Source organism: Adiantum capillus-veneris, chromosome 7 (assembly GCF_014529385.1).
Source record: "Adiantum capillus-veneris isolate H3 chromosome 7, ASM1452938v2, whole genome shotgun sequence".
Taxonomy (NCBI): domain Eukaryota; kingdom Viridiplantae; phylum Streptophyta; class Polypodiopsida; order Polypodiales; family Pteridaceae; genus Adiantum; species Adiantum capillus-veneris.
In genome coordinates this window covers 102,610,315-102,682,403 of record NC_140937.1, presented here as the reverse complement: position 1 = coordinate 102,682,403, position 72,089 = coordinate 102,610,315, and the positions used below count along the sequence as shown (strand labels likewise).

Genomic DNA, 72,089 nt, shown 5'->3' with positions numbered 1-72,089 from the left:
CCAAAGTGGAAAAAAAAATATGTTTCAGGTATCCAAAGTGACTTACAGGGTTGTGATGTGCTTGAATCAGATGATGTGATTTCAGGAATCTTTGAAGAGGTATCTTATGTAGATACTATGTTAGAGCTTGAGGAGATCATGCAAAATAGGTTACAAAGCGGAATTGAAGTGGTTAAGGTCCATTCAATGGACATGTATGATGAGTTAAGTATATATGAAGCACTTATGCATATTGAAGATGATTCAGGTGAAACTGTTGAAGCACAGGCAAAGACAAAATACAAGACTGTTGCAGAGAAAGTGAGGCGACTGGCTACACCGCTGCGAGAAGGAAGTGATGGGATGATCAAGGAGGCTTCTCGATAGCCTATACTCAGGGATCCAAAGAACATAGGGCATAAGTTTACTAAGGAGACATTGCAGCAGCTGAAGGTTGGATAAGACGGTTTCCTCAATGAAGAGGAGATCAAATGTTTTCAAGGTATGCTCAAAAAACATGGTAAAGCTTTTGATTTTGAGCCAAGTGAGATTGGGTGTGTGGATCCAAGTGTTGTTTCACGAATGGTTATTTTCATTGTTCCACACATGCCATGGAGCTTGCGTCCTATTCCAGTTCCTAAAGTTCACTTGCCAAATCTTATCAATTTGCTTAATGAAAAGATCCAAATGGGAATTTTGGAGCCGTCATGTGCTCCGTATTTTAATCGATGGTTTACTGTTCCCAAGAAAAATGGTACATCAAGGTTCATTTAGGATATGCAACCAGTTAACAAGGTAACAATCCGCAATGTGGGCACTGATCCAATTGTGGATGAATTTGCTGAGGCCTTTGCAAGTAGATCTACCAATTAAGGGCTATGAAGAAGGCTCAAAAGATGAAACAAAAGAACAGAGCGTGTGTCAACAGTTTGTTGCTCAACATATTGCTGACTGTGATGATATATTATCGAGGCTTGAAGAAGTTAATTTAACACTTTCAGGTCAAAAATCGACTTTTGGTGCTAAGGAGGTCGTAATTGTGGTACATCTGTGCAGCTCTGAAGGAAGAAGACCAAGTCCATCAAAAGTCGAAGCTATCCAAAAGATGAAGGAAACCTGTTCTTCGGTTACTGAGGTTCGTTGATTCTTGGGTGCGTGTGTGTTCTAACATATTTGGCTACCACACTTTGCTCATGTTGCAGAGGTGTTGTATGAATTGCTACAAAAACGTAAAAGGTTTGTTTGGTAAGAAGTTCACACACAAGCTATCAAGAAATTAAAGAAGATGCTTCTTGAGACTCCGACCTTGACGAAAGTTAATTATAAATGCAACAGGCCAGTTATTTTAACGGTTGACGCTAGCCCGACAAGTATTGAATGGGCTATAGGACATAGGTATGCAGTAAGAGTTGGAGCCAAGATACTCAATACTCGTCAAGGAGGATATCCACAGGTTAAAAGGGACCTTTGGGGCGTTGCAACTGCTCTAAGGACCAATAAATAATAATTTATTGGAACTTCTATTGTGGTAGATACCCCGATTATCAAAGTATAAGCTTTATTAGCCATTCAAATCGAACCAAGCCTAAGGCGGATCACAATAAGCTTCTTTTTTGAAGCCTAATCTCTTAATCTCTAAGCCTAATAGCCAGGCATCAATCTTGATCTCATCTAATCTTAATCTGGGAACCCAAAGCCTAACCCTTAATCTCCTTAAGCCAAACCCAAAGCTCCCTAATCTCTCAGGAGCTAAGCCATGTTTGTCCATTCTCACTCTCATTAGCCATATTCTTAAGCTCTAAGCCTAACCTCGTCCTCAATAGTCAAGCTTAATCAATCATTAACTGGAATTCTCTTAAGCTCTCAGCCTAATATTAAACCATTAGCCGAGCCTAAACCCATTCAAATCTCGGATTTAAGCCATAAATCTTAAGCCAAATCAGACGGCCATTGGAAGACGAAGTTCTTATGCCATAACGGGAAGAAGCAGAAGGCAGTACAAATCAGGTCATTATTAATTTTCTTGATTAGCACCTGGGGTAAGCTAGGTTCCACCTTGTAAGGAGCATAAAGCCTCCATTAGTGATTGTTAATTGGATACTATTGATTAACTAGTATTAAGCAAACTGTTTGTTTTGAGCTCTGTTTCGGCTAATTGTGTATGCTGCACCTCTTTTGATACCTGCCCAGCTCACCTTTCGCACACTTATCCCCCGATACCATCAGAGTCTTTCATGTGGGTGCATGCCACTGGCGCCGCCTTTCGCCGGCCGCTGTCGCCAAAACCGCCAAATTTATCCCCTTGGGCCACTACGAAGAGCCACACCGAGCGCTATAGCGAAGCATGCAAGGAGCTTGATCTCCATTCTGATACACCACCTCATGCCCACACTTTGGATTATATACAATGGCCCCTCCTTCTCAATCCGGGCATGTGGGACTGCTTTGTGCCACGTGGTAGTCACTGACCCATCAAGCCTCTAAAGGCCCTGGAAATTTTCAAAATGACCCTCATACATTGCCTTTTTTGGGGGCTCCTTCCCCATGCTCCCATGTACTTCTCCCAGGTCCAATATCCAAGCTGCAAGGCCCGATCGCAATTTCATTGTGCCGACTTGAAAGCGCCCAGCCGTTGCCGCATTTTGGGATTTCCAAGCCCGCCATATGGGGCCGCAAAAAAGGGTAAAAATCATCTCATGCTTCCCCCCCACCAACTGCACCCAACTTTCAAACTAGCACATCTTGCCACTTGGAAAATTGATTGATGCAAAATCACTTGCTATTAGCTCCACATGGTATGAACTACCTTTCCAATCTATATCGAAGCCCAAAAGATGATGCTAGATGGCACGATTCCCCATGTGGTCGACTTGGCCCATAACTGACCCCGAGGAAAACTTCAGCTGGCCATAACTTGCTATCCACAACCCCGATTAGCAATCCAAGAAGATAGACATGCTCCATAATTTTAGTACTACACATGTATTTGCTGATATCCACTCGGGCCATCTATCCCTAGCTTCCCTATCTGTCGAGGATCTGCTAAACCTTCTAACTTTGAGATGCAATATCTTGCCCATTGGGGCTCCGTTTGACGAGCCATTTGGACCGGTTTCTAGAGCACACCGAACACTACGTTTGAGATCATTGACTTGGCACTTTAGGCACCTTCACCTGTTATCCCATTTGGACCCTTCTTGAAGACTTTTTGGCCTAAAAGGCCACATTAAGAATACATTTTGTTCGCCCTTTGGCTGCCCAGGACCTTGGTACCTGCTCTAGCCTCCGACACTGCACCTGCCTGCAAGCTTTTCTTGGCGTATACCAGTTCCTTGCACATACCAACTTTGGTTGCACCATCGGGCTTGTTTCCCTTTCCCTCCTTCCATCTTCTGGTGCCCCTACTCAGGAGCATGCTCATTGCTCCTATTTGAGGTCGGAGTTGTGGTTTGAAGCAAATGAAGTGAAAATTTTGAAGAGTAGGTGCTATGAAAGATGGTTTGGACAGGTTTTCCAATTTTCAATGGAAGGAAAGATGCGAAAACATGGCTGCAAGATTATGGTCTGTTTGTGTTGGAGAACACATTGTCAAGGGAAGAAGGCACGATTGAAGGTTCATGGCAAAGCGAAAATATGATACGATGGGTTACGAGATGAAGAAACAGCTGGTTGGATGACTTTGAAAGCGGCTTTTTGACGCAAATATGCAACTGCATGAAGTAAAGCGTAAGGTGGATGGTCTAAAGCAAAGCCTGGAAGGAGATTTTCAAGAATTTGTGTGGGAATTCAAAGCCCTTTGGAGACAACTGATGGAGGTAACTGCTGCACAAAGTGTTGGCTATTTAAAATTGAGCAGATTCATGGATTACTTGTGTGAGGAGGTTAGAGATAAATTTGAAGGGGATAGGCCTGTGACATATGTGAAAGTGGTAAGTTTGGCAAGGGTCCAAACCAAGAAGATTTTGAAGAAGCATCAAGTGAGGAAAAGTTTGTCAAATGATGTGGTGCCTAGTCTAGTTGAAATGGTGGAAGTGAAGCCAACGTTGATGTGCTGTTGTTGAGAGGAACCAAGGTAAGGTCGAAAAATCAACCTTGGTGGCCTCTACACTAGGATGATGCCTAGAGACCTAATTAGCGGGGGGAGATAGAAACTTGGGGGCACCACCTAGCAAATGTGCAGCTAGGACGCAATGCAGGGACTCCAAGAGTCATGCACACACACATATACAAGATCTAGGATGCTCGTGCTCATCCAACAAATCCAATCAAATAGTACACACTGTCCATATAAGAACAACAATAAAGAGCACGTGCGTAGGGAAAATGTGAAAGAAGGAGGAAGAGAGAAAGAAAGAGATCTTCGAATGTTACACCAAATATCTCACTAAAACTCATGAGTCACAAGCATCAAATGCGTGTGTATATTTTACAAATATAGTGATTGTATTTTAGAAAAAAGAGAGCTCTTGTCATTGCCATCCATTCAGGCTAGCATGCCCACAAGGATGCTTTATTGTCGGAGGATTTGGATTACTTGGCCACATTGTGCATGACGACGCCATCTGAACCCAGGAGCTGGAATATTCCACACTGCTTTGCCAATGGTGCTAGCAAAGTGCATGGCATATCATGAGGATAAGACTACTGATATGGTTCATGAGATGTCATAATGGGAAGTGCAGTGGTGTGTGTTAACTATGGTTTGTACTAATGCCGTAATGCTTGGACACACACACACACACATACACACACACAAATCTATTCTCAATTGTGCATAGTGGATGCCTAATGATCATCGGCATGGTGATAGCTATATATCATACCCTCCTTCTCTAACATCTGCTAACTTGTGATCGTGATCCCCTAAGAGTGACCTCTTTTCCCTTTATATAGTAGAAGAGAGGAGATTTGGAGGAAATATTTTAGTGCCGATTTTATCGTAGACCCATGGGACCAAGCACATGGCTATGGCGCCCACTGTCTTGGCTTATTTGGAAAGGAGGTTTGGCTAGATGGTCCCCCTAGTGTGTGGGTGTCCACCTAAGCTAGAGAGAGGGAGAGAATATACAGTATTTATATTTGAATTGCAACAGAGTAGGTACAAATAGGTGACTGCTAATTTACTCGTAATTTGATTGACTGCTAGGAAAAAAATTCATGTTGCTAGCTTGGATATGCCCTCAGCCTAGTTGTGGCACTTAGGATGCTACCAGTGTTGCTTTTTGGCATCCCCGCTGATTTCCAGCCTCTACAAATTGATATCGGATTGAATGTGGCCGGCTCTAGCGTTTTCCATCGAGACGCCCTTTTTTATGATCCCAATATTTCCTTTTTCATTTGTGTTGATTGTCGTCTAGGCCACCACCATTTTGTGCATTCAGTGCATATGTGCATGTGAAAAGTGAGTGCGTAGTGTGCATCGTGTGTACACGTAAGTGATATGAGAGGTGAGAAAGTGATATGAGAGTGTGAATGTGTGTGTGGTTGTATACTAGCATGTGTCCGTGTGTGTGTGTGTGTATGTATGTATGGAGAGAGAGAGAGAGAGAGAGAGAGAGAGAGAGAGAGAGAGAGAGAGAGAGAGAGAGAGAGAGAGAGAGAGAGAGAGAGAGAGAGAGAGAGAGAGAGAGAGAGAGCTGAACGAGAGAGTATGGGGTGAGTGTGTGTGTGTGTAATGCGAGCCTAGCTCATGCCGTCAAGGAAAGAGAGGAAGATAGGCTATCCTTTTACTGGACTATCGACAAAGAGAGAGTGTGTGAGGGAATGAAGGAGAGAGACTGAGGGGCACTGAGTGGGAAATGATGGGGGGTGTGTGTGTGCATGCAGTTGAACTCATCCAAGGGAGGGAGGGAGAGATGCTCACCTTGCTGGCTGATGACGAACGAGAGAGAGAGAGAGAGAGAGAGAGAGAGAGAGAGAGAGAGAGAGAGAGAGAGAGAGAGAGAGAGAGAGAGAGAGAGAGAGAGAGAGAGAGAGAGAGAGAGAGAGAGAGAGGGTGGTAGCGCCAAGCGTGACGGAGAGAGGGAGTGTAAGGCCTAGGGTGGCGCCAAGTGTGACGGAGAGAGGGAGTGTAAGGCCTAGGGTGGCGGTGTCGTGCAGCTCTGCTCCCATGCAAAGAAAGATTCCAGAAAAATGCACATCAAGTTTGTTTGAAGCTTATATGTTTAATGAACAATGATTAAGGGCTGGTTGCAGGCCAAGCTCAATGTTGAATGTATGTCAAACACGGCTGAAAGGGCCAAAACATGCCTTAATGATGCTAAAAAGTGTTGTTATTGAATCGAACACAGATGGGGTATTGTGCCCTAGAACTGCAGTGCTCAATGTGCTCTCCCGGCCTGTCTTTACGGCTCGTCGATTGGAGTTACGGTCAAGCAGTTATGGTAGTTTAAAGTTCAAATCGATTGCAGATCCGTGCCGGATTGGGCAACAGCAGCTAAGGGGATAAAAATGAAATGAATGTGTCGGGCTGAAGCGCTCACTTTGTGGAGCGCGTCGGTCTTTTCAGATCGGTGATTGGATTTACGGTTGCCAAGCTATTGACCATTTAATATTTATCGAGGGCCGAGTCCGCACTAGTCTTGTCTACTCAGTTGGAGTGCCATGTGGAATTTTTTGTCTTTTTCAGGGTTTTGAAATGCAATTATTGTGGGGAAAGGCCAACATTGCTACGGCTTGCTAGAGAAAATTGAGTTGTTTGGCAGAACCTTGGCCGATATGTATGCAAATTGTGGTGCTGTTCCGAAGGCACAAAAATTTCTTGTTGAGTTCTCTATCAAAAATGTTGTCTTTTGGAATGCAGTGAGTATGGGGGATGCCTTGGACGGCATGTATACCAAAGGTGGTGCCCTTATAGATACCGACCGCCCAAGCCATGCCACTAAGCTAAAGGCCGGCCGCCCAACTTAACCAAAGGACTATGGCCGCCCAAGGGCAACCAAATGAAATGTCCGCCCACTTCATTAAGTGAGGGTTTTTTTCCCTTGGTGTATATGCAACTAAAAAAAAAGGAGGCATGGCAAATAGTGAGCGCAGCGACAGTGCAACAGGAGAAAGAGGATGTGCTGGGCGCTAGGATGCTCGGACGAGGCCCTCTGCAGAAGCGAAAGAATCTCAAAAGGCGCTCGCAAACATTTTTGGAGCCACTCCCACCGCAAACGGCGCTGGTCAAGTTTGAACCTTGCCACATCATCAAGGGGAAGGACCCATTAGTGAAGTCGCTAATGGGTCCTAGCTATTTTGAGCAATAGAGCCATGCATCCTATATGAGGAGGGAAGCGTGTGTTTATTGGGGGTCTCATCTCCTCATATCATTGAGCTCTCTCTATCCGGGAGAAGGAGAAAAAGCTAAGGCTTTTGTTAAAGGCTGTAAACCATCCGAAACTTCTCTAATCTCCCAGGCCTAATCAACTTCACCCATAAGCCATCCTTAACCTCTAATTCCATAACCTTAACCTCATAAGCCATCATAAACCTCTCTAACTCCATATTCTTAACCTGTTAAGCCAAGGTGCTTAGCTTAATTGCACCCTTAATCAAGCTAATCCTAAACCCCATAAGCCAAACCTCTCTAAGCTCTCTGAGCCGATTCCCTAAACCCAACTAAAGCTTCAAAGCCATCATTAGCCTTTCGAATCCTCAACCTTAAAACCCATAATCCATTCTAATCTTATTCTAAACTTGATTAGCCAATAAAATCCTCCAACTTAACTTCCATTAGCCATCCTAAACCTGCTGGAATCCCATTAACGATTTGAAAGCAGAAGGCAGAGTAAGCAGAACATCTTGACTTTCTTGTTTAGCACCTGGAGAAAGCTAGGTTTCTTCTTGTAAGGGGCATTTAACCCTCCATTAGTGTTTGATTCAACACGGATTCTGTCTATTAGCTAGAAATTAGACGGACTGCTTGTTTTAAACTCTATTGTTGTTAATTGCGTCTGCTGCACCTTTTTTCCCCAAACCTCTCGCAGCCAGGGGCCTCGTGCCTTCCCTGCTCACCTTTCGCACAATTATCTCCCGACATTTTTGGTGAACCCGACGTGAAACGAGCCGGGGTGAGCAGTGTGGTGAAGAAGGATGTCGACACTGCAAGAGGCTGCCATGCAGCAAATGATGCAGCAGTTTGCTGCTTACATGGAGCAACAACAGGCTGCCCAACAACAATACAATCTGTAGGAGAGGATCCGTAACGCTCGGCACACGGTTATCGAGAAATTGCATCGATTTGAAGGCCGGGATATTAACAAATTTTGCAATATCTATGAACAAGAAATGGAAGAGAATGGAATTGATGATCAGAATGCAGTGGAAGGGTTCCATTTGATTGTGGAGCCGAAACTTAGGAGTCGAATTAAAGAGATTCAGGTGCTTCAAGGCCCGAATTGGAAGCATTTTAAGAAGGCGCTTCAGGAGGAATACTTCTTGGAGGATTCACAAAGAGTAACCAGGAAAAGTTTTATGAAGTGGGTGCAGAAGAAGAACAAAAATTTGTCTGCGCGAGAGTTATTGCAGGAATTTGAGAAGAAATTTGAGCAACTTTCCTCGACATAGCAACATTCAATGAGGGATCAGAAGGTTGAGCTGTTCATTCAGGCTGCTGATCCTAGACTTCAGAAGAGTTTAGTGCAGTTTACTGGAGGATCCAGCTGGAGAATTCGGCTTAACATCCGACTGGAAGGTAGTCACTAAAGTAGTCAACATGATCGTGAAATGACAGATGAGTCGATAAGTTGATCGTGGTGGCTGACATCATGGATGTTTCGGAGGAGGCACCTAAAGAGAAAACAACCTTGGCAATACCTAGAATTGAGGAGCCACTTCTTGACGAATTGGTAAAAGGTAATCAAGAATTGAATTTGAATTTTAAAGCTGTTAAATTTGATGGAATAGCTACAAAGGGGCCTACATCTGAGCCTAGATAGCAGCCACCATGCAAAGGCTAGGACGGATGCATGTGGTGTGAGAGTGAAGACCACAAGTACGTTAAAGAATGTGATGATTTTGACAAAGCATATAAAAGGAACGTGGTGTTCTAGAAGGACAAGAAGATTCACCTTAGGGCAACAGGTGAGATGCTCCGCCTAAACTTTGGTAGAGGTGGCATGAAGAAGATAGTTGAAGAGATTTAGCATAATGTTGCTCTTGTGGAGGCAGCTACATATGGGCTGCAAGTCTGCGGGAAGGGTGATGAAGATGGTGCAGGTACCAAGGGTCAATTATGGCCTTATGCTTTGAAGACAACAGAAACTCGATAGGTAACTTATGGGAAGCTACGGTAAGTAGGGAATTCAAATTGAATAACCACAGGGTGGACTGATCCAGTGGATTCCCTCTCAGTGTATGCATTCATTGCGAAATCTCAAGCTAATGAGGCTATGGTGGAGGAAAAACGAAAAAGAGATGAAGAAGCTCCTGGGACATCGAAAAGGACAACGAGGTTCAACAACAAGAAAGAAGAAAGTCCTGTGCCTAAGCCCGCTCATGAAGCGGTGATGGCGGATGCACCTAAGGAAAAAAACCAAGGTAAACCCAGGGGACCCTCTTATAAGCTCAAGACTGACATTGAATTAGCTACAGATTTAAAGAAAGTTTTTGAAGAGCAAATTCTGAATAGCAAGGTGGAGCTCACATTGGGTGATATATTGGGCATTGCCAAACGTGAGTTTCACGAGGAGATAATAGATATCGGAAAAAGGAAGTGGCAGATACCAAGTGAATAGGAGCCGGAGTTGGTGAAGAGCCAGGCGGTACACCACATTGAAGCAATTCTAGACGACTATGAAGAGTATTTGGAAAATCTTGAAGAAGAAGAAGAAGAGTCAAAATCTGTGGTGGTGTCAAATCCAACCGTACTTGAGGTAAGGCATGTTCATTTCAATGAAGATGAATATAGTGAAAGCATACCAAGGAGTCACTTTTTAAGAACTCATTGGGCAAGAGCAACAATCGAAACTATTGTAAATCTTGGCGACATGGAAGAACCGGTCTTAGCACTCATAGATCATGGATCGGAGATCAATTTGATGGCTAAAAGCTTGCACAAAAAGGGGAAATGGCCTATTGATGTGGACCATGGTTGGCGGATTTGAGTTGCCAATATGCTTCCAGGCGACCTCTATGGTGCTTGTGTCAATGTTAAGGTAACTGTAGGGGATGTCAGTGATGAGCAAACCTTCTTTATACAGGAGCATTCCTCTTATCCTTTAATTCTAGGGCAACCATACATTACGGCTGTGCAAATGGAAACCAAAGTGTTGGATGATGGCTCGGCCTATGCCAGGGTTCGAAGCCGAGATGGTAAGAAAGCAATGCAGTTCTTCATTGTATGTGTTGACTATGCGAGGAATAAGGACAGTCTACATGATCATCCAATGCCGAAGATATGCAAGGAATTTAGAGAACACAGGTTTGCACAGGATTTTCTCGGAGTGCCATTATAAAGCGGGACTATGGTGGTACAAGTGAGGAGAAGTTCTCACAAAGAGAAGCTTTCTCTTCGGGGTTTTTAGGGTTAACATCTGAAGGTTCAATCTCTTTTAGAAAATTTAATGATTTGCCAAAGTGGGAAAAACAGTATGTTTAAGGTATCCAAAGCCTGGGGAGGTCACCTAATAAAAATGTAACCTATCACGTGAGTTCAACAGAAGGGTATTTAAAGTTCTTGAAACTTACAGAAATATATGTACAAAAGGGCATTATCTTTTCAAATTTGAAAAAAATTTACAGATTTTAAAAGAAAAGGGTACTTCATATTCTTAACAAAATTCACAGATAAGGGGTTTTACAAACATGTCTTGAACGCACGTGATATGGTAGTTTTACACATAGTGAACCCCCCGGGATCCAAAGTGAATTGCAGGGTTGTGATGTGCTTGAATCCAATGATGTGATTTCATGAGTCTTTGAAGAGGTATCTTATGTAGATACTATGTCAGAGCTTGGAGAGATCAATGGACACGTATGATGAGTTAAGTATATATGAAGCCCTTATGCATATTGAAAATGATTAAGGTGAAACTGTTGAAGCGCAGGTAGAGACAAAATACAAGACTGTTGCAAAGAAAGTGAGGCCAGTGGCTACACCGCTGCTAGAAGGAAGTGATGGGATGATCAGGGAGGCTTCTCGAGACAGCCTATACTCAGAGATCCAAAGAACATAGGGCATAAGTTTACTAAGGAGACACTGCAGCTGAAGGTTGGAGAAGACACATACACCCAAAAATCTTCTAACTTCACTTATAGTTATACATGTTTCTTTCATGTTCTTCACTTTGGTAGACATAGTCTTAACCTACCATACGGACCACACATATGGTCTTCTAACATACGGACCACACATATGCCCCACAATAAGCCCTTCTTTGGCTCCAAATATAGACTTTTTCCCTGACATGGTAAGATCAACTTCTTCCAATCTAGATAGGATCTTCTCACAATCTGCTATATGGTCTGCAAAAAACTTATGACACCCCCTCAAATCCATAGATACATATTTATCTTCACATCCTTTGATAGGTACATCACAAGAAATGGCATTGTGATTTGCAGTATGAAGTCATGTAGAACCTTGTTCATTCCATTGATCATGTGTGCTACTGATTTGGTCTCTCCTTGAGGCAAGGTACACATTATTACCAATCCCAATTTTTCCTTCAAGGTTGTCAAATATCTAATTTCAAGAGATAGCTAAAATTGGTCATAGCCTTTGTCATGATCTCTCCCATTGAGTAGATTTCCTTTCGTACAAATGCATCTATAAACTCATCTACAATTGGTCTTGTACCCACATTCTTGATGGTAACATTATTTACGAGCTACATATCTTGAATCATTAGGCAAAATTTGGACTCACAAAGGGGCCCTTTAACACTAGGTTGGTAACCTAACAGGACATAAAAGTGTCCTTTCAGGGTTTTGAAAAAAACCTCCAGAACCATAGTAGATCCACTCATTTTGTAAAATCCTTTCATGAGGTTATAGTTCAAGGCCTACTACACATGGAAAAAATAAGAAACTTGTAAAATTTCTCATCTTTTGGTCACACCAAGCCTCCAAAGTTGATGGACCAGTGCATTTTCATCAAAACAGTCATTTCTTACGTTTTGTTGCATAAAATTAAGATTAGGGATTTTTGTAGGACTTGAGATAAATTCCCTAGTTAACTTCAATGGGTTGGTGATCAGAACATATGATTGTTTCTCACTCACTATTTTTTGTTTTGCCAAAATAAATAGGTACAAAAAAGTTGACTTTTTACCATTCTGCAAACCTATCATCAAAGTTTCTATAGCCACGCTCAATACAAATAATATATGCATGTTTTCTTAGTTCCCTATTGTCCTTTATGTTCATAAGTAGCCATGGAGCATGCCAAAAGAATAATACATCTCTTACCAAGGGGAATCTTGGGGACAAAGATGAAGTGTTAAATACAACAAACATGAAAAAACTGGGTTCAACATTATGAGTTGTAGAATCCCATAGAAACTATTCAAATCTAGCCAAATTTGATCCTTATGACTAGATATGGTTACTACCTACAAAATGCATTTATTGGCACAAGAAACTAACAATATTGAAAAAGCTATACTTGATATACTAGAATATTTTGTTTTCTTCTATAATTAAAAAAATCAACCATCGTTGTGTACTATGAAAAATAGGGTATTAGGTGCCCCAAAACTCAAGGAATGTTAGATTTATGTTACAGTATGCGACATAGAAAATAAAAAATGCATTTGGATATCATGAAATCCACCAAAAAAATCATAGAAGAGCTAAAATTGGCTAAAAAACAGGATTTGATAATTTTTGTAATTTGGTCATAACTTACAACTTTAATATTTATTTCTCCCTAGAAGCATCAGGACATGTTGAGGACTACTAAAGATAGTTCACTAGCATTATATACCTCACAAACATGAATTCTAGAGTGGCATAGTTGCAAAAAGTTGAAAAAAGCCAAAAATAGGACCCGTTTTTTCACACAGTTTAGGTTGTGAAATGTTGTTCAAGGACAATGTTAAAGATGGAATTGATATTCCAAAAAAATGTCGAGTTTTTTTCAGCTCATGAGACAACTTTCTAGATAGATAGCACCTCAAAATCCAATTTGAAAGTCTTTACATAATTCAAGGAAAATGGTCACTTAACAGGACATAAAAGTGTCCCATTACCAACCTAGTGTTAAGGAGTTTGACTTCACCTCTCTCTACCAAAATGGGCGCATGGATAAATTTTTGCAAACAAACTCCAAAATTGGTGGAAGTTTGACAGTTAGAATGTCCTCTTCAAGATCTTTCTATTGATATATAGCACGCCATGAGATTCCTCATATTTAAGAAGATTCTTTTTTTGATTCACCTATGATGTGACAACTCTATCGGAATCTAAGTGAATCAAAAAAAGAATATTCTAAAATATGAGGAATCTCATGGCGTGCTATATATCAGTAGATAGAGCTTGAAGAGGACATTCTAACTGTCAAACCTCCGCCAACTTTGGAGTTTGTTTGCAGAAATTTATCCATGCACCCATTTTGGTAGAGAGAGGTAAAGTCAAACTCCTTAAAGGGCCCCTTTGTGAGTCCAAATTTTTCCTAATGTAAAATGCAAGTCTCAATTCTTATTGGACACTATGAACCACCTGTCTGAATATGGTGCAAATGAAGGCTCCAATATGCCCATGCTAATGTTTTCATTCCATAGCTCTATGAGCTTTGACAAATGAGCTTTTTGAACTCGTATTGGTTATAGATTCCAAGGTACATGAGGATTAGTAAAAATCACCATAGTAGTGACAAAATTAGGATTGACACAACCTATTTCATGTGGCTAAAAAGAAAATTTAAAGCATTACCATGCCTTGGAAGCACTTCATTTCTTCTTTGGTCAAAAAATTCTCATAGCCAAACTTCATTTCTTTTAAAGATTCCTTTGTAAACTTGTTCCTTGGATCCTTGAGATGTGGCTGCAAAGAAGCTTGTTCCATATACTCTCTACAATCTAGTGGTAGAGGTAAGGCCATTGGTTTTACCTTTTTTGCCACTAACTTGTACTTCGTATCAACCTGCACTTTTGGCCTTTGATTGCTATAGAGCCCTTTTTCTTCTTCAAAAGATTATGTTAGGAAATAAGACGTAGCTAAATAGATAATTGAGTAGATTACTTAATGGAGAGAGACAAATTTATATACACGAGATTATAGTGTAGAGAGAGAGAGAGAGAGTACACACGATATACGTGGTTCACCCAATGTGGGCTACGTCCACGGGAAAGCAGCCACTCAATGGCTTTGGTACTTCAAAACAAGAAGTAGTTTACAAAGGGATTATACCCTTAATGGAGCTCCCGCCTTGCTTCACTCTCACCACCTCACACTCACCTTGTTGCATCAACTTCACACTATGAAATGTGTGTAGAAATGGCCTCCTTTTATAGGCCAAAAGGGCTGCCCTCTCTTATGAGAGACAGCCATGTGTAGCAGCCCGTGTGCGAATAAGTCCAAATCGGAACCTCCAATCCGCCCATGTGTGGCCGCCCTTGAGAAGACAAGTCCGCTTTTGAATTCGGCCACCGGCCATTGAATTCGGCCACCGGCCACCGGCCATTGACTTCCGACCACCGGCCACCGGCCATTGACTTCCGACCACCGGCCATTGGCCATTGACTACCGGCCACCGGCCAACCGACCGGTTGTTTTCCGACCACTTTCCGACCGTCGTCCGGCCATAATATTCCGGCGAAAAGGAATATTCCGACGGAAAAAAAAGTTGCCCCTGATTCTTGTCCGTGAAAATTTTGGTTTCCGGTGAGTGATTTTCCTTCACGCACGATGGCTTCTCCTCATAATGGGGGCCTTACAAATGTGCGCTTTTACCACAGAAAATTACAAAGGGTAAATCAGGCTCCATAGTTAACAATCTCCCACTTGGAGACTGATCTCCAAACCAAACCTGTGACTGCATCCATTCTGGCTTTTTATCCTTGAATGCCGATTGAAGATGAGCAAAAGCTCAACTTCTCCTTGTTGACCACCTTTGTAAACATGTCTGCAGGATTTTCACTTGTATGCACCTTTCCTAGCTTTAGTTGTCCCTCTTCCAAAAGAGTGCGTATGAAGTGATATCTCACCTCAATGTGCTTTGTCCTTGAATGAAAGGCTGAGTTCTTCGCAAGATGGATAGCGCTTTGGCTATCACTGTATAAGACACAATTGTCTTGTTTGAATCCAAGCTCTTCTAAGAATCTGTGAAGCCACAGAATTTCTTTGCTTGCCTCCGTCATTGCTACATACTCTGCTTCCGTGGTAGAAAGTGAAACCACTTTCTGCAGCTTTGAAGCCCAGCTTACTGCTGTGCCTCCAACCGTGAACACATAGCCAGTAGTGCTCCTTCGAGTATCTTTGTCACCTGCCATATCTGCATCAGCATACCCTTCTAGAAAAATATCAGTTCCTCCAAAATACAAAGCATTTGTTGTTGTCCCTTTTAGATACCTAAGTATCCACTTCACAGCTTGCCAATGCTCTTTACCTGGGTTGTCCATGAACCTACTCACAACTCCCACTGCATGTGCAATGTCTGGCCTTGTCCAGACCATAGCATACATTAGAGAACCTACCGCTGCAGCATATGGAACCTTAGACATATAGGCTATCTCCTCTTGTGTCTTTGGACACATATCCTTCGTTAGTTTAAAATGACCAGCCAAAGGTGTAGAAACTGGTTTTGCATTTTGCATTGCAAACCTTTCTAGTACCTTCTTGATGTAATCTTCTTGAGATAGCTTTATTGTCTTCTTCGTCCTGTCCCTTGATATTTTCATACCAAGTATTCTCTTTGCAGCACCTAAATCTTTCATTGAAAAAGATTTGGACAGCTCCTCTTTTAGGTCTTTGATGTCCTGCATGTTAGCACTTGCAATCAACATGTCATCAACATACAACATTAGGATGATGAATTTCCCATCTCCCAAATTCTTCGTGTAGACGCAGTGATCCGAGTTGCATCTTGTGAATTCATGATCCAACATCCATCGATCAAACTTCAAGTACCATTGTCTTGATGCTTGCTTTAAACCATACAAGCTCTTCTTTAATCTGCAAACCATTTTCTCCTTACCTTTTACTTCATACCCCTTTGGTTGAAGCATGTAGATTTCCTCCTCTAAGTCACCATGAGGGAATGCCGTATTTACATCCATTTGCTCGAGATTTAGATCATGAGCAGCCACAAGGCTTAAGACAAGCCTAATTGAGTTCATTTTTACAACAGGAGAAAATATTTCATTGAAGTCAATACCTTTCTTTTGAGAAAAACCTTTTACCACAAGCCTAGATTTGTACCTTTTCTTCCCACCTTCTTCTTCCTTTATCTTGTACACCCATTTGTTTTGAAGTGCCCGCTTACCTTTAGGCAACTCAACCAACTCCCATGTTTGGTTCTGATGTAGTGAGTCCATCTCCACTTGCATGCTCTTCGTCCATTCTTCTTTGGATTCATGTTGCATAGCTTCTTCATATGATTCCGGCTCTCCAGAATCTGAGATCAAGAGATGGTTGAAGGAAGGAACAAACCTTTCTGGAGGTCTACTTGCTCTTGTAGATCTTCGGGGAATAGGTTGAGGCTCCTCATTTGGTTGATGTTGTTGCACATTGTCACCGTTTGCAGTCCTTGAGTCTTCACCGTCCTCAAGCTCCATGTACTCATCACCTGTTTCTTTTGTTTGTTTTCTTTCCAAGTAATCTTTGTACATATTTTGTTCATTGAACATTACATCCCTGCTCCTTAAGATTTTACCATCTTCAGGATTCCATAGGCGATACCCAAAGTCTCCTTCTCCATAGCCAATGAAGAAACACTTTTTGGACTTTGCATCTAACTTTGATCTTAGGCTTCTATCTATGTGCATGAAAGCCTCACACCCAAACACTTTGAGAAATGCATAATTCACCGGTTTACCTGTCCATGCCTCTTCTGGAACTCCCCCATCCAATGCCGTTGAGGGTGACCGATTGATTAAGTACACAGACGTACTTACAGCTTCCGCCCAAAGTTCAAGCGGTAGGCCTGCATGTAGCCGCATGCTTCGTGCTCGTTCCATAATTGTCCTGTTCATCCTTTCCGAAATCCCATTTTGTTGAGGTGTCCTTGGGGTTGTCCTTTGCCTCCGAATTCCATTGCTAGCACAAAAGCTTTCAAAAGCTTGGCTGCAATATTCACCTCCATTGTCGGATCTGAGGCATTTAACCTTGGTACCTGTTTCATTCTCCACAAAGGCTTTCCACCTTTGAAATATGGAAAATACATCGGATTTATTCTTCATGACATAAACCCATGTTTTTCTAGTCGCATCGTCTATGAATGTTACATAGTACAATGAGCCACCAAGTGATGGTGTACTTGCAGGACTCCAAACATCAGAATGAACCAACTCAAGTTTTTTATTTTTTCTTTCATTTCCTGATTTTTGAAATTTTACCCTCTTTTGTTTACCATAAACACAATCTTCACAGAACTCTAAGTCCACTTCTTTCAAACCTGGTAGAAGCTTCTTTGTTTGAAGGATTTGCATTCCTTTGGCACTCATATGCCCAAGTCGGTAGTGCCACACCGCACTGTCAACTTCTGTAGTTGCTACACAAGCTGAAGGTTGCGTGCTAACAGCACACAAGTAAAGTGTACTGACTTTTTCACCCTTGGCAACCACCAAAGATCCCTTTGAGATCTTCCACCGTTTGTTTCCGAATGCAATGTTGTGACCTTCATCGTCCAATTGTCCTGTAGAGATCAAATTTTTGCAAAGAGAAGGAACATGCCTAACATCTTTAAGCTTCCATTCATTTCCGTTAGCAGTTTTGATAGAAACTGTACCTTTGCCGACAATCTCACAAGCTTCATCATCTCCCAAGTATACATACCCAAAATTACCTTTGGTGTAGTCTTGGAAATGTTGCTTGTGTGGTGTCGCATGGAATGAAGCCCCGGAATCTACTATCCAGGAATTAGACACATTGTCTAATGAGAGAATTAGAGCATCTTGCTCTACTTTACCTGCCACATTGGCCTCCGATGTTGTCTTGTTGTCTTGAGACTCTGTCTCCTTCTTCTTCTTGGACCAGCAATCCTTCTTGACGTGGCCCTTCTTGCCGCAGTTCCAACATTCAAGAACTGACTTTGTTCGTGATTTGCTCCGTCTTGAGCGATCACGACCCTTTTGGTTTTTGAACCTCTCCTTAGGCCTTCCTCTTGTTTCCACTGATAGTGTAGCACTTGATGATTCTCCTGTGCTTCTCCTTCGCATTTCCTCGCTTAGAAGAACACCCACAACATCATCAAACTTAAGAGTATTTGTGCCAGAGATAGAATTACTTACAGCCATCACAAGGCTGTCCCAACTATCCGGTAGAGATGATAGTATAAGGAGAGCTCGCACTTCGTCATCGAAATTGATTTTCACTGATCGAAGTTGACTTATGTTTGTGTTAAAGTCATTTAGGTGTTCTGCAACTGAACCATTCTCTGCCATCTTTAGATTGAACAAGCGCGTCATAAGAAATACCTTATTGGATGCCGATGGTTTCTCGTAGAAGTCGTCAAGTGACTTCATCAAGTCCTCCGTGGTCTTCATCTCCGAAACATTGAAGGCCACCGTTGACGCCAAGCTTAACCAGATTGTTCCCAGTGCCTTTCGATCAAGGACAATCCATGCTTCATCTGCCATTGTTGCGGGCTTCTTCGCAAGACCGCCTAGTGGCAAATAGAGGTCCTTCTGGTAGAGATAGTCTTCAATCTGCATCTTCCAATGTTGGTAGTTTTTGCCGTTGAACTTCTCAATTTTGAGCTTCCCCTCCTCCGCCATAACTCCCACTCAATTCAAGGAATCCTTTCCTTGAGATAATTTAGCTACGAGCAAACCTTGCTCTGATACCAGTTGTTAGGAAATAAGACGTAGCTAAATAGATAATTGAGTAGATTACTTAATGGAGAGAGACAAATTTATATACACGAGATTATAGTGTAGAGAGAGAGAGAGAGAGTACACACGATATACGTGGTTCACCCAATGTGGGCTACGTCCACGGGAAAGCAGCCACTCAATGGCTTTGGTACTTCAAAACAAGAAGTAGTTTACAAAGGGATTATACCCTTAATGGAGCTCCCGCCTTGCTTCACTCTCACCACCTCACACTCACCTTGTTGCATCAACTTCACACTATGAAATGTGTGTAGAAATGGCCTCCTTTTATAGGCCAAAAGGGCTGCCCTCTCTTATGAGAGACAGCCATGTGTAGCCGCCCTTGTGCGAATAAGTCCAAATCGGACCCTCCAATCCGCCCATGTGTGGCCGCCCTTGAGAAGACAAGTCCGCTTTTGAATTCGGCCACCGGCCATTGACTTCCGACCACCGGCCACCGGCCATTGACTTCCGACCACCGGCCATTGGCCATTGACTACCGGCCACCGGCCAACCGACCGGTTGTTTTCCGACCACTTTGCGACCGCCGTCCGGCCATAATATTCCGGCGAAAAGGAATATTCCGACGGAAAAAAAAGTTGCCCCTGATTCTTGTCCGTGAAAATTTTGGTTTCCGGTGAGTGATTTTCCTTCACGCACGATGGCTTCTCCTCATAATGGGGGCCTTACAAATGTGCGCTTTTACCACAGAAAATTACAAGGGTAAATCAGGCTCCATACTTAACATCTCTCTCTCTCTCTCTCTCTCTCTCTCTCTCTCTCTCTCTGTGTGGCTTATGGCCTTCCTTTGACATTGTCTCTCATAATGTTGGAACTATAGTTTCAATGCCTATGTGTAAGTTAGAGTGTAGCTTCTATGCGTACATTGACTATATATAGCTAATTTTTGGAATCCTATGTTCAAGGTGGAGAATGAAATTGCAAAAAAATTCTACAAGAGTATTAGATAAGGGAGATAAGAAAAGGTTTTCTTTTTTGTTATTTGAGAACACAAGCATGGGGAAGAATTTTTCCATTCTTATAGAACTATTTCAAAGTGTATTGTAGAGGTAAATTAAAAAGAATTGTATTAGAAATTCTTATCGATAGAATAGACCTGCATGTATGACGTCAACAAATTGACAAAGTCATAAAACTTAATTTACCTCAAATTGAGTCGACTTAAGAAATAGAGCAGCTTGTCAAGTCGCCTAAGCAGTTCTGAAGTTTGTAAAGATATATGTGGAAGACCTTTGAATGGCTCTTCAGGGACAATGGTACTTCATGAGTTTGATGAAGACTTTTTGAAGGAAGGGAAGAGCACCATGAGAACAAAATCACTTGAAAGTACATAAAGCTAAAATGCCATTATTTAAGAAATAGCAAAAACTTGGATGCTTGCTTTTGTATCTAGAACGTCTACATAGCATGCCTGAGCATTATCAGAGTGGGATGCTACTTTATGCTTATTGCTTCTGGAAAAAAAAAAGGAGTGTGTGTTGCTTGTTTCTTGATAAGGGCATTTTGTGTTTAGCTAAAGAATTGCAATTTTAGTTATCTAATAACAAAGTGGGTATGCCGGAGACCCAATACTATTGCTCTTCAAGCCCTATAATAGTATAGCAAGGGTTTTACAAATTTCTTTAGGCTTTTGAATGGTCGTCTTAGTTCTTGAGCAGTCGTGTTACTTAAGCACATGAGCATTACTGATTTTTTTTTTTTTTGCTTTGAAAGTAGGAGATTTGGCCAAGTAAGGAATTATTAGGATTTATGGGTTTCTTTATAAGTTATATTTTTGTCTTTTCTATATGAGTGTCATTTTTTTATAGAAAGTAGCATAGCATCGTGATATGACCAATAGATTGGAATATTGTGCACAACAATATTGACCAAGGGTTCATTGGTCCAAACGTGATCAAGTAAAGTTTTATTTGTTGTTGTGAAAAGTGTGTTTGCAATGTGAAGCCTATGTTTTTTCATCATTCGTTGCAAGTGCAGCTGTGGTCGAGATTGTGTGAGCTTGTCGATGTTGAAGTCACCAATAATAACAAGCATGTTTTCATTGTTTTGTATCTCTATAACTTTTTCTAGGTCATCTAAGAATGGTTGAATATTGTCAGTTGTTGGAAACCGATATAATGCAATTAAATGTAGAGGCCTGGAGTTGTTGATGTACCATATAAATTTAATTATGTCATAGTATATTGATGTGTGAGTTTTTGATGACGTAACATTAAACAAAGAGTCGTATAAAATGGTTGTGTTATGTTTGCTTTGTGTTGAGATTGCTTTAAAAAAAATTTCAAAGCCTATTGATGGTGTGGAATATGTGTTTACTTCTAGAAGGCAAGCGACATCAGTCATATCAATAAGTGGATGAGACTTTAAGTCCTCAATATGTTTTGGTAGTGATCTGAGATTCAATGTGAAGATGTTGATGGTGTTTGTATCTCTACAGTTGAAATATGGGACTGAAAATTTCCACTAGGATATTGAAATAAATCTAGCATGCTCCTCTCTTACAAAGTCGTCAACTGTAAAGTTTGACTGTTCTAAAGGATCTAGTAAAAATAAGTTTTCTTTCGTTCGAACTCGAGAAAGCGCAGTATATGTTAAACCGTGTTAAGTACACTTAGCAAGCAAGAATGCCATCGAATGGAATGAAAGTCCTTGAGAACGGTGTATGGTTCGTGCAGAAGCTTGTTGAATTGGGAATTGAGTTCTGTATGTTTTTTTACTTGCATTTTTAGTTACCTGGAATTATTTTGTTATTGGGAATATGCATGTCCATGTGGGTTTTATGTCTGATCCATATAATACTTTGTGTTTTAGGCGTGTTTCTTGTCCTGTTCTTTTATTGGAAAATTCAATCCACATTATTTTCTTGTTATTGCAAGTAGTTATGGTTTGAAAGTAGCCATCTACTCCATTGACAAGCCCATCGTTTATGTCGTAGTTTCCTGCACATAGCTCAACCAGCATGAGAGGTTTGATCTTTAGGACTGTTTGCAAACCAGCTGTTTTGTTCATGTCATTCAAAATTAAGTCTGATGTAATTAGGGGATTGTCATTTGCTTTCAATATGTATGTTGGCCCTATCATAGCTTCAAAAACATTAATGTTGTGTCTAGCTGTGCTTTTTTGGGTGTAGAATAGGTGAGGTGTGTATGTGTCGAAGAAATTTTGCTTCAAGCAGCTACTGTTTACAGCTTGAATATCAATGTCTGTTTGTTCATTTTTTCGAATTCGGTTTAGCATGTCAATGAAACTAGTATCGTTCTGGCGCACTACTTGCGTTAATTCATATTGCTTGAAGTATGTTTGCCAAATGTTTTTATCAAGAGAATCGATATTTGCAAAAATCCACTTGTCTCTTACTGGAGGTAGTTGGTAAAGGTCTCCAAAGCATAGTATATGTAAACCTCCAAATGGTAGATGATGTATATGCTTAATGGCTTCCAACCATTTGTCAATGTATGAAAACATGCGTGCTCCTACCAATGATATCTTATCCACAATGACCACTTTTAGCTCATTGTACGTTTTTGATAGGATGTCTAGTTGTGAATCCGGAACCTGCAATAATGTTTTTTGGTTTATTGGTATATGTAGAGCTGAATGTATTGTTGTTCCATCGACATTGTATGCTGCTTTTCCAGTATAAGCCAACTTTAAGATCTTTGGTTTTAGTGGGTCACATAGTTTATCAGAGTTATAGTATCTAGCAAGTTGTTCTGCAATAGCTTTTAAGAGAACTGTTTTACCGGTGCCAGCTCCTCCAGTTATGAAAGCGAAGAGCTGTATCTACGGGTCATGTTGTATTTTGTGCAGGACGTCATCAAAAAAAGCTCGTTGCTGTATATTTAGGTTCCTTATTTGTTCGTAGTGCTTGTTTGTTTCTAACATTATATTGGATTTTGAAATGTATTGGAATTTTTGGGCGTTGTTTGATCTTTCATGTACAAAATCAAAATTCATGTTGTACGGCTCAATGTCTGTTGCATCTGTGACACTGATGTAGTTCCTGTTAATTTCGTCATTGTCGTCTGAGTTGTCTTCAATTATGTCAGAAGCTAGGTAATCAATGTTGTACCATTGTTCGTCAATTGTGTCATTTTTTTGGTAGTTATACTTTTCGTAGTTATCTTTGACCTAGTCTCTTTCTAGTTCAAATGCGTCTCTCCAGTTTGAGCATTTTTGCAGAAGGTCTTCTTCGCTTCCTCGGAAAGGTACATGTAAGAGAAGCATTTCTCTGTAGAAGTTCTCGGGGTCGCGTTTTCTGTTATATTTAATTGATCTAATGACCTTTGGTGTTTTTCGCTTCGCGAAGTTCTTGACGTAATTATATTCAGCAGTAATGTCAGCCAGCGTACAATTTTCTAAACGTGGAGGCTTTTGAATTCGGCCACCGGCCATTGAATTCGGCCACCGGCCACCGGACATTGACTTCCGACCACCGGCCACCGGCCATTGACTTCCGACCACCGGCCATTGGCCATTGACTACCGGCCACCGGCCAACCGACCAGTTGTTTTCCGACCACTTTCCGACCGCCATCCGGCCATAATATTTCGGCGAAAAGGAATATTCCGGCGGAGGCCTTTAAAGTTGCCCCTGATTCTTGTCCGTGAAAATTTTGGTTTCCGGTGAGTGATTTTCCTTCACGCACGATGGCTTCTCCTCATAATGGGGGCCTTACAAATGTGCGCTTTTACCACAGAAAATTACAAGGGTAAATCAGGCTCCATACTTAACAGATTAGTCTCCTTGAAAATCTCTAAAGAACGTGTTTCAATAGTCTAGTTTTGATATGACTCATTAGAATCCATTATACTTCTAGGCTCATCCATAATATCTATAAAGGAAACTTGTTCAAAGATACCTAAAATACACTCATTATCTTTTAGAAAACCATTCTCTTGTAATCCTTGAATTATTTGCTTGCCTTTGGTAGTGGTTGGTCCCAAAGACTGTCAAACTTTCTCTCATGATCCACATAGAAACTGAAAAATTGGACATCCCACTTTCCATCTCTACTCGTTATCCTTGCATAATCCAAGCCATCATCCATGATCTATGTCTCCATTTGAGTAGCCATGATATCTGCTTGCCAAGGATAAGAGGATAAGCTGAGATCTCCTACACAAATAAGTTTTACTCATCCTAAATGTTCCCTTTGTCGCCTTGACATTTGGATAAGCTCCATAGATAGATCCCAAAGCATGATCGATCAATGAAACATATGGATCCTCAAGGTTACCCACCTTCACCAAGGTTTCCATTGTAGCTCTTTCCCAATGGATTTTGAAGTAGTGGCTTCATCTTCATCATCATCCACAAGTTCAACATGGTTTTCTTTTCTAGAGGGCTGAAACCACTCAACCACACTATTATCTTGACATTTGTTTGCTTGAACATGTATAATCCCTTGTGTGTTTAATGTCTCTTTTTAACCTTGTAATTGTGAAGAACTCAATTTTGTGAGAGTTTGCCCTTTTGTCTTTATGACATCATTGATCTTCTCTTGGAGCTCATGCTTAGCTATGCCAAGGACTCCAACCAATGTAAACTCCACCTTACTAATCAAGATCCTTTTTTCCAATACCTTCTTCAAGTTTGTAGCAGCTTCTACGCCGGTTTGTAATTTGTAAGTAGGGCCCTTTGCTTTACATTTTGCTTGCTCCTTCTTCTTCTTTCTTTTGATGCCCCCTCCGTAGACACTTCATACAGAGGAGGCACTTGTGATGGTGAAGCCTCTTAAGAAGGTATCAAATCTTTTCTTCCTCCACTCCTTGTATTCCACTTTAAAGGCCCTTCATCCCCAACATCATGCCTACACTTTTCTTCTACAATTGCTTCGTTATTTTGACTTTTGGCAATATAAGCATGCATTGATAATGTCTCCACTATATCATCCCATCTTGGTGTATACTATTGCTTATTTGATGAAGCACTTCTTTAGTCACTTTCTCTTTATTAGCCAATGACTGCATATGGACAAAGACCATCATACTCTTCACAAACATCTTTAACATGCTTCAACCCTTTCTCTCTGATATACTCAATCTTTGCTCCATAGGTATCGGCCTGTACTACGTACATGGCATGATTGGTTTCTGTAAGGTCTCTGACCCGATCACAAGAGCACCCTTGTACCACGAATTGAATACAATGGAATAAGTTACTATTTTTAGCAGTTTTCCAGATTATGTCGGTGCCATGATGTTTAGAATGTTATAAAGCTTCAAAATGTGAATTAAAATAATTTTTGTGAAAAATTTCCAAAAATAGTAAGTTTTTGGTCACCCGACCCGTCCAGTCTCGACCGTCTCGAAAATCTGCACCCGTACCCCGAATTTGAAAAAAAATGCATTTTTGGACCCCGGGAGTTGCTAAATATGGCCGGTACTCGGGCCAGTACGCCTCACTTAGAGCTTCGTATGGCAATTTACGGCATCAAAATCCGATTCGTATGACCCGTTTTAGCCTAGAACCAAATTTCCTAAAAATTGTCCGGGTACCAGGGGCCTGGGACTGTGTGGGAACAGGTCCCAGGCCACTCCAGATCATCTTTAGCAGCTAGGGGGCGCCCTCTTGCTTTGTGGGAGTCTTGGGAAAGCTGTCAAGCCTGCAACTCAGTCTCAGAACCAGTTAACCAAGCCAACCTGACACTTGGTGGGCAGAGAACTGGACTTGCCATGCTTAACTGGAGAAGCTCCCAAATGCATTTAGCAACCCAGATCGATTTTCAGCCTGTAGGGGCCTACTTAAAGACCTGCATACACACACACACACACACACACACACACACACACACTTATGATCACACACACACACAGTGCATACACACACACCCACATACATTAGGGAGGTGCTGCCGAATCACACACCTATTGAAGAAGAAGCTAGGAGGGAGGTGCTGCCAAATTTTCATCTCAAGAGGCTCGATTAGTTCAGAAAATCGAGAAGATTACCAGCTCTTAATCACGGTAATGACAGTTTAATTAATGCCTTCTGAAAATGTCTTTCTCTACCATCAAAATTTCTCGTACATTATGCCTATTCCTAGCCGAAAATTTCTATGACTACTCTCTAAATTCTCCTTATTCGTACTCTATTATGTAATCATCATTCCATAGCTGAATTATCAGCCATTCTTCACTCTCAATTAATGATTAGAGCATAATTATCAGAATCTTCTCTCTCAAGATAGTATAGTAATTAATCGGTAAGCTAGTATTTGTGCAGATTGAAGAGAATCACTATTGTAATCACTCATTAACATTGCAACTTAATTGAATTCATTTTTTTTTCTTGTGCATTAAGACGTAATTAAGGAGAATTTAATCCGTCATTAAGTCTCTAAGAATTGGTTTTTCCTCACACATATGCATAGGGTAAATCTGCATCATCTAATTGCTAGGAAATAGTTTAATCATACTTAATCCAATCCTCTGGTAATCCTAATAGTGAAATCTTAACTATTCTTGATCATGCAAGCCGAATAATTATCTTAGAGCCGGTTCCCATAGGATTATGTGCCATCCTCAATGATTGCTTATGAAAGAAATCTAGACTCTCATATAGGAGGGATTAATTGATGTCACTAATCTACCCATTGGACTGTTATGATGCTTGTGAATCTTAGCTCTTTCTCCAAGCTAATCATTTAAAGTAGTGAGAAATGGCCCCGGTTAAGAGGACGCGCTTCGGTGGTGCCCATGATCGCGAAGCAGGAACGAGCAATGTCAATGGAAAGGGGAAGGCTCCCATGGACGAGCAAATACCGGCCATCTCACGGGCCATCGATGAAGAAGTGGAAGAGGTAGATCATATTTTTATTCAAGTTGTTTAAATTAACATTGCATACGCTAGTTAGGAATGCTCATATCCCCAAACATGTTGGAGAAATCCGACGGAAACCTCGGCATTGAAATCATTGTACATTAAGTTCTAAAGTAGGAAGGTAATGTCTGATGGGTATGCTGTTTGCAAGAGGAAAGAATGTTTGCTAGGGAAAATTTAGCTCGACATGTTCATTTTATTTCCAATGTTGAATCAGTCCTGACCCCCCTACTGATCACAGGGGGCAGAGTTCCTCGTTAGGACTCTTGAATCCACGACATGCTTTCTATGCGGTGGATACCCACGACTTGCTTTCTATGCGGTGGGAACCCACGTCTTGCTTTCTATGCGGTGGGAGTGTCCATGACGTGCTTTCTATGCGGTGGACATACCTAGTTGTATGGGCAGCTAGGCGACAACGGGAGGAGTGAACTCTCGCTGGAGGGGGGATGTTGTACCTCCAGAACATTGGAATTTTTATGAATAAGTTTGAGTAGAATTTTTACTAGAATTCTGTCTTGGTGTTGTTTGCAATACTGGTTGAAGGGATGTTTTAACGAACCATGTGATTCGGAATTAAACAAGGAATATTCATGTTGAACAACATTTGTGGTAGTAATTAGGTCACATGAGGAAGTGTGAGTGTGGGGGTGGAAAGTGGGGGCTTGGCTCAGGTTGCCAATGCCTACGAGATGGGTGGTCTCGATTGGTCGGGAACTCTCTGTCCCCATAGTGCTTACTCGATATTAGTAACGCTCATTGCCCCTAGAGTGGGGAATTCTCGAGAGTACGTGCCTCTGAAACACGGGGAAAAAGGCACTCGAGGCTTCTCTCCTCTTGGAAGGTGGGTCATAGGATCGCTAGATAATTTAAGTACGCTTCCCCTGCGAGGTGGAGCTAGATCTCCTTGCTAGTAGGCTCGAACTTGACTCACTTTGTGATGAGAGATCGTCCGCTAGTCGAACCCTGAACCATTTTGTTTGCTTCCGCTATAGATCTAGTGGCCACCAGGTTTACCATCAGATCCGTTGTTTGATACGACGGGGTGGGGACCTCACACCTGGTATCAGAGCTAGCCTAGGTTAGGCTGGGAAAATAAATTCGTATTGTTTGAACATTTAAAAGGAACTGAAAGTATATAGGTAGTTGATCCGAATTCCTTGCATTGGTGTTGCAGGAAGACCCCGTGCTCGAATATCGGAAGTTCCAAGTGTTTGAGCTTATTTATGAGCAAGCTCGAAGATCCCCTGTTTACCAGTTCAGGCGAGATGTCATGGAGATACTGTTGAAGGCTTATACGCCACACTCCACTCGCATTGACAAAGGATGGGAACTTGATTGGACATTTCCAGGAGGGGTTTACTACATCAATGCTCGGAAGCTAGGGTGCCTGGCTACCGACTTGAAGAAGATACGTTGGGGAGAAGAGTTGAGAGTGATAGAGATATTCTACTTGGTGCCCACACGATTGGACCAGACTGTTTCGGGCAACTCCAACCAAACAATTAACGACTGGCTCTTGGAGAAGGTCACCAATGTGATTCCAGCAAACCGAGTCAAAACCTTTGGATTACTGAAAGCGGAACTCCGGCGCGATATCTTAGTTTATTATCCCCTCAAGAATGTGTATAAGAACTATTACACGAATGAAGTAGTGCATCATGTCAATACCATTTCCTAGGCGTATGTTATACGCAATCCATAAAGCCATGTAATAAGTTGATCATCAGTTATCCAGAAATCCTTGAGGAGTTTCGATGGTAATAAACTTTCATCAATAAAGTGCTTTTTGTCTCTGAATCTCTGTCTCTTGATAAAGTAGAATCTTGAATTTTATTTAAAGTCTCGTGTCTATTTTGAAATTCAAGTAATGGTATCAAGAATTTCGTATAACCCATGTAGGTACCGCCTGTTGCTCTGTACTCGGCAGCGCAAGAGAAGAAGCTCCTCCTTAAGCAAGCCCAACCTCCGATCTTTAAGGACGAGGGGACAAATGTGGAGAGAGATGCGGAAGTATGGATGGAAGCCATGGACGATTACTTTGAAGCTACGGGAACCCAACCCGTAAATCAAACCATGCTTGCGATGTTCCGCCTGACTGGCGATGCCAAGATATGGTGGAAGCAACATTGCAGGGACATGGATATTAAGGGATCTTCCCAGTCCTGGGAAGACATCAAAGCTGCGATAATGGGACGTTATTTACCACCTACCTATAGGACCTTGAGAATGAATGAATTCTTTTCACTTCGGCAGCTGAATTCAACGGTCGAAGAATACTATGCAAAGTTTGTCACTCTTCGGAGATATGCTCCTAAGATGACCTTGGAACAACAGGTGGCAAGGTTCTGTCAAGGACTAATCGATCCCTTGAACACTCGGCTGGAGGCTCTCAGACCGTCAACTCTTTAGGATGCCTTGTTGAGGGCTAAACCTCTAGCTCTCGAAGTACAAAAGGCCAATCAGAATAGGAGGAATCATTGGGCAAAGAGGGCAAGGAACACTGCTTGGGACAACAGACCAGCCAACCAAACCTATAACCAGCGCCCTATTGTGGCTACCACTACAACCATGGAGTTCCCTGATGTTCGATGCTATGGTTGCGGCGAGCATGGACACTACAGATCCAATTGCCCCAGGAACATTCATGCAACCAATGCCAATGCCATACCCTTGAATACCCGTGGGCGTGGCCAAGCTAATGGAAGAGGAGGACGCGGAAGAATGAACAGAGGGCGAGGGCGTGGAGCTACCGCCAGAGTGAATGCCGCAGTATTTCAACCAACTATGGGTGACGAAGCAGTGGAGAGAGAAACCCTGCATGCTGCAATTGACAATCCCAATGGTTGCGAGCAATACGCAGTCATTCATATGCCAGGATCTCTCAGAGGTGAACAAGTTAACTTCCTTATAGATTGTGGCAGTACTCTTTCATTTCTTTCACCCAGATGCATGAGAAAGGTTAAGCTAGATAAGTATCCGTCAAGAAAGCTTGTTGTCGAGTTAGCAAACGGCAAGGAGGTAGTATCTCAACACTCTGCAGGCAAAATTGACTTTGATTTAGGGGGACACCCAACTTCTGCCCAATTTCGAACCTTACCCTTAGGATTCTTTGATGGGATACTAGGGATGGACTGGCTAAAGCAAAATAGGGCCCACATACATTGTGCACAAGGGAATTTTACCTTTACAGATAACTTGGGTAATGAAGCCTTAATCCAAGGGGAAAACGGGAGACCTAAGGCTACTCTAGTTAAGGCCAGCAGACTTTTGAAGGGACTAAGGAAGGGTCAGAAAATTTATGCAGTTAAACTCAACAAGGTGGACCAATCAGATACCTCACTTCGACCAAACTGGTTGAGGGAGTATGATGATGTATTCCCTGAAGACCTTACGAATCTTCCACCACACAGAGAGGTAGATCATGAGATCGAGACTATCCCTGGGTGTGAACCTATCTCAAAAAGACCTTATAAAATGCCACTTCCGGAGGCCATCGAACTCAAAGAACAACTTAGGCAACTCATTGAGCAAGGATTCATTCGACCCAGTACTTCTCCTTGGGGTGCTCCAGTTCTTTTCCAAAAGAAGAAGGATGGGACCTTAAGGCTATCCATAGACTATCGTGGACTGAACCAGGTAACTGTCAAGAACAAGTATCCAATTCCAAGGATTGACGAACTTTTGGACAGACTCCACGGAGCCAAAATATTTACAAAGATAGATCTAAGGTCAGGATATTACCAAATCAGGATCAAGGAATTAGATATCCCGAACACAGCTTTCAATACTAGGTATGGGCACTACGAATTCACAGTAATGTCTTTTGGTCTAACAAATGCTCCTGAAAGCTTCAATCGACTTATGCAGGATATTTTTAGACCTTTCCTGGATGATTTTGTCTTGTTTTTCTTTGATGACATTCTAGTCTATTCTAAGAATGAAGCAGATCACAAGGAACATGTTGGCAAAGTACTTGATCTCCTTCGAGAACACCAGCTTTACGCTAAGGAGAGCAAGTGCACTTTTTGCTCACCAAAGGTCAACTATCTTGGATTTGTCATTTCGGCTGAAGGGATTTCAGTAGACCAAGACAAAGTCAAGGACATTGTTGACTGGCCTCAACCATCCACTGTCAGCGAAGTAAGGGGATTTCTTGGAATAACGGGATGGTACAGGATTTTTGTCAAGGATTATGCACGTATTGCTGCACCTTTGACGAAACTCCTGAAGAAAGGAATGAGGATCGATTGGAAGACCGAGCACGAGTCTAGATTTGCTAAGCTAAAAGAATTCTTGGTCTCAGCTCCTATTTTAAAGCTTCCAGACTTCAGTAAAGAATTTGAAGTAGCGACAGACGCTAGCAAATTCGCTCTAGGTGGAGTTCTTACTCAAGAAGGAAGACCGGTGGCATATACTTCGATTAAGCTGAGAGATCATGAGAAGAACTATCCTACTCATGACTTGGAGCTTTTAGCAGTTATACATGCACTGAAGTTATGGAGACATTATCTTCTTGGACGCAAGTTTCAGTTGGTTACAGACCACAAGAGTTTAAAGTGGATTTTTACTCAACCTATCCTCAATATGAGACAACGGCGATGGATAGAACTATTACAGGAATATGATCTTGACATAAAGTATAGACAAGGGAAGGAAAACCCAGTTGCAGATGGTCTTAGCCGAAAATCGTTTCTCGGAGCTATCTCTATTCCAAATAACCCTATCTGGGATAGAATCAAAGAAGCATCCCTCGAAGATCCAGAGTACCAACGTATGTCTTCATTAGTCCAGCAGAATAAGATGCCTGAAGCAAAAGATTACTCTCTTATGGGAGAATGTGTTTACTACAGACATAGACTCTGTGTACCCAGAGACCCAGCTTTAAAGAAGGCCATTCTATATGAAGCACACGATAGCCCTACATCCGAACACCCAGGCTATGCTAAAACTCTTCACGCCGTCAAAAGGAGTTATTTCTGGTCTGGAATGAAAGGAGACATACTTTGATATGTGAGGCAATGTCCTTCTTGTCAACGGATAAAGGCCGAAAGGATCAAACTACCAGGGCAACTTCAACCTCTTGACATACCCCAGATGAAGTGGGAATGCATCAGTATGGATTTTGTTACAGGGTTACCTTCTACAGGAGGTTATGATTCTGTTTTCATGGTTGTTGACATGCTCACAAAAGTGGCTCATCTAATACCCGTAAAGACGACCTTTACTGCTTCAGATGTTAGTCGGGTATTCATCAAGGAGATTTTCAGGCTACATGGTCTACCCAAGCGTATTGTCAGTGATAGAGATGCCAAGTTTACATCAAAATTTTGGACCTCTCTTTTCCAATCTATTGGGTCACAATTAGCCTTCAGCACAGCATATCATCCGCAGACTGACGAGAAAACCGAAAGAGTTAATCAAGTCATTGAGGACATTCTCAGAGCCTATTGTTCGCAAGAACCAAAGAAGTGGTTACAATATCTACCTTTGGTAGAATATGCTTATAACTCTTCCGAACACAGAAGCATTGGAATGTCACCTTTCAAAGCTCTTTATGGACAGGACTGCTTAGCACCACTGAACTTTTCAGATCCAACCATCAGAGTAGAAGCCTCTAGAAAGATGCTAGAAGATATGGAAGCACAGACTAGAGCTATTCGCCAGGACATTCAGGCAGCTCAGGATAGGCAGAAGCACTATGCAGATAAGGATCGTTCGGAAAGGACTTTCAAAGAAGGGGATAAAGTTTTTCTGCGAGTCCGACCTAAGAAAAGCAACTTATCGCTAGGCAGATATAAGAAGCTTAGCCCAAGGTACTGTGGACCATTCGAGATCATTAAGGTTGTAAGTGACCAGGCCTACAAGCTAAAGTTACCTGCAAACTTGAAGGTTCATGATGTATTCCATGTCAGCTTACTCAAACCCTATATTCCCAATCCCGATCAATTCTTGGACTCAGATTAGATAGTCATGCCAGCACAAGGAATTCTCGAGCTCCAGCCTGACTATGTACTTGAAACAAGGAAAAGAAAATTACGCAACAGAACTATCATGGAGCATCTGGTAAAGTGGAAGGATTACCCTGAAGAAGATGCAACTTGGGAGGACGAATCGACGCTCTTAAAAGATTACCCAAACTCATTCTTGAGATGAGGACATCTCAAAATTTTCACGTTGGGGAGGTTGTAAGGTCTCTGACCCGATCACAAGAGCACCCTTGTACCACGAATTGAATACAATGGAATAAGTTACTATTTTTAGCAGTTTTCCAGATTCTGTCGGTGACACGATGTTTAGAATGTTATAAAGCTTCAAAATGATAATTAAAATAATTTTTGTGAAAAATTTCCAAAAATAGTAAGTTTTTGGTCACCCGACCCGTCCAGTCTCGACCGTCTCGAAAATCTGCACCCGTACCCCGAATTTGAAAAAAATGCATTTTTGGACCCCGGGGGTTGCTAAATATGGCAGGTACTCGGGCCAGTACGCCTTAGTTAGAGCTTCGTATGGCAATTTACGGCATCAAAATCCGATTCGTATGACCCGTTTTAGCCTAGAACCAAATTTCCTAAAAATTGTCCGGGGAGGCACCGGGGGCCCGGGACTGTGTGGGAACAGGTCCCATGCTAGTCCAGATCATCTTTAGCAGCTAGGGGGCGCCCTCTTGCTTTGTGGGAGTCTTGGGAAAGCTGCCAAGCCTGCAACTCAGTCTCAGAACCAGTTAACCAAGCCAACCTGACACTTGGTGGGCAGAGAACTGGACTTGCCATGCTTAACTGGAGAAGCTCCCAAATGCATTTAGCAACCCAGATCGATTTTCAGCCTGTAGGGGCCTACTTAAAGACCTGCACACACACACACACACACACACACACACACACACACACACACACACACACACACTTATGATCACACACACACACAGTGCATACACACACACCCACATACATTGGGGAGGTGCTGCCGAATCACACACCTATTGAAGAAGAAGCTAGGAGGGAGGTGTTGCCGAATTTTCATCTCAAGAGGCTCGATTAGTTCAGAAAATCGAGAAGATTACCAGCTCTTAATCACGGTAATGACAGTTTAATTAATGCCATCTGAAATCTCTTTCTCTACCATCAAAATTTCTCGTACATTATGCCTATTCCTAGCCGAAAATTTCTATGACTACTCTCTAAATTCTCCTTATTCGTACTCTATTATGTAATCATCATTCCATAGCTGAATTATCAGCCATTCTTCACTCTCGATTAATGATTAGAGCATAATTATCAGAATCTTCTCTCTCAAGATAGTATAGTAATTAATCGGTAAGCTAGTATTTGTGCAGATTGAAGAGAATCACTATTGTAATCACTCATTAACATTGCAGCTTAATTGAATTCATTTTTTTTCTTGTGCATTAAGACGTAATTAAGGAGAATTTAATCCGTCATTAAGTCTCTAAGAATTGGTTTTTCCTCACACATATGCATAGGGTAAATCTGCATCATCTAATTGCTAGGAAATAGTTTAATCATACTTAATCCAATCCTCTGGTAATCCTAATAGTGAAATCTTAACTATTCTTGATCATGCAAGCCGAATAATTATCTTAGAGCCGGTTCCCATAGGATTATGTGCCATCCTCAATGATTGCTTATGAAAGAAATCTAGACTCTCATATAGGAGGGATTAATTGATGTCACTAATCTACCCATTGGACTGTTATGATGCTTGTGAATCTTAGCTCTTTCTCCAAGCTAATCATTTAAAGTAGTGAGAAATGGCCCCGATTAAGAGGACGCGCTTCGGTGGTGCCCATGATCTCGAAGCAGGAACGAGCAATGTCAACGGAAAGGGGAAGGCTCCCATGGACGAGCAAATACCGGCCATCTCACGGGCCATCGATGAAGAAGTGGAAGAGGTAGATCATATTTTTATTCAAGTTGTTTAAATTAACATTGCATACGCTAGTTAGGAATGCTCATATCCCCAAACATGTTGGAGAAATCCGACGGAAACCTCGGCATTGAAATCATTGTACATTAAGTTCTAAAGTAGGAAGGTAATGTCTGATGGGTATGTTGTTTGCAAGAGGAAAGAATGTTTGCTATGGAAAATTTAGCTCGACATGTTCATTTTATTTCCAATGTTGAATCAGTCCTGACCCCCCTACTGATCACAGGGGGCAGAGTTCCTCGTTAGGACTCTTGAATCCACGACATGCTTTCTATGCGGTGGATACCCACGACTTGCTTTCTATGCGGTGGGAACCCACGTCTTGCTTTCTATGCGGTGGGAGTGTCCATGACGTGCTTTCTATGCGGTGGACATACCTAGTTGTATGGGCAGCTAGGCGACAACGGGAGGAGTGAACTCTCGCTGGAGGGGGGATGTTGTACCTCCAGAACATTGGAATTTTTATGAATAAGTTTGAGTAGAATTTTTACTAGAATTCTGTCTTGGTGTTGTTTGCAATACTGGTTGAAGGGCTGTTTTAACGAACCATGTGATTCGGAATTAAACAAGGAATATTCATGTTGAACAACCTTTGTGGTAGTAATTAGGTCACACGAGGAAGTGTGAGTGTGGGGGTGGAAAGTGGGGCCTGGCTCAGGTTGCCAATGCCTACGAGATGGGTGGTCCCGATTGGTCGGGAACTCTCTATCCCCATAGTGCTTACTCGATATTAGTAACGCTCATTGCCCCTAGAGTGGGGAATTCTCGAGAGTACGTGCCTCTGAAACACGGGGAAAAAGGCACTCAAGGCTTCTCTCCTCTTGGAAGGTGGGTCATAGGATCGCTAGATAATTTAAGTACGCTTCCCCTGCGAGGTGGAGCTAGATCTCCTTGCTAGTAGGCTCGAACTCGACTCACTTTGTGATGAGAGATCGTCCGCTAGTCGAACCCTGAACCATTTTGTTTGCTTCCGCTATAGATCTAGTGGCCACCAGGTTTACCATCAGATCCGTTGTTTGATACGACGGGGTGGGGACCTCACAATTTCCATATCCCCTATTAGCTTGCATGTACCTCCTTTTCCAAGATTTATTCCCAACAAGAAACCTCTTTCCTTCAAATGAATTTTACCATGTTAAAAAAATACAAGGTCCTTTTTCAAAGAATCAATAAATCTATCACAATACCTTCTACCATGATCAATGCTATCACACCATATAAACCTATGCACAAAACCTTTTGTCTTGATGCTTGTCCTTTATCTTCAAATCTTGGAAGTTTGAGTTTCTTCTTGCGCATACCTTTGACAAGCTTATCTACCATGAAAGCCTCATCATTCTTTTGATACACAATAGACGACTTGTCTATATTCTCTAGACTAATAGAGGTAGGAGTGAAGGGTATGCTGGTAAGGGAAGCTATGCAGTGGGCTATCTACCATTTGCAAGAGTTCGTGGAGGAGATCTCCACTCTATATGGTTGGGAGGGTGTTCGGATATGTTCAGTATAAGGGATGGTATGTCTAATGAGAGTGCTGATGCACTCCATGGTGTTTTTTTGAAGGTGGGCAATGCCTTTGGGTGCTTGGAGCGATGGAAATATGCTACGGGTAGGCTATGTGGATAGTTGGCTACATGCTGGGATGCAGCACTATGGGAGGATACTGTAGGTGAATGGAGGTGACGAATGCCAAGTGTTCAATCCAGGTGGAAGCCATGTTGTAAAGCAGGGGGTGGGCCAACCTGCTTGAGCAAATGATGTGGGTAGAAGGTGTCAGCTTTTTTACATATGGCTGGGGTTGTGTGAGTGCTTTTGGCTATCAATTTTGTATGGAAGCTTTTAAGTTCAGTACATATGTGTGTGGTTGAACATAAATGTTCAACAAGGGGGTGGGAAATGATGGTGCAACCAAAGTTGGTCCAAGATCGAAAGTGTGTTGTGCAGTGATATGCATGCCAATAGGTGCTAGCTAAAGTGATAAAGCAAGTGTGAGAGACCTAGGCAGGATAGTGATAGCAGAGATGTATGCTTAAAGCAATTTTCAGGCCAAGAAAGCCTCCAAAGTGGGCTAATCAGGATGGTAGTTCAAGGTTTCCAAAATAGAGAAAATGTGCCTTGGACCGTCAGGTAGTGACAGTTAGGTAGAATCAGCATCCAATAAAGTTTTCTTTTTCATAGGGTTTGTTCCAACCTCTCCTTATTTCCAAGATCCAAAATTTTCAAAACCATAGCTATGTACAAAATAAATACATAGATTTTTTTTGGGGATCTTCATGCATCAGGCCCCGGCCTCCTCCTCCACAAAGCCTTGAAGCCTTTCCATTAGTATATACCAAGAGAGAGGTGGACCAAAACTTGAAAAACTGCCCTCACCACTATGAAATCGGGACCTACCAGGATCATATTGGTAGCTAGTAGTTGCTAGATTATCCATTCACTAAACTAGTAGCCACGAGCATAGGACTGGTAGCTATTGGCCTCATAGTGGTAGATGCAATGCTATTATTGGTCAAGGTAGCTAGTAGCTACCAGTCTCATAGTGGTAGTTGTCATGCTATTACTGGTAAAGATAGCTACTAGTATGGTAGTGGTAGCTACCAGCCTGAAACTGGTAAATGCCATGCTACATGGATAAGATAGCTACCAATTTAGCGGTGGTAGCTACTAGTATGGTAGTGGTAACTACCATTATCCCATGGAAATCATGCTAGTAGCAAGGTAGTTAACGTAGCTACCAGTGTTATAGTGGTAGTTGCCCATATGGTACTGGTAGGCACCCTTATGGTATGGGTAGCCACTATTAAAATGGTAGCTACCAAGCTGATAGTGGTAGCTACTAGTCTCATAGTAGTAGATATCGCACTTTTGTCTTGATCAAGGTAGCTACCAAGCTAATAGGGGTAGCAACTAGTCTGCCACGGTTTTCATGGTAGAGTAATATCAACCACTACTAGCTTGGTGGCTGCCTTTACACAATCAGTTGGCATGATACTCCTTGGAAAGGTTGCTGCTAGGCTCTCATTATGTCAACTATCACTATTATCCTACAAGCAACAAAACTAGCTAGCTCAGTCAACCAGCTACCAGGATATGACTTGTAGCTTCCAAGATAGCATTGGTAGATATTTGCATAGTACTGGTAGCTCTCAGTGCTATCTTGGTAGCTAATATTGTCATGTTATAGCAATATGTAACTTGAGGCAGTGTCCTTATTTCTTTAATACTTGGCCCACGTACAAGTTGAGAAGGAAGGTGTGTGAGACAGATATGGTTCCATCTTGTCCTTAAGGCAAATAATAAAGTTTAGAGTTAAATCCTACTCATTGTTGCTTCTTTCCTATAGATGAGGCCACCAAAAAGCCTACAAAGGATGGAGAAGGGCCAAGAGAGACATCAAAGGACCACACTGAGAAATAAGCAACATAAACTATTTCCAAAGAAGGTGGAAGAAAAGGTGCTATTTTCATAGTCAAAACCCATTTTTGGCATTTTTCCTAAAGACTGTCCCTTTTTGTCTTTGTAAAAGTTTACCATTTCCTATGTATTTTGAAAGCCAAAATTAAAATGTTTATGTCCTGACTATAAATTTTTTTAATCTCTTTATTTTTTTTAATGTCTATGTGTTTTCACTAGCCTCAGTGATGATCTAGATCACATAATTGATGTGGTAGTAACATGGATATAGTAAGACTATTGTAATTGTGAAGAACAATTTTCAGAGGTGCACGTACCAGGTGAGAACGAATGTGTGTTAGACAAGGATGGATTTGAGAAGGAAGATGAAGCTGAAGATGATCCTTTACTGGAGAAGACCAACATTGTTGGAGCTATAGACACCAGTCCTTCCATCTTGTAGGCCATATGGATGATGCAAAGGCAGAGAAAGAGAAAAATGACATGTGGTAATATTGGTTCTATTTTATCCTTATTTAAAGTTCAAGCCTACTCATTGTTGTTGCTTCACTACAAATGATGCCGCTAGAGAGCCTACAGAGAATGTAGAAGGGCCAACAAAGATATCAAAGGACCTAACGGAGAAATATGCAAAGGGAAAATATTTCCAAAGGTTTTGGAAGAAAAGGTACTACTGTAACCAAAGTTAGAAAAAGACTTCAAACTTAATCTCTATATTTTTGCCTTGTTGTGACTATCTTTATTTTTGGCATTTTTCCTAAAGCCTTAATAGGTCTCCGTTTCCTATGTATTAAGAAAGTCAAAATCAATTCTTTTATGTCCTATCTATCATTTCTATTTATCTTATTGTTTGTTTTTTCATGCTCAAATGTTGCAAGTAGCCTCATTGTGGATCTAAATCAAATAATTGATGTGGTAGTAATGTCTACAACAAAAGACCCTTCTGATGTAGATACTTCATTTAGGCTTGAGGGAAAAGTTCCAGGTTCTACTACTCTTGAGGATCAAGAGGATAACGACACAGGTTTTGGTCTAATTTGGGATTGTTGCAAGCTGGAAGGATTGTCTTCACTGCATAAGGCACTTAGTAAGTTGCATTATGGGCTAAAGGTGATCAGTACACGGTCGGAAGGGGGGGAAGGGAAACACATCGGACAACACACACACGCCTCTCTATAACTCAAATGGAATCACAACACCTCCATCCACTCAAAGAAACACACCAAACAACAAAACTTGGCTGCAAACACTTGTCTGCACACACCCAAGGCTACAATCACACACAAAAGCAAATCTTATTACATCTCAAAAATAAAAATAAAAAGATTCTCAACCACACACACATATCCTTTGTCTTCCTCCCTCTTTGCACACACATCAATTGGTTCGGGGGGCTCACACATAGCCTACACAGACCTAAACCTTTGCACAAGAGACGATAAAAGAAGAAGGGATGGGCGAGACACTAGAGACTATGCAATCAAAGCTTGCTTCTTTTCCAACAACAATTATTTGTCTATGGTGGAGCATACAAACTAGAGTGCTTCATTAGCTGCGTTCGTATGGAATCAAGATTAAGTAAAATATTGGAAACTATATATGCCATTTCCGCACTTCTCAAATGAAAAAAAAAATGTTTATTTGATGCTATTAATTTATGTCTAAGATATTTATTAAATGGGAGGAGAGACTTCAAAACGAAGGAGAGAGAGAGAGAGAGAGAGAGAGAGAGAGAGAGAGAGAGAGACAGAGTTTTTTATTCAAGAGAAAATGAAGCACAGAGAGAGATTTCATCAAAGCATGTTAGTTTTTTTTACCTGAGAGTGTTTGGGATACCGATTGTCGTGGTTCAGAGGTGTTCTTTGCAAAAATGGGATACCGGTTGTAGTGCTTCAAAGGGGTACCTGGCAAAAAACCACAAGGAGGGTTAGAATTTTGTCAAGCTCAATGTTCGTGATCATACAAGATGTCAATGTTATTAATTGTTTGTTGTTCCATTTTCATGTTTTTTTTATAAAAAAAAAACATGCAAGTCTCCTTACATGGGGGAGTTTGCACAATCCTCCCCAAATTTTATAACATGAGGGAACGTGCCATTTCCACAACAACCTGCAATTTCTAGTGCATTCATTAACTGCGTTCTCAGTGGAAAAAATAAAAAAACAATAATGCATACTCACCGCGGGATTGAATGTCTCTTGTTGATGCACTTCCTTGCATTTCAATGATGTTGGGCATCGTGCGTAGATCCACACGCCTTCAAGATGCATGCATAGGTGATTGTATCTGGAGAGAGGCCCTCGCTTTGCATCTGTTGAAAGAGAATTAGAGCTTTTTGGCCCTGCTTCCATGGGACAAATCTTACATCCACACTCCAGATCACAGGAAACACGATAATTTTTTGCAACAGCCCGTGACTAGTTATCTCATGATTAATTCTCTCACCCATGTCAACGTCTTTCAAATTGAAACAGCCACGTTGGGCTTATCTGTAATAGTGATGACCGTTCGGACATGAGAACTTATCATGCTTTTGTGATTCTGCTTGATGTGTTTCACGAGTATTGCTTCTTCTCTAGAGTTGTTAGTGGATTTGTTGCCTTTCTATGGACATTGTAAGGGCACCAGATTTTCCATACATATAAAGAAAATCCCTGCTAAGAACAACCTGTTTCTGAATAGCTTGTGACTGACTAGCACTCTCATCATAAATTCTCTCACCCATGTCATAATATTACGAAGTCTTTCAAGATGCTAGCATAGGTGCTTGCTTCCATAGATGATTGCATTGGAGAAAGGCCTTATCCTTGCATATGCTTATTGCCTTGAGGAGCTTCCTTGCATAGAGCCACATGCCTTCAAGATGCATGCATAGGTGATTTCATCTAAACAGAGGTCCTTGCTTTGCATCTACTGACATTGCAAACAGAACACCTGATAGGGAGCATGATAAATTTGCAAGTTGTCAATACCTATGATCGACATGTGATTAAAAAAGCTTGCGACATGTGATGCTTGCGTAGGTGATTGCATCTAGAGAGAGGCCCTCACTTCGCATCTGGATTTTGACTAAAAAGCGTGACAGAGCCACATGCCTTCTAGATTCCTGCATAGGTGATTCCAGCTAGAGAGAGGTCCTCATATGCTTTCAATATGTTGAGATATAGAGAGAAAGAGAGAGAGAGAGATGAGACAAGAGACACACCATATACGCTCCCAAAGACTGATTCATATTGAGGACAAGATACAAATATATAGGTGAGACCAAGTTGAGTAGAGTGAGCAATATATATAGCTCCAACACCCCCACTCAAACAAGGGTCTCTAGCTTTGGATGAAAAAACCCAAGCCCCTATACAATGTGAAAATATAAACCAGTGATGTTGATGTTGAGTAGCGTTAAATGGTAACCTTGCATTTGCACTACATTTCTACTCAAATGTATACATTTTTTATCAAAGTTTTAACCTAGTGTTCATTCTCTCTTTCTGTAATAGCCTTTTTCCATACAAACACCTTACCCTTCTTAGATCTTTATGCATTTACATCATATTTCTCTCTTCATGCTAAATGTAAATAGTAAACTTAATTCTACTCTCCTAGTTTTTTTACTGCACATTCTTTTAACTAATTACCTTTACTAATTTAAATAGCTATCTACATCCCATAATTTGTAAATAAATAATTTATGGGCACTTATCTTACCCATCTTCTCTCAAGGGTAGGGTTAACCTTGTAGGCCTTCCCTTCCTCACCACTATGTGACCCAACTCTTGGATCATTTACTTGTGTTGGTCAACAAATCTTAAATATAATGTATATCCCCAATAAATCAAACTTTATTGGAGCCTACCTCATTTGTTTAAGGTGGATTCTCTTTTGAAAAAGCATGCTACACCTTGGATGCATGCTAAAGGGCCCCCTACAAGGAGACTTGGTTCAAAAGGTGTTTTGGATGCATCTTGAATGCCTTAGCTCATGGGTATACTTGAGTAGCACTCCAAAATCAGCTTAAACACTTTGAGAAGGTCAACTTTGCCTTTTACAGCACCCAATTCTGAGTTACAGGCTAAAAGTTATGGTGAAAACAAGGTGCTGCGGACACTGTTACTGCAGGTCAAAGTTACAATCAGGTAAACCACAAAGGTGAAAAGTTTTCTTGACTTTTTCAACATTCTAAAATACCAATGGGGAGTTAAAAACCACTTGCATGTGGAGGGGTCGACTTAAGATGCTTCCAGTGACACAACAAACAGGATGGGGACACTCTGCAGGAGCCACTGGAGGGACATCATGGTGGGGCCCACATACATTATCAACCCTTATGGAGCCTCCACGACTTAAAAGGATATTTTTAATGAAAAAATAAGTCCCTTATTTTCATAATTGAAGGAATGGTCAAAAGGGAACCTAACTATGGTTAATTACCTACCCTAGTCAAGTTTAACCTAACCCAAGGTCTTGTACAGCTATAAAAAGGCCCTTTGGCAAGCACAAAAATACACACACCTACTCCATTTCTGCAAATAAGCTCCTCTAAAGTTAGGAAAGACCTAATCTCTCTCTCCTCTTATCTCCCTATCCATTTCCTAAGCTCGCTATCATAAGCGGCACCATAGAGAGAGCATCAATATGCTATTGCTACCATTCTCTTGCAAACATTTCTCTTACCATAATCATCCCTAAATAAGGATTGTAGATTCTATATGAGAGCAAGTATATCAAGTTCAATGATCTATCTCATGGTTTGATCAACAAATTGTTGCAATTGGGGTGTCATCGTCACACTTTTGCTCTAAACGCATGTAAAATTGGTAAGTATATCTTGGCAGCTTCTCATATTTTGTGCTCATTGGGTTGCTTGTTTGTTGAGAAAGTTTTTTTGCACCATGGTGTCTATTTTCTTGGCTTCTCTCCTTATGTTGTGTGTAAGTAAGTCTTGGGGCTTCATAGATGGAGAAGAGTTCTCTATGCATGCCGCCTTATGTGTGTAAATAGTCTCTTCTTTTGGGAAAGGAAAGGAGTTGTCAAGTATTTGTGCATTATGGTGTTTTGAGTTTTGAGGTTTTGTGCTTGCTTTTTTTAGAAGTATATGAGCACTAATATGGTGAAGGTCAATCTTTTCATGTGAGTATGTGCAGTGTTCAAAGGGATTGCTTAAGGAGGGTGTGTTGAATGGTTGAAGGGCATTTTGTGTTGAAGCACATAAGGAAGGTGTGAGTGTGTGTGTGTGTGTGTGTTGTATATGGTTTGTTTTGGTTTCCTTCTTTCTCCATAAAAGAGGGTGGTGCCCCTAAGAAATATGCGTGTGTAGGGTCTCACGGAGTGGTTGTCTGGTGGGAGCCTTGAGTTGAGCCCCATCTCAAAAAATCCGCTCTCAATGTGAAAGTGAATTGTGCATCTATGTACAAATATATAACAAGTGACTCAAAGATCACAATGTGCAGATGTGGAGTGTGCACAGTGCATGGTACCTATTGGATTACAATGTCATATGTACAAAGCTATTACAGTAGCAAAGAAGCTAATCTAGAAAGAGTGAGGCCGAAGCAACTCCAAGCTCCGAGCACAAGAGGATGAAACTTGACTCGTTGAGGCCTTTGGTCAGAATGTCTGCAATCATCTGGTCACTTGGACAGTGTTCAACCATAATGGTTCCTTTGCGTACTTCATACCTGACATAATGATAATGGGCAGCAATGTGCTTTATCTTTTTATGTTGAACATAGTCTTTTGCAAGACTAATAGCACTTTGGTTGTCACACCGCAAGGGTGTGCTAGAAAGAGGAGAGTGACCAATATCAACCAGCATTTGTCAAATCCATATCAACGCACGAGCTGCAAGTGATGCCGCAACATATTCTGACTCATTTGTAGAAACTGCAACACAACGTTGTTTCTTGCTAGTCCAAGAAACAAGACAACCATTTACAAAGAAGCGGTTTTCACTAGTAGATTCAATAGATAAATGTGCGCTTGCCTAGTCAGCATCAGTGTAACCCAAAAGAGAAAGAGATTGTATAGAGTCCGATGTGATTTGTCGTCGATAGACCAAACCAAAATCTGTAGTGCCTTTCAAGTATTTCAACACACGCTTTGTTGCAAACCAATGCTTAAGAGAAGGACGTGCAAGATGTTTTCCAAGATAATTAGCAACAAACAGAATATCAGAACGAGTATTCATGCCAACAAAGTGAAGACATCCAATCAAGTTAGCATAAGGCTGATTTGTGACAAGTTGACTGCCATTCTCAGAAGTGTTCTTCATAGAGCTCGCAAGACAAGGTGTGTTGGCTGAATGTGCAGATTCCATACCAAACTTTTGAATAGTATCTGCAATAAACTTTGAATTTCAAAGGAATAAAATACCTTTTGTACAATTCCGTTGGATTTGAATGCCAAGACACGAGTGAATCTCTCCAAGATCCACCATATCAAATGCAGAAGACAATAACTTTTTCACTTGCTGAAGAAATCCTAAATCATTGGAAACAAGGATGGTATCATCCACATGAAGAGCAAGAATCACAAAACTCCTACCTTGGCGTTTTATGTATAAGTTGGGATCTGAAGAGCAAGAGATGAATCCTTTAGAGGTGAGAAAAAGATCAAATTTTGTATACCAGGCCCGCGAAGTTTGTTTGAGACTATATAGTGCCTTATGGAGTTGAGCAACAAGGTCTTCTTTACCTAGAATGGCAAATCCTTCTGGTTGTTCCATATAAATTTTCTCTTCCAAGTCACCGTTAAGAAAAGCAGTTCGCACATCCATTTCATGAGCTTCTAAATCAAATTGAACAGAAAATGCCAATAAAACTCGAACACTTGTAATGCGAACAGTTGGTGAAAAGGTCTCTTGATAATCAACACCAGCTACTTGGGAGTAACCTTTTGCAACTAAACGTGCCTTGAACTTGTCAAAAGATCCATCTGATTTTACTTTTGTTTTATACACCCACTTATACTTAATAGTTGTACGACCAAGAGGTAATTTAGTTAGTATCCATGTACCTTTACAGATAAGATAATCGTACTCTGTTTCCATAGCCTCTTTCCATTGATCCTTTTGTGGTGAAGAGATAGCTTCATCATATGTAACGAGATCTTCAGAAGTAGAAAAAGCATTATCAACAATATCATCATCATAAACATGACATGAGCCATGTTCAAAATCTATAGGCAGATCAACAAAAATATCAATATCATCATTGGCAGCATTCGGAATGGATGGTTGTGAAGAGGAAAGCTTCTCTATAGGAAGAGTTTCATCATCTGAAAGAAATGGAAAAGCTTGAAGCAATGACTTAGTATCATCAGAATCATCCATGGACCATGAGCCTCCCATAAGTTGTTCGTTAAAAGTAGCATCACAATTCACAATAAATTTCTTGGAGGAAGGCTCATAGAATTTGTAGCCTTTGGAAGTGTCAGAATATCCAAAAAAAATAGCTTTAAGACCAAAAGCATCAAGCTTTGTTTTTTTTTCTTTGGGAACATGAATATAAGCAATACATCCAAAGGTTCTGAAATGAGATACTGAAGGAATGTCACCTGTCCATGTTGTGATGGGTATCTTACCAGAGGGTGTAGTAGTAGGAAGATGATTCTAAATAAATACTATTGTCAAAGTAGCTTCAGCCCAGAAAACACGAGATAAACCAGAATGAATCAACATACATCTTACAGCATTGAGAATAGTGCGATTCTTTCGTTCATCAACGCCGTTCTATTGAGGTGAATTTGGAATAGTGTGTTCATGATGAATTCCACTGTCAACACAGTAATTTACAAACTCTCGAGAAACATATTCGCCTCCATTGTCACTACGAAGCTTCTTAAGGTGACGACCAGTTTGAAGTTTTGCAGCCTTGTGGAATTTTTTGAAAACAGATAAGGCCTCAGATTTTTGTCTAAGTAAAAATACAATCGTATACCATGAGAAATCATCAATGAAAGTAATGAAGTAGCGATATTGTGATCTCGAAGAAGGTAGAGGTCCACATATATCAGTATGAACAAGATCCAATATGTCATGAGAATGAGTTGTATTTGAAAGAGGAAAGGGTTTACGATTATGTTTCCCAAGAGCACAAAACTCACAAATTCCCATATGGGGATGAGCTTTAAGATCCATGCCATGAACAAGATCACGACGCTGAAGATCAAGGAGTTTTGAGAAATCAGCATGAACAAAATGGTGATGACATACTTTGCAATCATGATCACCTGGAGAAGTAACAACATTTGCTACAGCATCATTAAGAGAGAGTTCAAACAAATTACCATTTCGAGGAGCAGTGGCTATAGTCTATCCATATTTCTCAATTCGGCATTTGGTATGATCAAATCCAACAAAGAGACCAAGATCGACAATTCTAGCAACTGAAAGAAGATTACGTTGAAGATCTGGTACATGTAATACTACTCGCAAAATTCGAGTGGAAGAAGATAAGGTACCAAGATATAAATCTCCAATACCCTTTACTTGACAAGTCGTATCATCAGCAAGATAAACAACACGTTGAACTGGTAGTGGATGATAGTTATGGAGCCACTTAGACTGGTATGCCATATTTCCTATAGCACCAGAGTCAACAATAAAAAGTGAACCATCACGTACATGAAGTATTCTGTCTGGAGCAACTAAACATAGGACGCAGCTTGTTTCTGGTATAATGTTGTTTCGATGTTCAGTAGCATATGCTCTATTACGATCTGTGTCGAATCGACGCTTATAGCACATATGAGTGGGATGATCAGATCGTCCACAATATTCACAAGAAGAAGAACTAGAGTCTCTAGATAAACTTGGTTGTTTTGTGGTAATATTGTGTTCTTCATCATATTGACGTGCCCAACAATCATCTTTAGTATGGCCATTTCTGTTGTAGTAAGAACATTGCTTACTAGGAAATTTGAGACGAGAGAAAATATTACCACGACGGCCACCTCTGCAGTTTCCTCTTTGAAACGGACGCCTTCGAGCGTAAAAGCCACGTTCCATCTATTGTGACTCAGTCTTCTCTTGTGAAATCATAGCTGTATCATGACCAGCATTACATCGTTCTTGACGTTGAGAGTATTCAATTAAAAACATGCAGGCTTGGTCGAAATCAAGACCATCTTTATTAGATAGAATAGTAACAATGTTATCATAGAGGAGTCCTTCACCGTATCAAGGAGAAGTGTAATCAGTTGCTTTTGTGGAACAGGATCACTGACACTAGCAAGCTGATTAATAATAGATTTGAAAGACTCAATATGTCCCATCATGGCAGTACCAACTTCATATTGTAGTTTGTTAAGCAACCCTCTCAAATAAAGTATTTTTGTAACAGATTTCTTCTGAAAGTTTGCAATAAGGTACTTCCATACGTCATGGGAAGTAGGCAGTTCATACATATCAAGCAAAAGAGAATCACTAAGAGCAAAAAGAATATACCGACGAGCTGCTTTATCACGTCGTTCCCAATCCGTATACACAACATTCCAATCTTCAAATATAGGTCCTTCAGTGATAAGAACGTTATCATGATCCATATCAATAGGCTGAGGAGGACAAAAACGATTTCCAAGGACAACATTAGAGAGTTCATCGCCTTCAAGAACTAACAACATCTTTGCTTTTCACCCTGGAAATCCTTGGCCTTGGAAAAGAGGAACAGAACGCTGTCCAGAAGGAAAGCCATTGACGAGAATAGTCATAGCCATATTTGGTTGCAAGAAGACGTATAAGATAAATTTGCTCGAAAAAGTTAACACCAAAATTAGAAAAACAATCGCGGCCGCTTCACGAAGATGCACGACAGCAAAAGCTGTGTCAAGCTCAATCTGCAATAAAAACAGCATAACTTTCTGTTGCGAACTCCGATTGACGCAAACCTAGAACTCAAATCGAAGAGCTCGAGGAGACGAACAAGTCTTGGATGAAAATTTCCATTGCGCTTTTCCTGTTTCTCCAAATTTTGAGTAGAAGACCCCCAAAAATTGAGACGAAGTTCCAGGTGTCATCAACAAGAAAACGTAATCAACGATTAGATTGATTAGCAATAAACACCACACAAAACACTAATCATATTCTTCTTAGCACAAAACAACCATAGTTAACAAGAATCAACGCTCAAAAATAAAATTTGTAGCAATTTTGAATCTTACGTACAAATCGCATACACATACTGTTTTGTTACCATGAATTGAATCGGCGTGTGATCGTTACCGCTCTGATACCATGTTGAGATGTAGAGATAAAGAGAGAGAGAGAGAGAGAGAGAGAGAGAGACGAGACAAGAGACACACCATATACGCTCCCAAAGACTGATTCATATTGAGGACAAGACACAAATATATAGGTGAGACCAAGTTGAGTAGAGTGAGCCATATATAGCTCCAACACAAGATGCAAGCATAAGTGATTACATCAGGAGAAATGTCCTTGCTTTGCATCCCAAAAATAGCCAGCAAGAGCTTCTCGGTAGAGATGACATTCCGGACATCAAGGCAGTGCCACATGCCTTCAAGACAAAAGCATAGGTGATTGCATCTAGAGATATTCCCTCAATTTACATCTGTTAGAAACAGCCCAGCCCAGGGCTCCATGGCCCTGCCACATTTGGCATAGATGTCGACCAAGTCAGTGCCAATCATTACGTTTTGTAAGAGGGTACCACAATATTGATCCAACCACCACCAGGCATGACATTGTATTCCCAATAACCCCGGACTAGCAGTCACATTGTGGATTCTGATACCCTTGCGATACGCATATTGGGCATATCTTGCAAGAAACATGTTGGAGGTGATGACATTTTGGAGGTGATGACACTTTGGAGAGAGAGTCCATCACAAACTTTTCATGCTTTTGTGACAGTACCACATTTGGCATACATGTCAACCAAACAATTGTCAAGCATGACATCCTTCACCAAGCATGCTGGATCAGGTATCTTCTTGTCAATACGCTCACCCATGTCAATGGCTTGTGTAAGGCCACTGGCCTTCAAGGTGCAAGCATATGCATTCCACCTAACTTCAAGATGCATGCATAGGTGATTGCAAACTGGAGAGATTTACTTGCTTTGCATCCGGCCTATAGCTTTTTGGCCCCGCTCTTGTTAGTCACATCCCGCAATAAGTGTATTCCAAGAGGGGACATTTTCTACAAGAACTTCCTCAAGAACTTTTTGTGCTTTCCCAGTCGCATCACATTTGGCATACATATTGACCAAGACAGTGCCAAGCACGACATTATTTTTCATCAATAGTCGCTGACTAATAAGATCAGCCTGAATTTTCGTGCTTGTATTAGTATCTTGCACCTGCATGTCAAAGGGAATAGTTCGGAAGTGGCAATCAAACTGCAGAAAGACCATGCAGAGGAGGGCATATCCAAAGCCCTTTAAGAATGTGAGATTTCTGGAAAATTGGGCTTCACTGAAGCACTCTACCGAGTTATCGAAGGTTGAGATGGATTCACATGGCAGGTGGTTACCATGCTTCCAGGTACGCTACTCTGCCTACCATAATTTGTATACATATCAACTAAGATAGTGCCAAGCACGACATCTTTTTCAACATACTCAGGCTAACAATATAATCCTGCAACCAGTGCATTCCAAGAGGCGACATTCCGGACCATTAGGAGATTTCGGAGGTCTTTTGGAGGGCCTTTTGGTAGAGAGAGGAAAATAAGCTCTTCCAATGAGAGAAGAGCCTACGTTACGTAGAAAAATAGATTGATATTAACAAAAATATAAAAGGTGTCCCTCTCCTCATTTAATAATCTAATGGTCCTTGAAGACGAGCACTCTCTTTTATTTAATGCGAGCACCTTTTTCAGAAGGTAGATGCGGTGCATTTGATACAGGCTACGTCATCACTAGAACTCAAAAAGTCACAAAACTATCAAGTGGTGGAAGATTTTGAAACTTTTGATACTGTCAATGCGTCCGGAACGCACATATCTCCGAGAAATGAATGTCCAATTGCCTCGCTCAGACATCCAAAGAGGCCAAAAATGTCAAAAACCCCTAAAAGAACATTTTACTAACGGCGCGCGAGGGGGCATTCCAAAATTTTGGAATGCCTCCTCGCGTGCCGTTAGTAAGAAGGCCCTTTTTCCCTCTTTTTAGGGAGCTTTTTGAGAGGAAAATGTTCAAAAACCTCTAAAAAGGGGCTTTTTGGAAAGATAAGTGTCCAAAAATCACTAAAAGGAGCTTTGTACTAACGGCGCACGAGGGGGCATTCCAAAATTTTGGAATGCCTCCTCGCGCACCGTTAGTAAAAAGGCCCTTTTTTCCTCTTTTTAGGGAGCTTTTTGAGAGGAAAATGTCCAAAAACCTCTAAAAAGGGGCTTTTTAGAAAGATAAGTGTCCAAAAATCACTAAAAGGAGCTATGTACTAACGGCGCGCGAGGGGGCATTCGAAAATTTTGGAATGCCTCCTCGCGCGCCGTTAGTAAAAAGGCCCTTTGTTTCTTTTTTTAGGGATCTTTTTGAGAGGAAAATGTCTAAAAACCTCTAAAAGGGGGCTTTTTGGAAAGATAAGTGCCAAAAATCACTAAAAGGAGCTTTGTACTAACGGCGCGCAGAGGGGCATTCTAAAATTTTAGAATGCCTCCTCGCACGCCTTAAGTAAAAAGCCCATTTTTGGGGGTTTTTTGACATTTTTTGCCTCTCTGGATGTTGGAATGAGACAAGTAGACATTCGTTTTTAGGATATTTTGGTGTTCCGGATGCATTGGTGGTGTCAAAATCCTCAAAATCTATTACTATTTTACAGTTTGTGACTTTTCAACTTTCAGTGATGACGTAAGCTGCATTGAATGCGCCGCACCTGCCTCCTGAAAAAGACGCTCACATTAAATAAAATAGTGACCGTTTTCAAGGACGATTGGGAATATAAATCTACTTTTTAGAGTGTCTGGTTGTCCTTTTGGACGTACTCACAAGGTGCAAGTGCATTTTAAAAAAAGTTTCTAGAGAGAGAAATACAATTTCTTACAAGGCCCTCCAAATGACTTCCGAAATTTTCTAATGAGGAAGCTCCTCAAGCACACCACAGTTGGCATACATATTGACCAACACAATCCCAAGCATGACATCTTTTTCAATATCCTCTAACTAATTGTGAAGTTTTGTGCCCATATGCTGGCACCTTGCGCAGAGCCACATGCCTTTAATATGCATACATAGGTGATTGCAACTAGAAAGAGTCCCTCGTGTTGCATCAACTGAAAACAGCTTAGAGATTTTTGGCATGCTCTCATTTGCGCACATACTACAATCAGTGCATTCCAAGAGGCGACATTCCAGATAGGAAGCTCCTCAACCACTTTTTGTGCTTTTTGAAGTGCACCACATTTGGCATACATATTGACCAAGATAGTGCCAAGCATGACATCTTTTTTCAATAGACTCTGACAAAATTTGGAGGTGCACTCTAAGATTGCATCCTATAGAAACAATTGAATGCATCCTCATATTGAGCATACCATAAAATAAGACCATTCTATGTGGCTCCATTGCATTCTGAAAGTTGATCAAAAACCTCTTGTGCCTTGTCAAGAATGCCACATGTGCAATACATGGCCACCAACGTACTTCCAATGAATTTAATATGCATACATAGGTGATTGAAACTGGAAAGAGGCCCTCACTTCGCATCAACTGAAATCAACCTAGAGCTTTCTGACCTGCTCTCATTTGCACACATACCGTAGTTAGTGCATTCCAAGAGGCGAAATTCCAGATAGGAAGCTCCTCAACCACTTTTTGTGCTTTCTGAAGTGCACCACATTTGGCATACATATCGACCAAGACAGTGCCAGGCATGACATCTTTTCTCAATAGACTCTGACAACATTTGGAGGGACACTCTGAGATCGCATCCTATAGAAACAATTGAATGCATCCTCACCATCCTCATGTTGAGCATACCCTAAAATAAGAGCATTCTATGTGGCTACGTTGAATTTTGAAAGCTGATCGAAAACCTCTTGTGCCTTGTCAAGAATGCCACATGTGCAATACATATCCACCAATGTAGTTCCAACAATGATATTTTGCTTGAGCAGTCCCTCATCTTCAATCTAAGCATGCAATTCTTGGCCCTCGTTTGAGTCGCGCAAGCTGCCACAAGCTTTCAAAGAAAATACAAAGGTGACTGCATTTGGAAAAAGGCCTCCTCACTGCATTTGTTTAAAATGCATCAAAGCTTCTCACTAATACCCTTGTTGAGCATATCCTCCAATTAGGATTGTCCATGAGACCCCATTTTAAGTTGTGAGTTGGCCAAAGGCTTCTTGAGCTTTTCCAAACATGTCGCATTTTGCATTCATATCTAACAGTACGATATCTACAAAATTGTCTTGTTTTAAGAGTCCATTCTTGATAACTTATGCCTGAAGTTGTTGTCTTTGCCTGCTGCTCGAGAGATGCCGCATGCTTTCAAAATAAAGGTGAAGGTGAGCCCATCTAGAGATATTCCCTACCGTTGCATGACTTCAAAGTACCCAATAGCTTCCTCTCCATGCCCATGTTGGACATAGTCTCCAATCATGGTATTCCATGTCACAAGATTTGGAGATGGAATCTCACTACCAACAAAAATGTCCTTCACAAGCAAACTGTGAATTTTTATTCCCATATCAGTATCTTGCGTAGAGCCACATGCCTTCAAGATTCCTACGTAGGTGATTGCATCTTGAGAGAGGCCCTCGCTTCGCATCAGAATTCTGCGTGCAACAACTAAAAAATCATGACAGAGCCGCATGACTTCAAGATGCTTGCGTAGGTGATTACATCTGGAGAGAGGCTCTCACTAGATTTTGTGTGACATAGATGCATGCCTTAAAGATAAGTGCATAGGTGATTGCATCTGGAAAGAGGCCCTTGCTGGATTCTGCTTGCGACAATTAGAAAAGCTCAACCAATATAATACCGTTTGAAAAGCCCTGTCAGATGGACGAACATCTTGCCAGATTTTTAAATCCCGATACATGCAGCCACGTGAATGAACATGGAGCTAGAATTGAGATTTTGCCTTCTACGCTAACGAAGTAAAGAAGGCTCTCTCAGAGCTCTGTCTCCTTCTTTGCCTTCTTGAAGCCTGAAAAAGTAGCAGTTTATGAAAACTGAATAGCTTCCAAACAATGCCGAACTAGCATATGTGTGTGAGGAGACGCAAAAACTTCCAAAATGATTTTTTCCTTTAGATAGAATGTGGTTGTTTTTTGAAAAAAAACATGTTTTGTAAAAAATTTACAGAATAGGACTTTTTGGTTGTCATTATGCAAAAAAGCTAAGCCACACATCCACTTTCTTTTCTTAACACAAAACACATGGCCTTCAGTTCTCCACTTGCTCTCCATGGTCTAAAGCTTGATCTACATAGCCACATAAATCACACACATCACTAGCTCTTCCATCGACACTGGATTTGTCACATATGCTTTTGGCATTCTTGCATACATCTGTAAGCATGTTTGACATTGCTTTCCACGCTTTTTGGCATCGACACTTTTTGGTTGCACCATCATTGCCCACCCCCTTATTTATTTTCAACAAAAAAAAATGCTTTATTTGCCAAAAAAATTGCAAAACTAGACAATACTATGAGAAAACCAAAAGACCACTACCATATGTACAAAACCCTACTCCTGCCTCCTACTGCCAATTCTCAAGTGGGCTGTCCCACTCCCTACATAATTTTTCCCCTTGGATCAAACACCTACTTTGCTCTCTTCCATCCATCTGCATCAATCTCTAATAGTGCTTTACCCGAGCACATAGCCATCCATGCACACAAAAATTCCATAGCACTGTAGCACCTCTTCTAGCATCACCATACCTGATCAACACATCTGGCTCTGTAGACACAACATGTGATCCAACAAATGCGTCTGACCCTCCCTCCCAATCATGCAAGGTGGAGCTCCTCTCAAGGGAGCCCCGTATCTGAGGGTTAGCACAGTACAGTGTTGCACTTACAAGTATACTTCTCAACCATGAAGCACGTACCTCTTTAGAAAGCTTGGACACATTTTGGAAATCTCCTTCATCTCCCATAAAACACACCTCCTACACTCGTTCCACCATTGGCTCCATGTTCTCTTTCACCTTCTTTTCAAGCCCAATACAAGCATCATCAAGCTTCTCATCACAAACCGGCTCTTTGAGATCAGCAAGCTCCACAAAGGGATTCTAAGTAGTTGTCATGAGGGAGTGTTTGGTGGGAATTTTGCTCAAGAAATCACTAGTAGGAAGATTCTCAAAGCATGTATAGTTTGACCAAGTCTACATCAAAATGTGCAAGGTCTTTCAGAAGGTTGGACCTAGGAACCTAGACTATGAGAAGCAAAGTTCTATTTCAACTTATGGACCATTTGAGAAATGGGATATTGATGCAATCTGGACGTTGTCCGGGGATATGTGTTCGCTACGTGAGCCGGTCAGGCACGGGCCTCTGGCTATGGAAGGCGTCAAGAGAACAAGAACAACATGTGAAAAAGGCTTTGTCAATCACCATAACCCTCAATTAATCAATTTAAGCTCTGAGTACATTCTTCTAGCAATAGCCAAGTCGGGTTGTTAACAGCACCGACACTTAGGTTCATTGAAATCAAGCAGTTTAGGCTCCCATTACAGTTACCAGGTCGTTAACGGCTCCGTGATCTAACAAAAAGGATTAACTAAGTTAACGATGCCGTCGATGATCAAAATTTTCCTCCATGTCGTATTTTCATGCTTTAGATTTCTTTCTATTACTGAGCTCGAGAGATCTTTCCTTTCTTCAAAGAGGACGATAGAGAGAGAGAGAGAGAGAGAGAAAGAGAGAGAGAGAGAGAGAGAGAGAGAGAGAGAGTTTCCTCCTTGACATCGTCTTGAGTTTCTTGCCTTTGATTGCTTTGGTAGCTTGTTTAATATTGACCTTGCTTGGAATATCCTCTTGCTTTGGCTTGCTCAAGCTTCAAGAGCTTCTTGCCTCGGACTGCTCAAGCGTCGAGAGCTTCTTGCCCCTTCGACCAAAGTTTAAGGCTCCTTCTTCTTTGCTCGCTTGTTTGCCTCGACAAGCCTCCTTTGCTTGCCTTATGATTTTCTTGCTTCGGCTTGCTCAAGCCTCGACCTCAATCTTCCTTTCTTGACCAAGCTCGTCCAGTGAATCTCCTTCTTCTCCTTTGTCAAGCTTGCCCTTGTTCGCTATGTTCAAGCTCGAGAGGGAGAGAGGAAGAGAAAGCCTTGCTTTGTATGTTCAAACTCGAGAGGGAGAGAGAGAGAGAAGTATCGCCTTCCTTAAACTTACCCTTCTTCAAGCTTGTTCCCCTACAATTCCCTTTGTTACCTCCTCGTTCTGCCCCTTGTAATGACCTTCCCTCCCTTCTTCGTTTACTTACCACTCCTCATGCAAAAAACCCCCACCAATAATAGCATGACTCCTCTCTTAGCAACGACGGCACCGTCGTTGCTAAGGCGTCTGAAAAACCTCTTGATGATGTGGCAGTAAAGGCCGACCAGCGCGGAATCCGCCTAGGCCAGCTCTGAATGTGTTCGCTATGGCCCCCTCAGCGTTACTCGTCTCCGCCACGAGCTCGTCCGAGCGCTTTCCCACTCTCTGAATCTCCATTTTTCCCTCCTTGACCTCGACTCGAGCTTCTCACCTTTCTTACTCAAGCCTCGACTTTGCTTGTAATCCTCTTCTCGCCTTAGCTTGCTCAAGCCTCGACGAGCTTACTCTCAAGCTTCTTCGACCAAGCTTCTCCGGTGAATCCCCTACTCGCCTTGTATTGCTTAAGCTTCCGCAAGATTCTTGCTCAAGCTCCTTGCCGAAGCTCTCTTGCTTCAAAATCCATTGCTTAAGCTCCTTGATTCCCAAGCTCCCCCGGGCCTCTCGCTCTCTCAAGCTTCAACCATGGCTCCCCTTCGACCAAGATCTCCGCCTTGCTCCTTCTTCCGCTCTCTTCCCAAGCTGTTCAACCTCTCTCGAATGTGAATAATACTCCTCCTTTTCATGCAAAAAGCACCCTATTAATAGCTTCCTCACTCCCTTAGCAACGACAACGCCGTCGTTGCAAGGGACGCATTAAAAAATGCCTCTTGGTGATGTGGCATCTTGGGCATCCGACAGCACCAAACCGGGCGGCTTCTGGCTCGAATGGGGGCGCCTAGGCCTGCTGAAGATAACATGTCTCTTCGCCGAGCTCATCCGAGCCCCGTGCTGGCGAGCGCGAGTCTTTTTTGCCCTGCTCGCTGCCTGCGCTCCCTGTTGCCCGCCATCTCCTTTATCCTTTTCTTTTCTTTTCCCATTTGCCCTTATTAAACCCCTTATTGGGCGGGCGGCCTTTGTAAAGGGCATCACATTTGGTATACAAATCGACCAAACAATGCCAAGCACTGCAACTTTCTCCAGTAGCCTCGTCCAACAATCTCATCAGGGAATCTCTCACCTTGGGGTAAATACCGCAATCAATGCATTCCAAGAGGCCACATTCCGAACACGAAGCTCTTCAAGCAGTTTTTGTGCTTTCGTAAAACAACATCACATTTAGTATACACATCGGCCAAGCATTGCCTAGCAACTCATTTTTATCTAGCAAGCCGCAGTAGTGTTGGCCTTTCTGCACAACGATTTCATTCCAAAACCCGGACGAAAGACAAAAATTCCGAGATGGCACTCCAATCGAGTGGATCGGACTGGTGCGGAACTGACCCCCGGTAAATCTTTAACAGCCAATAACTTGACAACCGTAAATCCAATCACTGATCTCAAAAGATCGATGTGCTCCAAAAATTGAGCACTTCAACCCGACGCATTCACTTTAGTTTTGTCCCTTCACCTACAATTGCCCAATCCGGTATAGATCTGCAATCAACTTAAACTTCAGACTGCCATAACTTCTTCACCGTAGCTTCAATTGACGAGCCGTAAAGAGAGGCTGGTAGAGCAGTTCAAGCACTGCAGTTCTGGATCATAAACTCACTTCTATGGTCACTTCAAGCATACTGCTTTTTGGCATCATTAAGGCATCGATTGGCCCTTTAAAGCCGCATCTGGCAGACACTAATCATTAAACATGGCGTGTTAACAAGTGTGATCACACTGCTCAGTAATCATGTAAGCTTCAAATAATCTTGATGTATATTTTTTTGGCATATTTCTTAGCATGGGAGTGGGGCTGCACGATATCCACCCCCTCTGAACCTGCACAGCCTCCGGTTTGTGCCAACTGCACTTTCATCTGCATATACTATAGGTACCTTAAGCTCTTTACCATCATCAGACTCACGTAAGTGGTAAACATATGAAAAATGAAATAAGTCTTATACCCTATCATCAATGTTCTAGCTTAAACATTACGTAGTTGTCCATCAGAAATCTATGAACCGTATATGCCGTATCTCCAAAGCATTCAATCATGGATAACTTGTTTAGTGAACCCCGCCAGACTCAAGTGCTCCAGTTAATGATGCACACGGCTTGATCATTAGGCTCTCTTTAAGAAACCCTATCAAGCTCAAGTATGCCTTACTCTATCTGCACACGGAATGGCCGTCAAGTCCTTTACCTCAAGTTCTGGTAGCAGAACCAACTCAAAAGATGTGAAGATACTTCATCAATTGTCCAAAGAAGTCAGCTGGAAGCCAACCATGTAAATCCCATTGAATGCATAACGAAAAACTCTTCTGAATTAGCATATTCTAGAAATCAAAGCTTATACCATGCAACTTGCTGCATCAGATAGCTGGTACTCTTCAAATATGCAACTAGCACTTTAGTAGCCCCAAGATCAAATGGGAAACCAATCATTTGCCCCACTGTGAGCATCCCTTTTAAAAAATTTCACCATCCTCCAGGATCATAGGGAAAGTACAAGAATTTCCATTCAGTATAGCATAAACATATATTAACCCATAAATCCTCACGCAAACCGCCTGGATCATATGGCATATAAGTCAATTGCCCCGCACCATGCATATATCTATCACCTCTGGGTCAAAAGCTAGCTTGAAATCCCCTACATCATAGAGTAGCATCAGATTCCATATAGCATCAAATAACATCAGATACTGCCATATCCCCTGTGCAACTGGCTCATCCAATTGTCGATCATCAATCACATGTAAAAGCATTGGCAGTTCACCTTCACTCTCACTAGTATTGGAATCCCAATCATGCATATCTGAATACATCAAGTCTCTGGTAAAATCCTCTTCATTAGGCTCAAAAGATGCATCAGAAAACAATTCTCTATCTTGTAGAGGCTCAAAATCAAGTAGAGCCTCATCTAACAACTGCATAAGATCATCATCAACTGCATCTGAATAAACTTGCTCATGCATGAATCTAGATTCATTGGTATCCTTAGCATGTGTATTTGAGAACCCTTCCAAAGCTTCATCCAATAAGCACATAAGGTCTAGGTCCACTGCTTCAGAAGGTTCCTCCATCTTGCACATCTCAGGCTGCTGTAAACTAAGATTTCCACATATGACATGCATACTAAACACATATGCTGTAAATTGCTCTTTAAGTCTTTCACCCTCATCCAAATATCTTTGCACTTCTGTAGCACAAAGCTCAGCATGCACATTGAAAATTTCATCTACTGCCCTGTCTGTATCATCAGCACAATGAAACCAATCATATTCAACATCAAGAGATTGCACTTCACTATGCACCCCCTCTGAATCAGCATCATCAAGTTCATGGTCATCTTGCCATAGTGTGAGCCCTGTGTCACAAATTCTCGCTAGAGAGAAGAAGTTTGCTCCCTCTCTAAATCACCAGCAAATTCAGGATCAATCTACCAGATTAATAGCCCTAGGTCACACAAGCATGTCAAAGGAGTCTGCACCCCCTCTGAGTCATCATAATAACGTTCAAGATCAATTTTCCAATTTGGTGGCTGTGCTTCACAAAAACTTGTCAATGAAGGAGTCTGCACCCCCTCTGAATCAACATTTTGTAGATCTTCAAGCACATACTCTTGCTTAACCAAATCCTCAAAATCTGGTACATCCAAATTCGATAAATCTGGTATATTTAAATCCATGGTTCTGCTGCTCTCAACAGCAGCCCTGCTTTGACCTAAAACATATGTATCATCAATCAACTCTTTGGCAGAACCTGTACCAGTATCTTCAATCACCTCTATGGTAGAATCTGCACCAGAAAAAGTTTGCTCTAATTCTTGTTCAGTAGCAGCTGTAACTGAATCTTCCTGCATGTCTACCTGAATATGACTCCACTCATTCACTTGCACAATTTCTTCTTGAGCTTTAGCCAATTCATTGTCTTGATCCCATGATTTCTTTTCCTCTTGTACTACATGTATATGTTCTTTTCAAAATTCACTCTGTGTAGTTTGAGGTTGTAGAGACACCCTCGAGGACTTCTACTTCATGCAAGGCATCTGCAAACCCCAACTTTTCATACACAGCTTTGACTATGTCTTCATCATTAGCTTGTAAGAAGGTAGCATCCTCTACAATAAATTCATCAATCACAGCTTCTAACTTTGATCGTACTTGTCCTCGAATATCAGTGTAGTCTGGTAGACTTGTACTCTGTTCTTGATAGCTTTCATACTGCTCATAACTTGCCTGTACAATAGATTCTTTAAAATACTCCGAGTTGCCGCTGCAGGCTCTGGTAACCTCTTGAATCTGCTCCTTCACATCTGAACTCACTAACTGCTCAAAAGATTTGATCATCAACTGTTCTAGTATCCCTCTTACCTTGGTCTCCAGCTCATAGCACTCTAGGTAGCCCTTTGGATCATATCGATCAAAGAGTCGTCTCTCGTTGTATACTACATCTAAAGCTGCATCCAAAGCTTCATCGATTTGATTTTTCTTCTTTACAATCTCCATTTCAAGCAGAGATCATTGAACCAATTGAAGCATCTTCAAAAAAATTGGAACTGTTGACTTAACATCAAAACCGTTCACACTTAATTTTGCAATCATCTTCATCATCTGCTCTAAATTCTCCTTCTTTGCCTCCCACCCCGGCTCGTTTCACGTCGGATTCACCAAAGATGTCGGGGGATATGTATTCGCTACGTGAGTCGGGCACGCACCGGGCCTCTGGCTGTGGGAGGCATCAAGAGAACGAGAACAACAGGTGAAAAAGGCTTTGTCAATCAGCGTAACCCCCAATTAATCAATTTAAGCTTTGAGTACATTCTATTGGCAATAGCCAAGTCGGGTTGTTAACAGCACCGACACTTAGGTTCATTGAAATCAAGGAGTTTAGACTCTTATTACTCTTACCCGAGCCGTTAATGGCTCTGTGATTTAACAAAAAGGATTAACCAAGTTTACGATGCCGTCAATGATCAAAATTTTCCTCCATGTCGTATTTTCATGCTTTGGATGTCATTGAACTTTATATGTCTGCATTGGTTTCTATTACTAAGATCGAGAGATCTTTCCTTTCTTCAAAGAGGATGAGAGAGAGAGAGAGAGAGAGAGAGAGAGAGAGAGAGAGAGAGAGATTTTCCTTCTTGACCTCATCTCGAGTTTCTCGCCTTTGATTTCTTTGGTAGCTTGTTTAATCTTGACCTTGCTTGGAATATCCTCTTGCTTTGGCTTGCTCAAGCTTCGAGGGCTTCTTGCCTCGGACTGCTCAAGCGTCGAGAGCTTCTTGCCCCTTCCACCAAAGTTCAAGGCTCCTTCTTCTTTGCTAGCTTGTTTGCCTCGACAAGCCTCCTTTGCTTGCCTTATGCTTTTCTTGCTTCGGCTTGCTCAAGCCTCGACCTCGATCTTCCTTTATTGACCAAGCTCGTCGAATGAATCCCCTTCTTCTCCTTTGTCAAGCTGGCCCTTGTTCAAGCGTGAGAGGGAGAGAGGAATGTTCAAGCGCAAGAGGGAGAGAGGAACAGAAAGCCTTTCTTTGTATGTTCAAACTCGAGAGGGAGAGAGAGAGAGAGAAGAATTGCCTTCCTTAAGCTTCGCCTTGTTCCCCTAAAATTCCCTTCGTTACCTCCTCGTTCTGCCCCTTGCAATGACCTCCCTCCCTTCTTCATTTACTTACCACTCCTCTTCATGCAAACACCCCCCGCCAATAATAGCATGACTCCTCTCTTAGCAACGACGACGCCGTCGTTGCTAAGGCATGTGAAAAACCTCTTGATGACATGGCAGTGATGGCCGACCATCGCAGAATCCGCTGAGAGCAGCACCGAATGCGTGCGTCATGGCCCCCTCAGCGTTTCTCGTCTCTGCCACGAGCTCGACCGAGTGCTTCCCCGCTCTGTGCGTCTAATCTTTTCCCTCCTTGACCTCGACTCGAGCTTCTCACCTTTCTTACTCAAGCCTCGACGTTGCTTGTAATCCTCTTCTCGCCTTACCTTGCTCAAGCCTCGACGAGCTTACCCTCAAGCTTCTCCGGTGAATCCCCTACTCGCCTTGTATTGTTCAAGTTTCGCAAGCTTCTTGCTCAAGCTCCTTGCCGAAGCTCTCTTACTTCAAACTCCCTTGCTTAAGCTCCTTGGTTCCCAAGCTCCTCTGGGCCTTTTTCTCTCTCAAGCTTGAACCATGGCTCCCCTTCGACCAAGCTCTCCGCCTTGCTCCTTCTTCCGCTCTCTTCCCAAGCTCTTCAACCTGTCTCGCATGTGAATAATACTCCTCCTTTTCATGCAAAAAGCACCCTATTAATAGCTTCCTCCCTCCCTGAGCAACGACAGCACTGTCGTTGCAAGGGAGGCATTAAAAAATGCCTCTTGGTGATGTGGCAGCTTGGGCATCTGACAGCACCAAACCGGGCTGCTTCTGGCTCGAATGGGGGCGCCTAGGACTGCTGAAGATAACCCGTCTCTTCGCCGAGCTCATCCGAGCCCCGTGCTGGCGAGCGCGAGTCTTTTTTGCCCAGCTCGCTGCCTGCGCTCCCTGTTGCCCGCCATCTCCTTTCTCCTTTTCTTTTCTTTTTCCATTTGCCCTTATTAAACCCCTTATTGGGCAGCCATTGAAAAGGCCTTTGGGCGGCCGGCATTTATAAAGGGCATCACATTTGGTATACAAATCGACCAAACAATGCCAAGCACTACAACTTTCTCCAGCAGCCTCGACCAACAATCTCAGCAGGGAATCTCCCACCTTGGGGTAAATACCGCAATCAATGCATTCTAACAGGCCACATTCCAAACACGAAGCTCTTCAAGCACTTTTTGTGCTTTCATAAAACATCAGCACATTTAGTATACACATCAACCAAGCATTGCCTAGCAACTCATTTTTCTCTAGCAAGCCGCAGCAGTGTTGGCCTTTCCCCGCAACGATTGCATTCCAATACCCAGACGAAAGACAAAAATTCTTAGATGGCACTCCAATCGAGTGGACCGAACTGGTGCGGAACCGACCCCCGATAAATTTTTAACAGCCAATAACCTTGCAACCGTAAATCCGATCACTGATTTGAAAAGATCGACACGCTCCAGAAATTGAGCACTTCAGCCCGACGCATTCACTTAAGTTTTGTCCCCTCAGGTGCAGTTGCCCAATCCGGTATAGATCTGCAATCGACTTAAAATTCAAACTGCCATAATTTCTTCATCGTAGCTTCAATCGAGGAGCTGTAAAGAGAGGCTGGTAGAGCACTTCAAGCACTGCAGTTCTAGATCATAAACTCACTTCTATGCTCACTTCAAGCATACTCCTTTTTGGCATCATTAAGGCATCAATTGGCCCTTTAAAGCTGCATCTGGCATATACTAATCATTAAACGTGGCCTGTTAACAAGCCTAAACACTACTCGATAATCATGTAAGCTTCAAATAAGCTTGATGTACATTTTTTTGGCATCTTTCTTAGCATGGGAGCGGGGCTGCACGACAACGTTACCATGCATGCAGTCTAGAAAGGAATACATCATCATGGGGGTAAACTACATGAGTAGATGGGGAGAGGGGTGCTCCACTAGAAGGATCATTGCCAAAGATGTGGGTGACTTCATCTTTGAGTGCATCTGTTGTAGGTTTGGTACACCCTTGGAAATCCTATTAGATAAAGCGCCTGGGTTTTGAGCAGATCTAGTAGGAGAACTAATGTACAAACTAAAGATCAAGCTTAGGCACTCTACTCCTTATTGTCGTCAATGTAATGTCCTCGTGGAAAACGTGAATGGACTTATTTGTAAAATTATCACTAAGCAAGTGCATGTACACCCAAAGGCCTGGGACAAACACTTAGATGCAGCACTCTGGGCCTACAGGACATCATTAAAGACATCTTTGGGGCACACTCCTTTTCACCTAGTATGGATAGGAGGCTCTTCTGCACATAGAAGTAGATCTAGCAAGTCTGCAAGTTATAAAGTCCTATCATGAGAATGGCCAAAAGAAGAAGGTGGAGCATTAAATTATTGACTTGGAGTGGCTATAACTAGACAGAGAACCAGCAATTCAACACTATGCTACATAGGCAAAAATGCAACGAGGAAGTTCAACAGCGAACCAATAAAGAAGGACATCAAGGAAGGTTCTCTTGTGTTACGATATAACAACCGATTTAATCATCAAAAGGATGGTAAGTTTTTGCTAAAATGGGAAGGACCATTTATGGTGGTACAAAAGTTTGCAAATGGAAGTTATAGGCTAGGAGACTTGGATGGGAAGTTGCATCACACCCCAATAAATGGATGGTGGCTTAATCCCTACAATTGTAGATTAGAGCCACAGATTGAGCAGTTTGTTGACACTAGTCTATGTTTGGTTGATGACCAGTGATACTGGGACATGGGCTAGAGACATGAATGTCTTGAGCCATAGGGGGGAGGGCAATACGATGCATGCTTTTCACAACCCCCCCAGAAGTCGTCACTTGTATATAGCTAAGAGGAAGATGAAATAAAAATGAAGGAAAATAAATTTTTACATCTTGGATCTCAGAGCAGTGCAACACTATCCGGGTTGGGGATGCGGGGAAGATATTGTAACTATTCAAGAGGGGAACTCCTCGACAATCATTTGGTTTAGATGAATGTTGGGTATGGCGAATAAAGAAGAAGATGGTTCTCGAAGAAAACCGTTTTTCACCAAGAGAAGGGCTTTCCTCCAAATGCAATTTTCTATGTTCACATATCGACGCCGTCGCAAACTCAGGTGATTTATGAGCTCCAAGTGGAATAGCTAAGAAGGCTCGATGAGCCTTGTGCTCAAGAAGTTATCCAAGCATTGAACAAGTTTGGGAAGCTATCCTTGCGGAGGGGACTTCGGTGGATTTGTTACGACCTTGGGTGTGGGAACTGGCCCTAATAATAAGGAGAGATTTTTAAAATAAACAAATGAAAAAAAGTTTTTGTTTGTCGTCATGGCTGCCACCACTCCCCTCCTTGCTCTCACGTTGAGAAGGGGCCGCTGTCGGGGGATAATTGTGCGAAAGGTGAGTCGGGAAGGCACCGGGCCCCTGGCTATGAGAGGTGCGGGTAAAAAAGGTGTAGCAGACGCAATTAACGACAACAGAGTTCAAAACAAGCAGTCTGTGTAATTTCAAGTTAATCAACAGAATCCATGTTGAATCAAACACTAATGGAGGTTTAAATGCTCCTTACAAGAAGAAACCTGGCTTAATCTAGGTGCTAACAAGAAAGTGAAGATGTTCTACTTACTCTGCCTTCTGCTTCCCGATTCCAATGGTTAATGGGTTTCGAGGAGGTTTAGGATGGCTAATGGAAGTTAAGCTTGAGGATTCTAATGGCTGAATAAGACTAGAATGGATTATGGGGTTTAAGGTTGAGGATTCGAAAGGCTAATGATGGCTTTGAAGCTTTAGTTGGGTTTAGGGAATCAGCTCAGAGAGCGTAGAGAGGTTTGGCTTATGGGTTTTAGGATTAGCTTGATTATGGGCGCAATTAAGCTAAGCACCTTGGCTTAAGAGGTTAATAATATGGAGTTAGAGAGGTTTATGATGGCTTATGAGGTTAAGGTTATGGAATTAGAGGGGTTAAGGATGGCTTATGGGCGAAGTTGATTAGGCTTGGGAGATTAGAGACGTTTCGGATGGTTTATGGCCTTTAACGAAATCCTTAAGAGCTTTTCCTCCTTGTCTCAGATAGAGAGAGCTCAATGATATGAGGAGATGAGACCCCCAATAACCACACGCTTCCCTCCTCATATAGAATGCATGGCTCTATTGCTAAAAATATATAGGCACCCATTAGAGACGTCACTAATGGGTCCTTCCCCTTGATGACGTGGCAAGGTTGAAACTTGACCAGTGTTGTTTGCGGTGGGAGTGGCTCTGAAAATGTTCGTGAGGGCCTTCTGAGCTTCTTTCACTTCTGCAACGGGCTCGTCCGAGCATCCTAGCGCCCAACGCGTCCTCTTTCTCCTGCTGCACTGTCGCTGTGCTCACTGTTTGCCATGCTTCCTTTATTTTTCCTTGCATATACACTAAGGGAAAAAAACCCTTACTTAATGAAGCAGGCGGCCATTTCATTTGGTTGTCCTTGGGCGATCATAGCCCTTTGGTTAAGTTGGATGGTCGTCGGTCAGCCTTAGCTTAGTGGCATGGCTTGGGCGGTCATTATTTGTAAGGGCACCACCTTTGGCATACATGCCGGCCAAGGCATCGCCCATACTCATTGCATTCCAAAAGACGAAATTTTTGACAGAGAACTCAACAAGAACTTTTTGTGCCTTCGTAACAGCACCACATTTTACATACATATTGGCCAAGGTTCTGCCAAACAACTCAGTTTTCTCCACCGAGCCGCAGCAGTGTTGGCCTTTCCCCACAATATTTGCATTCCAAAACCCGGAAAAAGACAAAAACGTCAACATGGCACTCCAACTGAGTAGACCAGACTAGTGCTGACCGGCCCCCGGTAAATCTTAAACGGTCAATAACTTGGCAACCGTAAATCCAATCACCGATCTGAAAAAACCGACGCGCTCCACAAAGTGAGCGCTTCAGCCCGACGCATTAATTTCATTTTCATCCCCTCAACTTTTTTTGCCCAATCTGGCACGGATCTGCAATTGACTTGAACTTTACACTACCATAACTTCTTCACCTTAGCTCCAATCGACGAGCCATAAAGACAAGCCAGTAGAGCACATCAAGCACTGCAGTTCTAGGGCACAATACCCCATCCGTGTTCACTTCAAGAATAACACTTTTTAGCATCATTAAGGCATGTTTTGGACCTTTCAGTCACATTTGACTTACATTCATCATTGACCTGGGCCTGCACCCAGCCCTTAATCAGTGTTCATTAAACATATAAGCTTCAAACAAACTTGATGTGCATTTTTTTGGCATCTTTCTTTGCATGGGAGTGGAGCTGCACGACATTCACCCCCTCTAAACCTTCACAGCTTCCGGTCTGTGCCAATTGCACTTAATCAGGTTCATCAAAATCATCATCAGACATATCATCTGATGTATAACACATGATCCTCTGGAGGCGGATGTGAATGGGAATCTTTAAGAACAATCTCGCCTTCTCGCTTCTTGAATAGCTTGATCCTTTTCCTTGCAATAGGCACCTTAAGCATACTACCATCTAGTTCACATAATTGATATGTCGCATTTTTAAAAACATGGTGCATCACATATGGTCCAACAAACGTTTAACCATTTTTCGCATAGCAGAGTATTGTTTCTCCAAGCTACTGTCATAGACAAGTACCCAGTCACCGTCTTTGATAGCATGTGGTCATACTCTATGCTTTCCATCAAATGCTGCCTTGTTCTTCAATCTTGCCTCCTTAAGCTTCTCTTTAGCGTGTTCGATATCCTCTTGACGCCTCTCAAGCTGTCAAATACGTTTGAGCAAGGAATTCTTCAATAGACATACCTTCTTCCCATGGCATTATGGTCCAAGTTGTAACTGCTTCCTCTAGTCATAATGGGTTTCTTCCCATGCATCAATTCGAACGGCATATATTCTATAGTTGAACTATGTGTAGTGCGATCAGCCCACAAACAAAATCGCAAGAGTTTAGGCCAATCACCAATATGTCCTTCATACGCTGTTAGGAAACAAGAAAACTGAAACACCTCTATAGTGATGTCACCCAAGAGCGTTGAAAGAGAACTACAAGACACCAAAAGCTTTGCAAAATCCTTTTGAAACACCACAAGTCCAATAGGAGTAGACCCTTGGGAATTTACTAGCCGTCGCCCACCCAAGAGACTATGTCACATAGGAGCAAAACCCTATCAAAGCACGGATTTACCCACATGCCGACCAATGCAGATGAATACAAGAGCCTCTACTTTCACAATCAAACATCACAAACCCATAACTTCAACATAAATTCCAAAATTCATAGATACATGCCCTCCGAATCTGTCTACACATAATTTGCCACTAGGCTGCCATTGCCATAACCCTGTAGAGAACTAGTCGTAACCTGAAGAGCACAACTCCAATTGTGGCACTTTAAAGCATGAAAAAAATATTAAAAAATGACTGGAAAGAAATCTGAAGATGACCAAAATTGATTCCATATGCCTCCATGAGAAAAATTGACGCGAATAGAACGCTGTCCCAACACGACTACAAGTAGAGAAGGCTAGTCGGGGCAAAAAACTGTATCCAAGAGCACCAAGGAGACACAACGAGCTAAAACTTGAAAATTTCTGATGTGTAGCTGAAATTTTTTAAGTTTTTACATGATTTTAAGTTATATACAAGGCTCACTTTAAAAAACTCACTCACGGGCACTTACAGTAGCCTGATAGCTGTCACTAGACTAGCGACTTGCAGTGCATGTACATGTGCTTGCTAAAGCAAGCTAAAAACCCACAAAACAAAAGCCCACATGCCCTTTTGACATCGGGATTCATGTCCGTATGTACAAATTTACAAAAAACGGGGTGTCAGAAATGCGCCCAACATAGTTTGCCACACCCCAGCTTGCTAGATCATTCATGATCAGTAGCACAAAAGAGATCTTGTAAACCACATGAGAGAGTCTTCACTTCATCTTCATCATTAGCCACACGGTCAGTAAATTCTTCAAAATAAGGCTCATACAGTCATCAATCTTGCAATATACTTCTTCAGCCTGTAGCCATTCACACGTGCTTTATGTGGTGTACCATCCAAGTCAGCAAGCTGATATGTGCCATTTGGAAACCTGTTCAAGACCAAGAAAGGACCTTGCCACTTGATTTGAAATTTCTTTTGAAAAGTTCTATCAAGTTTACTATTGTAACGAAGCACCATGTCACCCTTCTTGATGTCCTTGTCCTTTACCTTCTCATTTGCCTTTGCTTGATTCTTCTTCAAGACCTGCTCATAATGCTCAAAAGCCAACGACCTATCCAATTGTACACATTGTAAATATAAAATTATTTCCTTGAATGCATCATTGGCCTCTTCTTCAAGCTTTAGCATCATCTTCAAGGCTAGTATCTCCACCTCAATAGGAAGTAAAGCCTCTTTGCCAAAAACTAGATGGAAGGGAGAGAAACTAGTACCTGATTTGATGGCAGTCCTATAAGCCAATAGAGCACAAGGTAGCTCTAAATCCCAAGTCTTCACATTGTTTCTTGTCATCTTTGTAATCATCCTTATAAGCTCTCCATTAAACCTTTCATTCTGCCATTGCATTGGGGATAATATAGAGTAGTAAACATGCGATGCAGATGAAGCTTTTCACATAGATAATCCACCAACTCTCCCCTGAAACCTAGACCCTTGTCAGAAAGTAACTCCAATGGCATCCCAAATTTGCAGCAAATATCTTCATATATAAACAAGAAAACATCTTTACTCGTGATGTGCTTAACAACTTTGGCTTCGGCCCACCTGGATAGATAGTCAACAGTAGTAAGTATGTAACATTTGCCTCTAGTTGTCATAGGTAGAGGACCTATTTCATCAATACCCCACTTCTCAAACACATCATAAGCCACAATGGTGCCTCTTATTTCTTGTTTGAGAACCCTATTTGCCATGCTTTGACACTCTTTACAAGATTGCACCGATGATGAACATCACGTTGAACACTTGGCCACACATAACCCTCCTGCAAGACTTTATGCAAAGTGATCTTTGAAGCAAAGTGACCACCACAAGAACCCTCATGATTCTCCTCTAGAATTTTGTAAATTTCCTCTTTCCAAGGCACTTTTCTCATCACAAGATCAGCCCCCTTCATATACAAGGCATCACCAAGTAGCACATACCTTTTGGCACGACGTAGGAAGGCGTACTTTTTTGGCTTCTCCAACTCTCATGGAAGCATACCTGTTTGTAGAAACTCTTCCTCCCTCTCTAAAGCTTCCCTTCCCAAATAAAGAGGAGAATCATCCCTTATTACATGCAATTGCCCAATTGAACCTTGCTCTGCACCATGTGCTTCTGCATTTTGAGACCTGTCCACATGTCTTAAACTCCAAGCTTCAAAATGCTTAAGCAGATTCTTCACTTGAAAACACATATTTTTCAGCCTTGGGTTCTTACTTTGCCACACCCCAAGTACTTGCTTAACCACCAAAAGAGCATCACCTCTTACCCTCACATGACGGATGCCAAGCTCAAGGCAAAGGTTGAGACCTTTCTCCAAAGTAGCATACTCAACTTCATTCTTGCTTTGTGTGGTAAGCTTCAAACTCCTTTTAGTTACCAAAGCACCTTGAGGATTATAAACTACCACACCTCCTGAAGCTTCACCATGCGCTTTCCTGTAAGAGCCATCAAAAAACAATAGATAGGCATTGTCTATGTCAGGAGCTTCCATGTGTTTCGTCTTCACTGCATCCTCCTTAAGAAGAAGAGGGCTTTCCTTATAAGTAATCAAATCAGCCAATGTAGCCCTTGTACTCTCCTCAACAAGAAAAGAGAATTGGAATTCCTGTAGCTCCACAATCCACTTCATGAGCCTCTTTGACAAAGTAGGGCTATTCACCAATTGAGGTAGAAGAGTGTAGCTAGTGAGGAATGTGAATGTTTTAGGGATAAGGTAGTGCCTAAACCTTTTACATGCATAAATCACAGTCAGCATAATGAGCTCCACCTCAGTATAGCCTCTTTCCACCTCTAGCTTTACCCTGCTAGCACAATAGATAGGCTTCATGTAGTGGGAATTGTTACCTCGTTGAAAAAGCATAGCTCCAATAGCATCCTCACCTACTGATGGATTCACATAAAACTCCTTATACCAATTAGGAGCTTGCATAGCAGGAAGAGAATCAAGAACCTCTTTGATACCTTGAAAAACCTATTCACATTCATTTGTCCATTGTAGAGGATCCAACCTTGCTACTTGTTGTAGAGGATAAAGAAGTTGAGAGGACAAAGGAATGAACCTTGCCATATACTTCACCTTTTGAATAAAAGTATAAAATTTCTTTGTACCTTTAAGTGATGGGAGGAGCACCAAAGCCTTCACTTTGTCAGGATCCGCTTCAATCCCATTCTCTGAGATCATATGCCCCAAAAACTTCACTCTTGGTTGAGCAAGATGACACTTCTTTGGGTTGAGTTGACCTCCGCTTTCATCATATTGCTTCAATGCCATCCCAAGCTTTCCACAATGATCCTTTCTAGAGCTATAAACACAAAAGTCATCAATAAGATCCTTCACAAACTTGCCAAGAAAGGGAAAGAACACCTTGTTGACACGCTTATGATACCACGCACAACCATTCATAAGACCAAAAGGAAGCACACAATAACAAAAGCATCCCCATGGTGTGATAAATGTGGTCTTCTTTCGATCTTCTAAATCCAAGGTGAGCTGAAAATATCCAGAGAATCCATCACATACGCTATACCTCTCATGCCCTACAATAGAATCAAGTATGTCATCTATGAAAGGAAGAGGGTATGGTTCCCTCTTCATGGCTGCGTTTAGAGGCTTAAAATCAACACATATCCTCCACTTTCCATCCTTCTTGGGTGTGACAACAACAGGACTCACCCATTCTGCAGTGGTCACAGGACATATGAAACCTGCTTCAAGAAGCTTGTCTACCTCTTCCTTTAAAGCATTAAGTTGTACATGTCCCATTCTCTTTAGCTTTTTGCGTATGGGCTGAGCTCCTTCCTTGATTGGAATGTGGATTTACTCTCCCTTAAAGCCTCTAATTTCCTCATAATAAGTGATGAATAAATGGGGAAATTGTTGTATCATGTGTAGGTACTCACCCTTCTCATGACTAGTCAAGTCGGGAGGCAACATACCTTGTATCAGCTCCTGTTTGACATTAGGTTGAACTTTGGGTTGCATCAGCTCTTCAATTTGCTCATAAGGACCAGAGATATCCTCATTCTCCATAAGGCCAATAAATCTTTGTTTCTCATCATGCTCTTCTTTAAGAAACAAGGAGGAAACATCTATATCACTATCGCTGCTATCTTCCACTTCACTGCCATCATCCCCATTGTCTTCTTCTTTACTTGAGGACTCTTCTTCATCACTTCTCTCATCAAAATAAGCATCCAAAGATTTCTTTCTAGCCATGTCAAACCTCTTATTATCACCCCTTCTATTGTAGAGAGTGATGGTACCATGTCCCCAATCCTGTATAGCTTTGGTTGCCTGTAACCATGGTCTTCCAAGGATGAGAGGGAAAGCACCAATACCCGCGGGCATAACATGGAAATTGATCAGCACTTTAACATCAAATACATCCACCTCCAAGTCCTTTACAACTCCCAAGAACCTTACCCTTTATTGGTTAGCAAGGTTTATGCGAAAACCTGAATTCTTCACTATGTTGAGTCTCAACTTCGATACACAAGCTTGAGTAATAACACATACCTGTGCACTTCCATCAATATAAGCCTCTCCAATGCACTTCCTCTTATGCCATGCATCCATAGTAGGGCATATATCAGGTAGCTCATTCAAAGACAAGACTCTCACTGACCCCCTTGCAGGCTCCTTCTTCATGGGGTTGACTACGTGCTTCCATTGCCTCTTTAACTTGGGACACATCTCCATGAGTTGCCCAAAGGTAACATCAGCATTTCTAAACACAAAATCAGCCCTTA

The 72,089-nt window shown here is 41.8% G+C and overlaps 1 protein-coding gene across 1 annotated transcript; it reads right to left on the bottom strand.

Annotated features, from left to right (window-relative positions):
* Nucleotides 1-21,695: 21,695 nt before the first annotated feature.
* Nucleotides 21,696-59,361, bottom strand: LOC147454346 (ATP-dependent DNA helicase RRM3-like). Its single transcript, XM_086517033.1, has 2 exons — nucleotides 59,152-59,361; nucleotides 21,696-22,739 (listed from the first exon to the last, which is right to left on the bottom strand). Exons 1-2 carry the CDS (start codon nucleotides 59,359-59,361, stop codon nucleotides 21,696-21,698), a joined length of 1,254 nt encoding a protein of 417 aa, XP_086373159.1.
* Between the last annotated feature and the right edge of the window lie 12,728 nt (nucleotides 59,362-72,089).

Bases quoted from the DNA above. Each gene is read 5' to 3' on its own strand.
- LOC147454346 (XM_086517033.1), bottom strand. From the start codon at position 59,361: ATGCAGGAAGATTCAGTTACAGCTGCTACTGAACAAGAATTAGAGCAA. The intron at 22,740-59,151 runs GTACCAGATTTT...CATGACCCGTAG, and splicing joins CAGATTTATCGAATTTGGAT to ATACAGCTCTTCGCTTTCAT.